We start from the raw sequence: 72,089 nt of genomic DNA, 5'->3' as shown, positions 1-72,089 counted from the left end.
TAGATTAAATTTGTCTTTACTTGTGGATAGGACATTCAGAAACTTTTGCATATTTGCGATGAGAGGTCTATTATCTTTTGGGATTTGGATTTTAAAAAAGGAGAGGCACATTTACATGAGTCATTTGAGAAGGCAGTTTAAAAAAATGGATAGAAAGTTAATTTCAAAATGTGACTAGTGGCATCAATTCCAACAAAACATTTAAAAACCACAAGAACTGCAGATGCTGTAAATTAGAAAAAAAAAGAAGTTGCTGGAAGAGCTCAGTGGATCTGGCAGCATCTGGAGAGAAATCAGAGTTCGTATTTCAGGTCAAGTAACCCTTTACATTTTCTTGCCACAGATGCTTCCACACCTGCTGAGCTTTGAGCAATTTCTGTTTTTGTTACCAATAAAGCGTATGACTGGAATCAGAACAATATTTTCTCTCCTAGTAGGAGTAGGAGTGGTTAGAAACCTGTAGATTGGAAATATTTAAGACTGAAGTTTTAAGCATTGTCGTCTTTTATGAATGCACATTTTCCTTGTGATTAAGTTGATTAATTGTTAAAAAGATCAGAAGTCTCATGTTTACATTCCAGTGAACAGCCATTTTAAAAAGAAAAAGACCCATCACATCATATTTCATTCTGGGATCTGGACTTATCCAGTAGTAACATTAGCTGTCCCCATAACATTTCTACTCAGGTCACATTCCTTCTTGGACCACAGGCTTAATTTGATTTACTAAGCCCTCGACAGCCTCCTGGGGATGGAGTCTTATCTCCTCCCTGACACGTCCAAAATACAGACATTAGCTCAAAGAGCCAAAATCCTCAAACTGCAGAAATGGATTACGTGTCTCAGTTCCCAAACAGTACAGGACAGATTTAAAGTGTCAGATACTGAAACCTAGATACCTGGGCCATCAGGCAAGCTTCTATTATACAACTAGATCATGATTATCTATCCCAGACACCATTTTTCCATCACAAATACCCAAAATTCCTTGTTGTTAGTGTCCAGAAATCCAAATAACTCAAAACATGCTCAACAGGGGAGCTTCTACAGCCCTTTGGATATAGAATTCACAAAATTTAGAATCCGATAGAGTGAAGAGATTATCTACACTCACCAGCCAGGGGAAGCATCCAATCTACATCCCACCCTGTAAGAATGCAAGTTTCAGTAATACCTCTTTCTTCAAAAAGGAAGAACACAGGCTCAGAGATAATGGGAACTGCAGATGATGGAGAATCCAAGAAAATAAAATGTGAGGCTGGATGAACACAGCAGGCCAAGCAGCATCTCAGGAGCACAAAAGCTGACGTTTCGGGCCTAGACCCTTCATCAGAGAGGGGGATGGGGTGAGGGTTCTGGAATAAATAGGGAGGCGGACCGAAGATGGACAGAAAGAAGATAGGTGGAGAGAGTATAGGTGGGGAGGTAGGGAGGTGTGATGAGGTTAGTAGGTAGGAGATGGAGGTGTGGCTTGGGGTGGGAGGAAGGGATGGGTGAGAGGAAGAACAGGTTAGGGAGGCAGAGACAGGTTGGACTGGTTTCGGGATGCAGTGGGTGGAGGGGAAGAGCTGGGTTGGTTGTGTGGTGCAGTGGGGGGAGGGGACGAACTGGGCTGGTTTAGGGATGCGGCGGGGGAAGGGGAGATTTTGAAGCTGGTGAAGTCCACATTGATACCATATGGCTGCAGGGTTTCCAAGCGGAATGTGAGTTGCTGTTCCTGCAACCTTCAGGTGGCATCATTGTGGCATTGCAGGAGGCCCATGATGGACATGTCATCTAAAGAATGGGACGGGGAGTGGAAATGGTTTGCGACTGGGAGGTGCAGTTGTTTGTTGCGAACTGAGCGGAGGTGTTCTGCAAAGCGGTCCCCAAGCCTCCGCTTGGTTTCCCCAATGTAGAGGAAGCCACACCGGGTACAGTGGATGTAGTATACAACATTGGCAGATGTGCAGGTGAACCTCTGCTTAATGTGGAATGTCATCTTGGGGCCTGGGATAGGGGTGAGGGAGGTGGTGTGGGGGCAAGCGTAGCATTTCCTGCGGTTGCAGGGGAAGGTGCCGGGTGTGGTGGGGTTGGAGGGCAGTGTGGAGCGAACAAGTGAGTCACAGAGAGAGTGGTCTCTCCGGAAAGCAGACAGGGGTGGGGACGGAAAAATGTCTTGGGTGGTGGGGTCGGATTGTAGATGGCGGAAGTGTTGGAGGATGATGCGTTGTATCCGGAGGTTGGTGGGGTGGGTGTGTGAACGAGGGGGATCCTCTTTGGGCGGTTGTGGCAGGGGCGGGGTGTGAGGGATGTGTTGCGGGAAATGCGGGAGGCGCGGTCAAGGGCGTTTGTGCAGTAGAACTTTGTTGACTAAGGACATAGGTTGATTTGTTTCCTTCTGTGTTGCAAACATCTATGATTAAAGGCTAGGCTTACATCTGCTGGATTTGATCAAGACATGACTTCGATCCACAAAACATCAAGGGATGTTGAAGCAAGCGTGGAGATGCTTTCCTTAATGAAGCAAGAATGAACAGTTTCTGCTTGAAAAACAAGTGCCAAGTAAAGCTTTATGGTTATGAGTCTTTGGAATAGTGCCTAAAACAGGAAAAAAGTCTGAGTATTTAAGGAATGATCAAATAGGTTCTTGGTAAAGAAAGGGTTGATGGGAATGTGCATGAGGTCATTTGCCATCATGATGTTAATGGTAAAGCATGCTTATTGGTCTACTCTTGCTCTTTGTTCACATGTTACAAACTTAAGGATATTCTGAAATCATGCCTGCTGAACAAGCCCTCAAGTTGAATACTTGGATGTACTTACAAGAATTACTCCAGCATTAGGGAAATTAAAAAGGCAACAGAAAAAGAAACATGAGAAGAACAGTGCTTAATATCCCATTTGTACAGCTACAAAACAGACATCCTGCTTCTGTGTCTAGATTTTCTAGAAAAAAAACCATGCAGGACAACCACAGGTCAATATTACCTTTGCTTCACACCTAAACAACTCTAATTCCTCTGATGAAGGGTCTAGGCCCGAAACGTCAGCTTTGGTGCTCCCGAGATGCTGCTTGGCCTGCTGTGTTCATCCAGCCTCACATTATCTTGCAACTCTAATGGTTGTTCATGTGATTTGCAGAGAACTGGTGCCAATCACAACGTCAGCCTGTAACTTTGTTACTAGTGGAGTTAATGCAAGTGCTGTTTTGCTTGATTCACTGACCGCCAACATTTGTTTTCAGTGCTGTTAAGATCTGGGCACTAGCTAGAATGGATATAAAGAAGTCCGATTGTAGAAAACATTTCACAACAAACCGTACTTTCCATCCTTTGAAAGGTCAAATTTTTATTGCATAAATAGCCTAGGAAACTGATTAAGACCTAACATTTCAACATACAAAATCAACAGCTTTTGACTGTCAATTCTCATTTGAGGAATGGCTTGTTTTGTGAAAAAAATATAGCTTTTTCTGCTCTGTGCCACATCAAACGGGCACAGTTACCTGGAAATCACACCAGCTGCCGACTGCTGCGTGGACTCCAGATCATGGACAGTCATCAGCAGGCTCTCAACCATTTTTCATGGTCCTGGGCTGCAACAGTCTGCCTAGGGTAACAGCCATCTGTAGACAGGTTTCTTGTGTCTTATGGGAGGTCCCACTGCTGTGAGATAAGAAGATGATTAAACATCAATATACAACGGTGAAGTGTACACAAACAGTAGGTACCTGACAAGAGGCTACTTCCTTGTTACCCTGCAGCAGATGGTAGGAGGGACACAAAGGACATTCAGAATGTTTTACTGAAACTTGGACTTTATTCTTCAAAGAAAAAAAAACAATGCTTATGCAAAACTTTAGGTTTCAGTCTGAAAAGCAAAAACAAAGCCAGTAAGGTTATACAGGAAACTACCTGCCTAAAGATCTATAACTCACCCCAACCTGTAAATCAAATCAGATGGCAATATCGACTTTGGAAGGTCATGAAGACTTTTAGCCAACTAGTCTTTAGAAAAGCTGGATTATTCACCTATTCACCCCTGAATTGTCCAGACTACTGTAATTACAAAGTGTATTATAGATATTTCAAATCCTTCAGCTAAATGAGACAGATAGACTGAAGATTTCTAGCACAATTAAAAACAAATAAATTGCCAAGAAATGGGTTAACCAATTGCAATCAAAGAGCATAGAACATTTCACATGTCAGATCAAGTAAAGTTAAAAACTACTGAAATCCAAAGGAACCATATGGAGAACCTACTTTTAAGTAGAAAAAGTACACTCAAAAACTAGGGATGAGCAGCCATTCTGGTTAAAAGGTGGAATATGACCATTGTAGCTCACTTTTTCAAGAGTTCAATATAAAGTGAATGGAAATACACTTTTAAAAGTGTAAGTTATAACTAAGCCAGCATGAATTCAACAGAAGTCACTTTAAATCAACAGAAGCCAGGAATTTTGCAATGCAAAAGACTTTGCAAGTACATCTCCAGAGCATTTTCTGGTATTCATGGGGTTCTAAAAAAATGCATATTAATTAACACTTGTTGCAAAACAATCACTTAGATTCTGGGAAAGAATAGGAGATGTCATACTTCCAGGTGAAAATTAATCCATTAAAGATTGTAAAATTTTATTTATAGATAAAGACAAACTTCTAAATCTGGCACTTTTATTTTACAAGATTAACTCAAAGCCCTACAGAGCTTGCACCTACAGAGTCTTTGACAGAAATGGAAATTCCAAACTTGAAAGGTCCAAGATGCAATTCAAATAAAACAATGTAGACTTTAACTAGATCTCAGAATTCACCTTCTCTTCTAACCAGTTATACATAGCTTCAAAATTTCTCTTTAGGAATGTTTCTGTTCTGTTTACATCTTTCTCTGAAGAAGAATATTGCTCAGATTTATGTTGCAACATCTGCTCATGCTCACCATTTCTCAGTGAGTCAAGACTAGCTTGCTCTAGACCCCGAGGTGAGCATTCAAAGTGGGACAAGTAGTCTACCACACTGTTGCCTTCTTCTTGCCAGTAGATGGAGATGGCTGCAGCTTGCTTTTGGAGTTCCTGGTACTTCTCATGCATCAGAAACTGGGTGGTGTTCCTTGGGGCCCTCATACCAGGTGCTCTCTTGCCATTAATATTAACAGGTCTGAGCAGAGCCCCAAGGTCAATACATTTGCAGGTTCTTCCTAGTCGGCATTTGTGCCACTGCTGCTTCTTCTTCCTCCACTTCTGAGGATCACAGCAGCACTTGGATCTGCAACATGTGGACTTCTTAGGAAATAAGTGGGGCTTCCTCCAGCCTTCCGTAATAATATTACCGCCCATAGCCTCAAAAGACAAGAGCACAGCAGGGAAACTCACCACCCAACTTTTTGGGAGGCCTAGTCCCAATTTTTAAAAACGTTAAAGCCTTTTTCTTAAAAAGGAAAGGAGAGAGAGAGAGAGAGTCTCCAGTGCCACTCATACACACAATACAAACTGAGCCCTCCAGGTGTGAAAGTGTTGCAGATAAGACACAATCATAAATCTGTGCAGTGGCTTACAAGGCCTAGTGGCTTCAAAATAAGCCAAAAGCAAGCTATCAGTAAGGTAGAGAAAAGCCAGGTGGACGAGGGTGGAGGTCAGCAAATACGGAGATCCTAACGTCTTCCACTGACACCCCGAGCAGAATGAAAAACACACTTCCACCCAACATAAAATACCGACGTCAGAAACTGTTTAAAGAAACAGAAATCCCACTGGTTTAAAGGAATCCCTTTGGGTATACCTACTCCAATCACGCGCTAACTCCTCCGCCTCTCCCAGCGGACACTAACGGACACTTTCCCGCAGTTTGCGCACGCAACCTCACGTGCACACCGAGGGGGCGGGGGTCAGGCGGTTGCCCTGGGAGACCGCCAATCAGGTCCGCCCACTGGTCGGTCGACGTCACTGACGGCACAGAAGTGCCGGATAATAAAATGTGAGGCTGGATGAACACAGCCGGCCCAGCAGCATCTCAGGAGCGCAAAAGCTGACGTTTCGGGCCTAGACCCTGCATCTTCGATTTGCCAGCATTTGGACCATATCCCTCTGAATGCTTTCTATGCATATACCTATCCAGATGGCCCTTAAATGTTGTAATTCTACCAGCCTCCCCCACTTCCACTGGCAGTTCATTCTATACGCACACCACCCTCTGTGAGAAAATGTTGCCCCTTAATTTCCTTTTAAATCTTTCTCCTCCCACCTTAAACCTATGGCCTCAAATTTTGGACACCTCTACCCTGGGAAAAGACCTTGACTATTCATCCAATCCATGCCTTGCATGATTTTATAAACTACTGTAATGCCTCACACTCCTGATACTTCAGGGAAAATAGTCCCAGCCTATTCAACCTCTCCCTACAGTTCAAACCTCCAACTCTGGTGACATTCTTGTAAATCTTTTCTGAGCCCTTTCTCAAGCTTCACAATGCCTTTCCTATAGCAGAGGGACTACGACTGAATGTGGTATTCTAAAAGTGGCCTAACCAATGCCCTGTACAGACGCAACATGACATTCCACCTCTTTACCCTCTGCATTGACAAGTACTGGCAAGCATACCAAACACCTTCATTATCCTGTCTACCTGCAAGTCCACTTTCATGTAACTATGAACCCGCTCTTCGCTGATTCTTTGCTTGGCAATACGCACCAGGACCTTACTATTAAGTGTATAAGTCCGTCCCTGATTTGCCTTTCCAGAATGCAGCACCTCACATTTATCTAAATTAAACTCCATCTGCCACTCCTTGGCCCATTGGCCCATCTGATCAAGATCCTGTTGTACTCTGAGATAACATTCTTTGCTGTCCAATACACCTCCAATTTTGGGGTCATCTGCAAATGTACCACCCATACCTCCTACATTCACAATCAAATCATTCATATTGATGACAAAAAGCAGTGAAACTAGCACCGATCAATGTGGCACATCACTGGCTACAGGCCTCCAGTCCAAAAAGCAACCCTCCACCACCACCCTCTGTCTCCTACCTTCTGACCAATTTTGTATCCAAATGGCTAGTTCTCCCTATATTCCATGTGATCTAACCTTGTTAACGAGTCTACTTTGCGGAACCTTATTAAACGCGTTACTGAAGTTCATGTAGACATCATTCACCACTCAGCCTTCATCAATCCTCTATGTCATTTCTTCACAAAACTCAAACAAGTTAGGGAGACATGTTTTCCACACACACAAAACCATCTTGACTATCCCTAATCAGTCCTTGCCTTTTCAAATACATGTAAATCCTGTCCCTCAGAATCTCCTCCAACAACACTGATGTCAGACTTGCCGGCCTATAGTTCCCTGGCTTTTCCTCACCGCCTTTCTTGAATAAAGGCACCACATTAGCTAGTCTCCAGTTTTCTAACATCTCACCTGTGGCTATTAATGATACAAATACCGCAGCATGGGACTCAGCAATCACTTCCTTAGCTTTTCACTGAATTCTAGGTTGGACATGATCCAGTTCCTGAGATTTATCCTCCTGTATGCATTTTAAGATGGTTTTAAGAACCTCTTCCTCTGTAATATAGACATTGTTGAAGATGTGGCTATTTATTTAGCCAAGTTCCCGAGCTTCCATATCCTTCTCAACAGTAAACACTGATGCAAAGTATTTGTTTAGTATCTCAGGCATCTCCTCCAGTTCCACACTTAGGTGGCTTTGCTGATCTTTAAGGGACCCTGTTCTCACCCTAGTTACTCTTTTGTCCTTAATGTATTTACAGAAATCCCATTGGATTCTCCTTAATGCTATTGCCAAAGCTACCTCATGCCCCCTTTTTGACCTCCTGATTTCCCTCTTAAGTATACTCCTATTGCCTTTACACTCCTCAAGGGATTTACTTGATCCCTGCTGTCTATACCTGACATATGCTTCCTTCTTGAACCTCGATTTCTCTAATCATCCAGCAGTCCCCACACTTACCAGCCTTGCCCTTCACCTTAACAGGGACATAATGTCCTTGGACTCTAATTATTCTCATTTTCGAAGGCATCCCACTGTCTCTACCTGCCAATTGGCTAGCCATTATACTCCCTGTCTAATTTTCCATTTCACTGTACAAATAAGCAGTAACTTAACTGTACAATTAAAGAACAACGTTTGAAAGTTCTTGCCAATAACAGCAATATTGGCCACCCTCCAATTTAGAGCTCTAACTTTTACATCAGAGTCAGAATGATTTGAGATGTTCGTTCGGACTGATAAGGGTTATAAAAATACAACTTCTGCTTTCTGTCTTTCCTTCTTTCCCCCTCTTGATGCAGTGATACTGTCCCCATGAATGGGCCAGAAAGCCTGGATTCAAGTCCCACTTATCCCAAACATGTGCCATAAAGCATCAGAACAGGTTTGTGAAACGTCGACATGAGAATTCTAGAGGAAAAAACATACCGTTGTTCCATAATCATTTTAAATTACTTGAACATTATATGCACATGTTTGCTGGAACTTTTAATCTATAGGGGGAGATATTAACTTGTTCAAAGTTCACCCCCTTACAAAGTTCAAAATAGGTCTGTAATCTCTACTGACAAATCTCTTCTTTAATTGTACAGTTAAGTTACTGCTTATTTGTACAGTGAAATGGAAAATTAGACAGGGAGTATAATGGCTAGCCAATTTCCTTACTATTGGTTGAACTGCATCTTCTATGGCAGGAAAGAAAGGTTTAGATCTTGTTAGTTGATGCAACGTAGAACATTTTATTGTTTGACAGAATTCTGACTTTTGATTTTGGCTATTTGTTTTTACTAATGGGCAGTCATCCATCGGCTTCTCTCTTTAATCTGCTGTCATCCAAAGCCCTATTACTGATGGAGCAAAATGGCCCTGACCCACCTGTAAGCTGCAGCCCATCTTCAGCGTTCAGATCCTGCCCAGGACACACATGTTCATATTTATACAATACTTTGAGATAATGCTATAGCAAAGTGAGCAAGGGGAATTGGCTGTCCTCTTTTTAAAAACCGCTTGGTAGGTCGCACCAATTTTTAAAAAAAAATGTTTTTATACACAGCTGCCATACTTCATCGCAGCTCAATGGAAAATGAAGAAACTAGAGGAATTTTAATTCCGAACTTATCCCAGGAAATTTATCATAAACCATGACATTAAACACATACAAACATATGTAATAACCTTAAAAAAGGAGCGAATAGTACAGCTAAGAATAAAGCAATGCAGCTTAAAAGCCTGACAGCCTTTGCGTCTTGAGAGCGAAAACTATGCCCTTGCTTATTTACTGTCATCTTGTTTTCTCAGCAGGAGCGATATTTGTGCAATTCTTACAATCTTGATGACTATTTTTTATCAAAGGTATATTTTCACTGGGTACTGACTTTGGAGGTTGAGAAAGAGAAAAAGTGCTGAAATCTTCCACTTTCTGTTTTTATGGATCCGTACCATCTGCATTGTCAAGGGAAGTACTGAAATATGGCTTGGGTGTATATTCCTGAATCTACCACCAGTAATTTTTTATTTGCCTGGTTTCAATGTCTGTAGTTGAAATGATAATTTCAATGCAGCCAATTTAGTGTATTCTATATAGGTTCCATCCACTTGCCTCAATCTGTGGTCAGACAATCACAGAGGTCATTTTAGATTATTAAGTATTTTTCTTAAAAAAAGCACTTTAGTTCACCCAGGTCTCAGGTATTAGATCAGATTATGGAAGTTGAATAACAGTCCATATTTACCATTATCAAAACAGTATGCTGATCTATAATGCACAAATAATAACATACTGTATGTCATATTGCTGCTTTGTTGATATATTGTTTTTATTGATAACTTGGGTCACATTAATTTTCAATATTTGATACATTTGCTCATGGATATAGGCATTTCGGGCAAGGTCAGCCTTTGTTTCTCAGTCATAATTACTCCAGTTGTACTGCAGTTAGATTTCTAGAAAGCTTTTGATAATGGGCCACATCAAAGATTGTAGAAAATACAACCTCATGGTGTAGGAGCAATATGTTGCTATGGATAGATTGACTTGCTAACAGGAAAGAAAGCATTGGCATAAATTGATTGTTGGAACTTTCTTCTTTGAAAGGTGGTGGGAGCAGAGTCTTTGAATATTTTAAAATCAGAAGTGGATAGATTCTTAGTAAGCAAGGAAGTGAAAAGTGATCAGGGTAGGCGGGAATTTGAAGTTAAGGTTACAGTCAGATCAGCAACAACTTTATTAAATGACCAAGCAGATTTGAGGGCTAAATAGTCTACTCCTGCTTCTAATTAATTTTTTTGTATGTTGAGAAGGTGGTGATGTGTTAAAATTGTGTGACATTGGCAAATAGTTTCTGAAGCACTGCCATTGACCTTTTACTTTTCTTCACATGCTCATAATCCAGAGGGTCATGTTCTGCCATTATGGTGGACTTTGTGCTCTATTGTCTGCTCTACCTAGACTGAGTGCTGACAATCTAGGGTCATTTCGATGATTTGATACGAGCATATTAGGTCACAATTTTAATGGTAATCGCACAGTAATAGAAGATAAAGATAGAAAACTGATGTTTTTGTCTCACTTGAAGAAAGGTAACTTTGAGGTGATTGTCTGTGCATATGCAAAGTGACGTGTTAACTTCCTCAGGTCACAAAGAATTTATTGGGAGGGTTTTTGAAACACTGGTTCAGCGTGATTTTGAGAAGCAGTGCAACAAAGAAAAACTGGCTTTGATTCTTCTTTGTCATGAAGGAAGGACATGTATGAGTCCCAAGCTTTGATCGCTTTGAAATCAAGTATAAAATAGTAACTTTCAATAACTGTAAGGAAGATGTGCCAATATTGGGCAATAACAGCATCTTGTCTATTTTAGATAAACATTCATTATGTTCTTTTAATGGGTACAATTCAGTAGTTTTGTTCATGTGTCATTGGAAACGCGACATACTTTTCTGATACATAAAATAGCATGATTACTGGATGTTGTTGACAGATATTCATATACCAGATCTGGTAGTGGAAGACATTTAGAGATTGACACTGTTTTATTGTTAAACTATAGTGCAATAAAAGTATATAGTTTCACTCTCCACTTCTGTACCCTTTACTTATCCAGAAGGGAGGTTCCTACCTGGAAAAAGCCTAGTTCTTTAATACAGACTTCAATCACATGCTTTCAATTAACTCTAAAATTGTCCTGGTTTACCCTTAAAGAGGCACATTTCTAATATTATTGAACATTGTTTTCAGGTTGGTAATAGACAAATGCAATGTCCAACAGATAGTGGACTATGTACTGAGAAACAATCAATGACATGTAACAATGAGAGATTTGGGGGTACAGTACTTTCTGGATAGCTGAATGAAGTTTTGTCAAGCTCTGTAATTATGTCTGTATTTTGCCAGGCAGTACCCTAAGTGAAGCTGAATAAAATTCCATCCAGATCAAGGCCCGTTAAAGTTGTTGGGTCAAACTGTGATAGCACAGATATAGTCTGACCCTCACAATGCATATTACAGTGTAGTCGAACATCACAGTAGTTTTGCAAACTGGGAATGTTTGAAGTGTCAGCTACGTGATCTCACCAAATTTACTTTGTGAAGGCAGTGGGAGTGATGGTAATAATGTCAACTGGGAGATTCATTGGAAGGTAACTGTTATGTGTCAACAGTATCATGCCTCAACTTATATTGTAATTTGTGAAAGACATTAGGAACTCAATTATCACTGCTGCATGTTAGGATGGAATAGTTGTATTTGATGTCATGAGTAAGTCTGCTGCATCTTGGCTTGTAGGTAGTCAGGTGCCTTAACCCTGATCTCTGATTGATCGCCTGTGCCACTCTCAGGTCATTTCAGACTCTCAGGTTGACCAATTTGTTTTCAGTGTGTGAATTTTGTGCTCATTTCCTGATCTCCAGCAATATTCAGATAGTCTTTAGCATTGTTTGAGATATTCTAGAGGTTGTGCTAAATTAATTTGTTATGGACTGTTGGATGTAGCTAAAGGGATCAAAGGATTTGGGGGAAAAGTAGGAACTGCATATTGACTTGGATGATCAGCCATGGCCATTAAAAATGGCAGAGCATGCTCAACAGACCGAATGTCCTACTCCTGCACCCAGTTTTCTTTGTCTTGATGTAAATGTTTCTTAAATGCACTCTCAGTTCCCCAATTAGGCATTTAGCCCAGCTACTGCAACTTTAGAATAGTGACAAATAAAACCAGTTCATCTCCCTGGCTTTCTCTCAGCAAGGAATTGTTGATTTAGCTCCAACTAAAATTGCCACAGGTGAATGTCTCCCTTTACCTGGCATAAGCTATCATTAATAGATCTCAATCAATGGTCTATTAGTAGCACTTGTTAATTTGTAGTGTCTAGCTCTGCAGCTCACAAATCCAAAAAATACAAGCATTCTTTGATGATTGGCCCCCCTCCCTCTGACATAGCCATTGTGGATCCTAGTCAATGGGATCTAGTACCACTGATGATCTAGAGTGTTCAGCTTGATAGCACTCCAAACCCAAGAATGCAATCATTGTTTCAAAGCACATTGGAACATTGGAATCATCCCTCATCAGGTCAAGGAGATATGGAGATGGCAAACGATCCCATCACCATTGCCCACTGGAACCAGTTTTTAACAATCTAGCTCACTGTTTTGTTGTGACCTAAATGTTTGTGCAGTACATCAAGTTAAGTCTTGTTGCATCAAATAGTGATGTCACTGGATAAGCATCACCTGTGTACCAGCATCACATTGAGATCAGACATCACAATAGGTTTGTAAATTTGATGCATTTGAGGTAGGAGGCTGCACACCCAGCGTAAGGAAAAGAAATTAAATTAAAATGACTTATTATTTACTGCCTCATTTAGGACTGAATTTGTTCCACTTGAACATCTGAACAAGTTTACTTTGAGAAGAGAATATGAACAATGGTTACACCATCTTTCAATCATTCATTCATTCATTCATTCATTCATTCATTTGCGGTCCCTTGTAGATGAGAATAACACTCTTCCTCTCGCAGGGTGAATCCGTAAGTGGCTGTACATACCAGTGTGGGTTTCACATGCTCTGTTACACCTGGGGCTGAAGGTGGATGGGTGTTGGTTTGGCAGCATGCTCCTTTCGCTGTTTTCACTTGGCTTCTACTTTCTCCTGACAGCAATTCTAGGGGTGCTTGACCCCTTCCCAGATGCTCCTCCTCTGCTTTTGACAGTCTTGAGCCAATGATTCCCAGGTGTCTGTGGGACCGCCACACTTCACCGCTGAAGCCTGGAAAGTATCAGAGCTCACCTGCTGTTTTGGACCTGGGAGTGGGGCACCTGCTTGAGGAGTCTTATGTTGCCCATGCAAACAACATGCCTAGCCCATTGTGTCCAATTAAGGGTGGTCAGTGCCTTGATGCTAGGGATGTTGGCCTGGTTGAAGATGCTGACGTTGGTGTGCCTTTCTTCCCAGCAGATTCATAGGATCTTCCGTAGGCAGCTTTGGTGGTACTGCTCCAGCGCCTTGGCATGTCTGACATAGACAGTTCATGTCTCAGAGCCAAAATTGAAGGGGGAAACCACCACAGCTCTGTGTACCATGAGCTTGATGTTTCTTTTTATTCATTTGTGGGATCTGGGCGTTGCTGGCTGGCAAGCATTTCTTGCCCATTCCTAGTGGCCCTTGAGAAGGTGGTAGAGAGTTGTCTTCTTGAACTACTGCATCCTTCTGCTGTGCGTTGACCCACAATGCTATTAGGGAGGCAATTTCAGGATTTTGACCCAGCTACAGTGAAGGAACAGCGATATATTTCCAAGTCAGGATGGTGAGTGGTGTTCCCATATGTCTGCTGCCCTTGTCCTTCTAGATGAAAGTGGGCATAGGTTTGGAAGATGCTGTCTGAGGATCTTTGGTGAATTTCTGCAGTACAACTTGTAGATAGTACGCGCTGTTGTTATTGAGCATCGGTGGTGGAGGGAGTGAATGCTTGTAGATGTAGTTCCAGTCAAGCGGCTGCAATGCTTTGGATGATGTCAAGCTTCTTGAGTGTTGGTGAGGCTTCATTCATCCATGCAAATGGGGAGTATTCCATCACACTCCTGACTTATGCCTTGTTGATGGCAGTCAGGGTTTAGGGAGTCTGGAGATGAGGTACTCGCTGCAGTATTCCCAGCTTTTGACCTGCTGTTGTAGCCACTCTGTTAATGTGGTGAATCCAATTGAGTTTCTGGTCAATGGTAACTGCTAGGATGTTGGAAGTGGGGGATTCAGTGATAGTAACATCATTGAATGTCAAGGGACAGTTGTTAGATTGTCTCTTATTGGTGATGGTCGTAGTCTGGCATTTATGTGGTGTAAATGTCACTTGACACTTGTCAGCTCAAGCCTGGATATTGTCCAGATCTTGTTGCATATGAACATGGACTGCTTCAGTATCTGAGGAGTCATGAATGGTGCTGAACATTGTGCGATCATCAGCAAACATCCCCACTTCTGACCTTATCATGAAGGGAAGGTCATTGATGAAGCAGCTGAAGATGGTTGGGCCAAGGTCACTACCCTGAGAAACTCCTCTAGAAATATTCTGAAGCTGAAATGATTGACCTCCCACAACCACGACCATCTCCCTATGTATCAGGTATGACTCTAACCATTGGAGCGTTCACCCCTGGATACCCATTGATTCCAGTTTTGCCAGGGCTCCTTGATGCCGCACTTGGTCAAATGCAGCCTGGGTATCAAGTTCTGTCACTCTCACCTCACTTCTAGAATTCAGCTCTTTTGTCCATGTTTGAACCAAAGATCTAATGAGATCAGGAGTTGAGTGGCCCTAGCGGAAGCCAAACTGGGCGTCACTGAGCAGATTAATTCTGGGCAGGTGCTGCTTGATAGCACTGTTGAAGACACCTTCCATCACTTTACAGATGATAGAGAGGAGAGTGATGGGGCGGTAATTGATCAGTTTGGATTTGTCCTACTTTTTGTGTACAGTGCATACTTGGGCAATTTTCTACATTGTCGGGTGGATACCAGTGTTGTAACTGTGCTGGAACAGCTTGGCTAGGAGAGTGGCAAGTTCTGGAGCACAAGTCTTCAGTATTGTTGCCAGAATGTTGTCAGGCCCTGTAGCCTTTGCAGTATCTGATGTTGCGGTTCTCGAACACCCTTTTGCTCAGGCAGCCTAAGGCTGTGCTAAGCACAGTCGAGGTAGTGCTGGCTCTCTTTGTTAATAGTTACTTTGGCTGAAAGCACACTCCTGAGATACTAGAAGTGGTAAACATTTTCTAAGGCATCCCCATGGACCTCAATGATCAGGGGTTTGCTACCACAATGCCAGGCCAGGTTGGTGGAGGAACTTGGTCTTGCAGGTGTTCAGGGTGAGACCATGTGTCTCCATAACAGTGTTGGTGATGGTCTGGAGTACATCCTCTGAGATTGCACATGCACAAGCAGCATCCACTTCTTGCAGCTTGGTGACGTTGGTTGGTGATATTGATTTTAGCTTGAAAGCAGTGGAGATAGAATAATTTCCTGGTGATTCTGTAAGTTAACTCCACTAAGGTTGTAGACATGCTCGCTGAGCTGGTGGGTTTGGTTGCAAACATTTCATCACCCTGCAAAATAACATTGTCATTGCGCCTCTGGTGAATCGTTGATGTTCTGTCCCATTTGTTATTTATATGCCTCGGTTTGCTGGTATGGTTGTGATTACTTCCAGTCTTGTGTCTCAGTGGTTAGTACAGAGGTCTAATTCAGTGTGTTTTTTGATGGAGTTCCAGTTGGAATACCAGACCTCCAGAAATTCCCTGGTGTGTCTCTGTTTGGCTTGTGCAATTATCAATTGCCCCAGTCTAAATCTAAATCCTGTCCCTCATTGACTGTGAGTAATGAGACAAGGGAGAATTGGTCGTCTCTCTTGGCGGCTGGTTGGTATTTGTATATTCGTATAGTCAATTTTCTTCCAGTTTGGCCTATGTAGTGTTTCTCAAAGACCTTGCATGGTATTTTGTAGACTACCCCAGTTTTACTGGTTTTGGGTATGTGATCCTTAAGATCATCAGTAGCTGTTGTAGGGTGGTTGTTGGTTTATGGTCTAGTCTGATACCTTAGGGATCTGAGTAGTCTTGTGATCATCTTGTGACATCCATTGTTTACACAACTCAGGAGACGTCAGCAAGACAGACTACCAAAAAATGAAGCCAGAGGGATCCAACATACCCCAATTCTACGGACTCTCCAAGGTACAAAAACCGGGGATCCCTCTCAGCTGAATTGTCTCACTGCCAGGTACACCAATATATAGACTTGCCAAAGAACTACAACAGAAATTGAAATACTTAGTGGACAACACTACCCACTCCACCTATTCATCCCAAGAATTCCTCAACATCAACAAGGACTTCAGGATAGAATAGGACTAGATCATGATATCCTTTGACATAACAACACTATTTAGATGCATAGACTTCAGGATAGAATAGGACTAGATCATGATATCCTTTGACATAACAGCACTATTTACATGCATAAACATCGACTGAGCCAAAGAAACAATTGCCACACTGCTCGAAGAATCAAGTAAGCATGCAACCCAGGACACAAACAACATCGATAAGGACAGCAACATGAAACTACTGGGTCAACCCTCTTCATCTTCAACAACAGCATATGCAAACAAAACAATGGAATACTAATGGGATTCCCAATATTAGGACCAATTTGCAGAAGCAGTAGTGCAAAGGTTAGAACGGACAGCGCTCCCCTTTGTACAAATCAAACTTTGGGTCCGATACGTAGATGACACTTTGTGATTATTAAATGCACAAAACTAGAAGAAACCCACTGACACATAAACAACATTCTTACTGGGATAAAATTCGCAAAAGACGAAGAGAAGAACAACTGACTACCCTTCCTGGACAGAATTGTAGAACGCAAAAACAACCGGGAACTCCAGACGAGTGTGGAAAGACTGCACATTTGGACCAGATACTCAATTGCAGTAGCAACTGTCCCAACGCCCACAAATGGAGCCGTATCAGGATAAATAAGCCATGGCACATTGCTGCAACCCAAAACTACGCAAAGCAGAACAGGAGCACATGTAGGAAGTCTTCAAAAGAAATGGATATCCGAAAAGCACAATCTGCCATTAGCTCCGACAAAGACCACAACAGGGAGTCACAACACAGTCAGACTCACTAATCACACTACCATACATCAAGGACATTTTACCTCTTCGCCGAAAAACTTCCGCTGGAGTAGACAATAGACAATAGACAGTAGGTGCTGGAGTAGGCCACTTGGCCCTTCGAGCCAGTACCACCATTCATTATGACCATGGCTGATCATCCACAATCAGTATCCTGTTCCTGCCTTATCCCCATAACCCTTGATTCCACTATCTTTAAGAACTCTACCCATCTCTTTCTTGAAAGAATCCAGAGAGTTGGCCTCCACTGCTTCACAGAGAGTAGGGTAAACACCATCAACCAGCAGATTTAATAACAAGTTGTGGACATTGAGTTTTGTGTCAAATTAGTTATCGTATATTGTAATTTATGAAGGACAAATTCAGTTCGTTCTGCTACACAGCAGGATAAGATGAATACTTGTATTTGTTGACATGAGTAAATCTCCATTGCCATTGTTCATGGGTAGCCAGGTACCTGGAGTCTGATGGTTAACCAAACTTTAATTGACAAGTGCTGCCAGCTGGGAATTTGCTGAGCAGTAATTGTTCAGTATCTTTATTTAGGGTACAGCGCACAACATCAGTGCTCAGCATTTGCTAGATCATTCAAAAGTCCTAAGTGGGCTTTTATCCCTTATGCCTACATGCACAGAATTAACATGAATAAACTAGCTCATCTCTATTGACCTTTTCCTCTGTAAGGATTTGTTGAAAAGTCTTGGCAACAATAAAATGTAAAGACTAGCCAGAATGTGATCACTTCCAAGTAAGGACTCGAATAGCACCATTTAGCTAACTCTTTCCTGGAAACAAGCCAGTATCAGTGGATTCTTATAAAAGAACTATTTTCCACCACTGATCATCTAGTGTGTACTGTTCTCCAGTGTTTCAAACTTAAGAAGCCCCAGCACTGTTTCAAAGGACAAAGCGTTGGAATCATTTTTCATCAGGTGAAAGTGGCATGGAAGAGGTAAACAACATGTGAGGATAAAATCCAAGCCATTTAGCTTAATCAGGAGACTCAGGCATTTATGCCAGGTCATTTTTGACTTCTACAGGATCCTGGATCGTGACCTCCTTACCACTGGGCTCAGTAGGCACACAATTCCAGAGGTCCTTGTGATGCATGTGACTGGAGGGCCAGCCACTTTCGGTCACTCCCTGGAGTTGTTAGTATTTCAGTTGTGAACTCTTCTACTTCAAGAAGAAAAAAAAGTTACAAGCGTGAGAAATTTGCTGTTAGAAAGAGAGAGAAAGCCAATATTTCTATCAAGAATGTGGCATTTGTACCCTGATGAGTTATGTCATCAATATTTCTTGCCTTCTTGAAGTACTTGAACCCCTTGTGACATTGTCTCCAGGTTTAAGGGAGTACAGCCATGCTGAATACTTCTTTGGCCATTTTCATCTTTACCTGTTTGCTGTGGTAATCTGGATGTTTCCTGTACGCTTGGAAAAAAAAATCAGCAGGAAAATCTCCAGTGCTTCACTATCCTCTCTATTCCTATGTTTGTTGAAGCTTCATGAATTAACATTCAGTTCAGATATTCTAACCCCTGTTTGTTGTACAGATACTGTAGATGTCAGCAATGACCTGCCATGAATGCTTGAACTGAAAAATCCACCATTTGATGAATTCGGCATGAGTACATCCATACTCTTTGCTTGGCTGGCAAATGAGAGAGCGAGATACCAATACCTTGGCTGAGTTAAAGATCCATAGCAAAATTCAGCTGGGAAGCAAACCAGTTCCCAGCCAACAATGACATTTCTGCTGGGAGCATGTCACTGAGGATATGGTTCTACATGTTGCTTTGTGTTTCTCAGACATTTTTTTTCTGGTTCAGGACCTGTGACCTGTGGGGTTCCACAGGGATCAGTGCTATGACAGCAACTGGTTCCAATATATATTAACAACTTGTAGGAAGGAAGCAAATTTACTGTAGCCAAATTTGCAAACGACACAAAAATAGGTGAAAAGGCAGTTTGCAAGAGGGATGCAAACAGTTTCCAGAGGGAAAAACAGAAGTCGCTGGCAAAGCTCAGCAGATCTGGCAGTGTCTGTGAAGCGAAATCAGAGTTAACGTTTCGAATCTGGTGACCCTTCCTCAGAACTCTGTCCACCTCCAGCTTTGACAAGATTTCTCAATGAAATTACAGGTGATCTTTCCAGAATAGAAATGGTGCACAACTCCACGAGAGTACTTATAAGCCTTCTGTTACGTAGCATCTAGTGACCGATGTTGCAACTTGCCTTGCAGAACAGGTGGAAGCTGCTCAGCATCTAAATCCTGCAGTGGAGCTCAAACTGGATCATAAACTGTGTACTTGTTTCCAATCCATCAGAGCTTGGTGTCATGCCTCAACTCAACAACTCAAATTGTTGCCAGTATATCTGCGGTATAATGTTGAAAGATCATATCAAATGTTTATACTGGTGGTAGGCCATCTCAGATGAGGTGAATGATGTCAGTCAAGTAGATCATGATGTGTTGGGGTAATGATACAACTTTGACTGACCATGGTCAAGGTATGAAAGGTGTCGTTTTTAGCTTCTCCACTCAGTACAGCTACAGTCATTTTGTTATGCAAGAGTCTCAGGTCAGTTGTAAATGAAAGACATTCTGAAACCAAATATTCTCTTGTTGACTTTTTTGAAAATTTGTTCATGGGATGTGGGCATCACTGTCTGGGCCAGCATTCATTGTCCATTCCTTGTAACCCTTCAGAAGATGGTGACGGACCACTATAATCCATTTGATGTGGGTACAATCCACAATGCTATTAGGGAGAGAGCTCCAAGATTTTGATCCAACTGCACAAAAGGAACAGTGATATATTTCTAAGTCATGATGGTGAGTGACTAAGAAGAGAACTTCAAGTAGTGTTATTCTTAGGTATCTGCTGCCCTTATTTTTAGAAGATGGTGATTGTGGGTTTGGAGACTGCTATGTAAGAAGCCTTAGTGTATTTCTGCATTGCATCTTTTAGATGCTACATACTGTTTCTACTTAACGTTGATGGTGAAAGGAGTGAATATCTATGGTGCCAGTCAATTGGACTGCATTGTCCTGGACGGTGTTGAGTTCCTTGACTGCTGTTGGAGCTACATTCATTCAGGTAAGTAGAGAGCATTCCATCACACTCCTGACTTATGCATTACAGATAGTGGATGAACTTGATGAGACAGGAGGTGAATTGCAAAAACAGAAATTGCTAGAGAAACTCAGTACATCTGGCAGCACAAGTGGAAAGAAAACAGGGTTAGTGTTTTGAGTCCAGTGGCCTTTCTTCAGAGCTGGAGGTAAATTATTTGCTGCAGCATTCCTAGCCTCTGACCTTCTCTTGCAGCCAATTTATTTATATGGCTAGCCCTGCCCAGTTTTTAGTCCGTGGTAACTTCCAGTCTGTTGATAATGAGAAATTCAGTGGTAATATAATTGGGGGTTGGTTTAGCTCATTTGGCTGGACAATTGGTTTGCAAAACAGTGTGAGTTCAATTCCCACACTGGCTGAGACTTCCATGAAGGACTCTCTTTCTCAACCTTTACCCTTGCCTAAGGCATGGTGGCCCTCAAATTAAGTCACTCTCTGAGTACCTCTATAATGATAGAACAGCCATACAGTCTGGTAAGACTATGGTGACCTGGCTTGAGTCATGTCATAAAATGTCAGGCTTGGATGGTTAGATTCTGTATTGTTGAAAATGGCCATTACCTCACTCTTGTGTGGTGTGTATGTTACTTGCCACTTGTCAGCTCAAACCTGGATATTCTGAAGGTCTGGCTGCAATATTATTGCCCTTTCTGCTGTTATCTCTTCAGTAGCTGTATTGTGCCTTTCAGCCAACACTTAAAGCCTCTGTAAAAGGGAGATCAACATGATTGCCTGAGCAGGTAGCCCCACCTTTGAAAATGTGTCTGCTTTCCCAATACTCAAGCCTTGACTCCCATGACTACTGGTGCTTGCCCAGTTAGACTGAGCATTGTTCACTCTCTGGACTGTAGTCAGGTATGTCACCTGTCTGAGCAATCCAAGCTCACGACTATTATTGCTAGACTCTTAAACTGAGTACAGACTATACCCATGTCTTATACCACTAGGACTTGCTGACAGACAATAAGCCCCCTTTATTGGACTGAGAAGTAGGCCGATACGACATGGTCATTTGGTTGAATGAATGTGCAGTTTGTTGCTGCTCAGGCAGCTGGCACATGCTGTATGTCTTAGATTGACATCTCAAGTGTGCCATACAGCAGTCATCCTCCTTGACAGATTCCTAATTACGTGCATGGCAGTAGCCTGGCTGTGTGTCTGTGCTAAAGACCTCGTTAATACGGTAATACTGATAGCCTTTAGTTCTGACTGCAGTGCCAATATGCATAGCGTGGCATGATAAGGCAAGGCAAGGCAAAGCATTGGATGCTGTGAGCGTGCATGCTGGTGCTAAGTGAGTGTGTGCTAAGAGAGACAAGCAAACAGCCCTGAGATGCAGCCTAGTCTAATCTGTGAGCTGGGTGCCTGCCCCTCCATGCAAAGTTTCCTTTTGACCTAGACCCCCATCAGATTCCACCATTATTTTGTAACCCCGTTTCTAACCAACAAATTTACGATTTCAGTTCATTTTACACCTTGAACACATTACCAACACTGATACTTCAGTGTAATAAAAGTGTTGCATTCTAGGCAATTCGGTCTTTTGAGTAGGGCATTTGCACCAAGGTGATGTCCAACAACACAGCTAGCTATTTACCCATTTGCTGTCGGTGAGGCATTGCTCTGCAGGAAATGGCTGCTGCATTACTTGCTAATCAATGTTGTCTACATAGGAAGGCATGTCAGATCATTTACATGGAGACTACTATCACATGTGGGAGCACGACTCACCACGTGTACAGCAGCTACTCATGTGACTCAGCCAATGTTGTCTATCTCATGCGCTCAGGCAAGGATGCCCCGAGGCATAGTATATTGGTGAAACCATGCAGACCCTGTGCTAACGGATGAATAGAGACTGCACCACAATCGCCAGACAGGGATGTCTCCTCCCAGTGGGGGAACAGGTCAGCAGCCAAGGACATTCAACCTCGGATCTTCGGGTAAATGTCCTCCAAAGTGGACTTCAGGATACGCAACAATGCAGAGTCACCGAGCAGAGGTTGATAGCCAAGTTCGATACTTATGAGGATGGCCTCAACCTGGATCTTTGGTTCATGTTGCACTACAGATGACCCATCATACTATACACTCTCATACTCATATTCAGTCACACTCACACATACACACACTCTCTATCTCACACACACACTCACTCACACGAACTCAAGCACTCTCTCACACGTATGTACACACACACACATTCTCCCTTTCTCTCTCCCCCACATACACAAACACACTCTCTCCCTCTCCCTCATATGTGCAGACACACACATGCACACAAACACACACTCATGCACACACATACTGTCTCTCCCCCCCCGCATACACACACACGCACACACGCTCATACTAATGCACACACGAACTCAAGAACACTCTCATATGTGCACACACACACATTCTCCCTCTCTCTCCCACACACATCCCGACACACACATAGTAAATTTGCATTTGGAGATTTGTAATCATAGATTTATGCAATTTTGTATAAAAAGCACACAATTTATAGACAGTCATTGTGCCATTTCATAAATTCCTACTTTCAAAATAAAGCCAATTTGACTCAAAATTAATACACAGCCAGATTCTAAACAAGTCCTTACACCGAAAGGGCATTATCTCATCTGAGATGTCACCACTGGCGTACTGATAAAACCTTTACTTATTTTGGGGTAGTGATTTGAAAGAAATTTTGGAATTTGCATATTAATCTTTTCTAATTGACTAAAGATTTAACAGCCATCTTAGGTTTTTTTCAGGACATTCGCACAGTTCTTTGAACTTCAATCTTTTGCTTATAAATTCTGTGTCTGATGCTACCTCACTCACTGACACCCAAAGAAGGAGCAAGACTCCAAAAGCTTATGCCTTCAAGTGAATGTTTTGGACTATAACCCGGTGTTGTGTGATTTTTGTCCTTGTTCACCCCAGTCCAATACTGGCACTTCCACGTCATACATAGGAAGAGGAAGAGGACATTCATTCACTCATCCCATTTTTGCCATTCCATTAGATCATGACCTATCTATCTCACTGACAATGGCACTTAAAATTCAATTATTTTATGCAAACTATTTTGGTATATTTTGAAATACTTGACTACCTGTATAAATGCCAGAAATGTCTTCCCTTTTCGTTTGTGAACTAAGAAGGAAAAGTTCTTTTGGTACATTGTTACTCTAAGTCCTGGGTGTGAGCACCAGAATGGCTATAAATCAGTCTGAAACAGGAATATTCTTTGTCTGACTCAATGACAGGAATTCCCTGGGGATCTAAAAGGGAGAGGAACTCTGTCCAACCAGCCATGGACAGCATGCGGCAGTAGGTGGGGATAGAGAATTATGAGTGGGGACCCACAATGCCAGTTCTTCATTATCTGCACTTTATACCATGAAGCAGGTACATTAGGCACTTGAAAAATAAAACTAGAATATGTACCCATGTACCCACCTGCCTCAAATACTATTTGCCCATTGCATTTTTGCTGCTCAAACTCAAGTTACAGTCTATTCCAGAGATCAAGAAAGCAGCTAAATGAGACCTAATGGTTAAACAAAACTTTTTAAATTTTAATTTACATAAATAAGTGAATGAACTCAACATCATAAGCTAGATTCCACATGAGTGGTTGGTTTTAAAAATGCAAATCGAAGAAACAGTTACCACAAATAAGTTTTACTGTTGCTTCAGCTTTCTTGTCCCACCTTAATCAACACCAAAAAGTTTATCCTGATGATTACCAAGTTACGATTATCTAGTTACAACTAAGCTTTGTAGTTTTTCCTGAAGAAAAACAAGATTCAATATTTTTCATATTAAGAGGCTTTAAAAATAACATTAATAAGACATTTATTCATGCTACAAGTACAATTAGGAATAATGTTTACAATGCAGATGGGGTTCATTATAATCTAACGATAATGTAAAATGCTTCAAAGAAATGGAAAGGCAAAATATCTTTTTCTTTTTATAGCATCACGCTTATAACATGAAATAAGTTGACCATGTACTGATGGAGCACATATATTGCTTAATGAATATCAAGGTGTTTTTTAGCCAGATCATATTTATTTTGTTTGGCAGTGTCAATACAGATTGGATTTCAAAGTAGTTTTCCTTATTAAACATTTACAACTTTTACTTTCTCTTGCTTTATTGCCTAGCATTTCAAATAGTTATTCTGAATATGTTCCTCCTTTACAGAACTGATTCAATCATTCAGTAGAGCATAAGAAATACTTGGATGTGGCATTTAAACAGATTTCTTGAAGAGGAAGTATTTGCTATTGAAAATCCTAAGCAAAATAGTAAAAGGCTTTGGCCTGCTGTGATTTCTTTTGTGTGAACTGGAAATAAAAATAGAGATCTTTAATAATTGCCATAGGGCACGTGAGGGAGACAGATGTAGGCACCAGGTGTTTTGCTAAGATTAATGGGATTTCCATCCAGTCGAATGAGTTCCAGGGCCTTGCGAACATAGTGTATGTCCTTTGAGTTGCAGAAAGTGTCGTCGTCAATCTGCTGAACATTGTTGTTCTGAAAAGATTAGAAAAAATGGCACATTAGTTTATCAGAATAAGGTTATATTGACACATGTACTCAGGTACAAAGATACAGGAGTACAGTGAAAAATGTACAAAGTTGCAATAAAACACCCAAAAGTAACAGAAAAATCCATCTTAGATACCAAACCAAAACAGCAATTTTAGATACAAAAACAGAATTTAAAATAAAACAGAAATCCAAGAAACAGAGCTTAGAAGACCAGGTAACATTTGTATCTTGAAGCCTATAAGGGAAATGAGTCTCCATCCCTGAAGGTCATAAGATAAGAACACAAACACAAGAAATAGGAACAGGAGAAGGCCATTTGGGCCACCAATCCTGCCCTGCATTCAACATGATCATGGCTGATCTTGGACTTCAATTTCACTATCCACCTGCTCCCTGTAGTGACTGTCATGAGGTGAGCCAGGTCGACCATATAGATCATTAGTTGTCTGATTGGGCCTATTAATCTGGTCTGATCAAAGAGCCCTGGCCGACAAATATAAACAGGAGTGTCAGAGGTTTTGCTCAGACTGAGAGCTGACTCTGAGGGAGCTGGATCGATGTCAAGTACTATGCTTGTGTAAATAAATGCTGATTTGCTGACAGGATACCAGCCACTGGAGTTATTTCACTCCCAATATCCCTTGATCACCCATGAGGCCAAAAGCTTGACGCTGCCAGCTTTAAATTTATTCAAAGTTGGAGATTCCAGAGCCCCCTTGTGTAGAAATTTCACAATCCTTTGAGTGAAATAATTTCTCCTTCCCTCAGTCCTAAATTATGGTGCTATTATCCGACAGCATTTTTCCTATGTTTTAGAGTGCCTGACCATTGGAAACAATCTCTCCGTTTCTACACTATCGGGCCCTTTCAAAATCTTATGATTTAGCTGTATGTTGACCTTTTGTGTCATGCTCTGCACTAAATCAGCATGTTGGTAATTGCCATAATTTTAACCTGTCCCCAGCCATATTCCCTATTCCTTTAACTCTGATCACCTGTTGGAATGCCCCCTGACTCCCCAATCTCTTTTCACTGTAATTGGCAGCTGCATTTAGGGCTACCATTCTTGAATTCCCTGCCTTAACATGGAACCAAACATCTTGGGAGGCAATGCCTTATTGGAAGTATCACTGGATATGTAAACCAGAATGCCAGTCAAGTGTTCTCATTGCAGACGGTTGAAATTTGAATTCAATAAAAATCTGGCCAAATATTGGCGATTCAGAGATAGTAAGAACTACTGATGCTGGCGTCAGAGATAACACAGTGTGGAGTTGGAGGAGTATAGCAGGCCTGGCAGCATCAGATGAGCAGGAAAGTTGACATTTTGGGTCAGGATTCTTCTTCCGAAATGAGGGAAGGGAGAGGGGAGCTCAGAAATAAATTGATGGGGGGTTCGAGCTTGGGAGGGTAGATGTGATGGTGATAGGTGAGTGTGGATAGGCAGTGGTGGGGATTGGTCAGTGAGTTGGGAAGATTGGATAGGTGGGAGAGAAAATAGACAGGTTGTGTCAGGTCAAGGAGGCGGGGATGAGAAGGTGGGTTGCTCGGGGGATGAGGCCGGGGGTGGGGAGATTTTGAAACTGGTAAAGTCCACATTGAGATCTTTGTGTTGTAGCCTCCCAAGGCAGAATATGAGGTGCTGCTCCTCTAGTTTTGTGGGTGGTGTCATTGTGACACTGGAGGAGGAGGCCCAGGATGGACATGTTGCCCAGGGAGTGGGAGGGAGTTGAAATGATTCGCGACTGTAAGGTGTTGTCGTTTGTTGCGAACAGAGGTCAGGTCCCCAGGGACTGCTTTATAGAGCACCTGCGCTCTGTTTGTGACAAACAACAACACCTTCCAATCGCAAACCATTTGAACTCCCCCTCCCATTCTCCTGGGCAACATGTCTGTCCTGGGCCTCCTCCAGTGTCACAATGGCATGACCCATAAACTGGAGGAGCACCTCAAATTCCACCTTAGGACCCTACATCCCAACAGTCTCAATGTGGACTTTACCAATTTCAAAATTTCCCCACCCCCGGCATCATCCCATGACCAACCCTCCCTCTCATGTCTGCCTCTTTGACCTGTCGCAGCCCGTCCATCTTCTCTCCCATCTATCCGCTCCTCCCACCTCACTGACCAATCCCCACCACTGCCTACCTGCACTTAACTATCACCATTCCACCTACCTTCACCTGCCCCACTCTTCCTCTCTATGTATCTCCCAGCTCCCCTCCCCAATTTTTGAAGAAGGGGGTCTACCTGAAATGTCAACTTTCCTGCTCCTCTGCTGCTGCCTGGCCTGCTGTGCTCTTTCAGCTCTAAACAATGTCGATTGTCATTTTGAATAAACCATCAATTCCATTAATGCCCTATAGGAAGGGAAATCTGCCACTCTTGCCTCATGTGACCTACACGTGACTCCTGATTCGCAGCAATGTTGTTGATTGTAGACTGCCCTTTGGGCAATTAGGAATGTACAATAAATATTCACTTAGTCAGCAAGCCTTCATCCTTTGAGCAAAACTTTTGAAAAAATACAGGAGGAAGACAGCTAGTTCCTGAGGTAAATTCTGTGTTGTCATTGTTCAACTAGTCCACAATATGAGGTCTATCCATGCACCCTACTTCCCATGCCTGTCCTCACTGTCTCCTTCCACAACCATTATCAATTACCTGCACAATTTTGCAAGATATGCATAAAAGAACCTTAGGTAAACTTGGGAAAGAATCTTGTAAAATTCCTGTCTGACCATCTCCCTCATCCCCACCCCAAACCAGAGTAATTGAAGTGTTGAATGTAAGATGAATGGAAACTCCTGAAGAAGGAGTAGTAAACAGACCTGAAGTTATTGCCATTATAAAGAGTGACCTGTGTCTATTTAATTAGACCAAAGTTAGAAATGGCCCCTTTCTACACTTCTTGATGGAGGCCAGATGTCTTCGTTCGTCATCTGAACTGTTTCATGTAATTTCCCAGGTCAAAGAAAGGTTGAAAACCAATTAGTAAACGAGTAACCATCTTAAAGTATCCATATAATTGTCAGAAAAACAATGAGTTGATAATTGAAGTGAATTGATGATATCTTTATTTGGAATATTATAGATGTGGGACATTGTTATGGGGTAAGATAGCTGGGAGATTACATATCGTCTTGTATTTATCTGTATGTTTTCTCACTGAAACCATTACTCAGCTTTGTAACAGGTTTGAAACAGACAGTTTATGTTTAGAATTAGAACACTTGAGGAATGGACAGAGAGAGAAAGCATCTTGTGCTTAAGCTGAGGTCTCCATGATCATGTGGTGCTTAAGTATTAAAGGGTCATCATGGAAAGACGCTAAGAAATTTCATATCATGGAGAAAAGTAGGAACATTGAGGAGAATTAAAATGACAGGTATGGTACACATTGGTTTGGATTCAGAAAAGTAGAGAAATTCTCAAGATTCTATACAGTATAGAACTCTTTGGGTGAAAATAAAAGTAGAATAGATTACGTAAAACAGTCCCTCTTCCGCACCTACACTGGTCCCAAACCCCACCTCTTCCTCCGTTACATTGATGACTGTATCGGCGACGCCTCTTGCTCCCAAGAGGAGCTTGAACAAATCATCCACTTCACCAACACCTTCCGTCCCAACCTCAAGTTCACCTGGGCCATCTCCAACACATCCCTCACCTTCCTGGACTCTCGGTCTCATTCTCAGGAAACCAGCTAGAAACTGATGTCCATTTCAAGCCCACCGACTCCCATAGCTACCTAGAATACACCTCCTCCCACCCACCTTCCTGCAAAAATTCCATCCACTATTCCCAATTCCTTCGCCTCTGCTGCATCTGCTCCCAGGATGGGGCATTCTACTCCCGCACATCCCAGATGTCCGCTTTCTTCAAGGACCACAACTTCCACCCCGCAGTGGTCGGGAATGCCCTCATCCGTGCCTCCCGCATTTCCTGCAACACATTCCTCACACCCCACCCCCACAATAACCGCCCAAAGAGAATCCTCCTAGTCCTCACATACCACCCCACCAACCTCCGGATACAACACATCATCCTCCGACACTTCCGCCATCTACAATCTGACTCCACCACCCAAGACATTTTTCCATCCCCAACCTTGTCTGCCTTCCGGAGAGACCACTCTCTGTGACTCCCTTGTTCACTCCACACTCCCCTCCAACCCCACCACACCCGGCACCTTCCCCTGCAACTGCAGGAAGTGCTACACTTGCCCCCACACCTCCTCCCTCCCACCCATCCCAGGCCCCAGGATGACTTTCCATATTAAGCAGATGTTCACCTGCATATCTGCCAATGTGGTATACTGTATCCACTGTATCCGTTGTGGCTTTCTCTACATGGGGGAAACCAAGCGGAGGCTTGGGGACCGCTTTGCAGAACACCTCAGCTCGGTTCGCAATAAACAACTGCACCTTCCAGTTGTGAACCATTTTAACTCCTCCTCCCATTCCTTAGATGACATGTCCATCCTGGGCCTCCTGCAGTGCCACAATGATACCACCTGAAGGTTGCAGGAACAGCAATTCATATTCTGCTTGGGAACCCTGCAGCCCAATAGTCAATGTGGACTTCACAAGCTTCAAAATCTCCCCTTCCCCCAATGCATCCCAAAACCAGCCCAGCTCGTCCCCTCCCCCCACTGCATCCCAGAACCAGCCCAGCTCGTCCCCGCCTCCCTAACCTGTTCTTCCTCCTCCCACCTCAAGCCGCACCTTCATTTCCCACCTACTAACCTCATCCCGCCTCCTTGATCTGTCCATCCTCCCCGGACTGACCTATCCCCTTCTTACTTCCCCACCTATACTCTCCTCTCCACCTATCTTCTTTTCTCTCCATCTTCGGTCCGCCTCCCCCTCTCTCCCTATTTGTTTCAGAACCCTCTCCCCATGCCCCTCTCTGATGAAGAGTCTAGGCCTGAAACGTCAGCTTTTGTGCTCCTAAGATGCTACTTGGCCTGCTGTGTTCATCCAGCTTCACACTTTGTTGTCATGGAGGCTAATCTGTTAAGATTCCAGGGCATGTAGAATTAATGTTTGTGAAATATAGTATCAAATTAGTAGTACTTACTTTGCTATACCATAAAAAGTTTTTTGTTTGAAATATAAAACCAAATGGTGTAAGTCTTTCAGTTAATAACTGAGAATTTGCTTTTCTTTTTAAAAGTTAATAATCTCCCTTGAGATTACAACATAGGGTAGATACTAACAAGTTGTTTCCCATAACTGGTAAATCCAGAACTCATGGACAGAATCTCAGGATAAGAGGCAGATCATATGAACATAAAATTTACGAAGGCTTTCAGCCATCAATCCTACTCTGACATTCATTAAGATTGTAGTTGATCTGACTGTGGTCATAATTCCATTTTTCTGTTTCCCCCTCAAGAACTTATGACTCCTTGTTTATCAAAATCTTATCTAACTTTGCTTCAAAGATCCAGCCTCCATTTCTTTCTGGGGAAGAGAATTTCACAGATTAACAATCTTCTGAGAGAAAAAAAATTGACCTAATGTCTATCTTAAAAATGTCACCTGATTCTCTCCAACAAAGGAAAATATTCTCTCGAATCTATTCTGTCAAGTCTCCTTAGGGTCTTTTGTGGTTTAGTCATTTAGGGCTGAGACAAATGTTTCTTTACTCAACAACAAAAACAGATGTTGCTGGAAAAGTTCAGCAGGTCTGGTAGCATCTGTGAAGAGAAATCAGAGTTAACATTTCAGGTCCATTGACCTTTCCTCAGAACTGGTGTAGTTAGGAAAATGATCTGAAGTTTGGAATTCTCTAGCTTCGTAGATTTTGAATGCTTCGTTATTGAATACATATTAGGCTAAGACAGACATCTTTAGTCTTTAAGAGAATCAAGGGATGCAGGTGAGAAAATAGAGGTAAGGCCAAATATTAGCCAGAGTCATATTGAATGGTGAAGCAGGCTTGATTGGGCTGGATATAATCTAGTCCTTTTCCTATTTCTTATGTTCTTGTACAATGCATGGAACATGTCTGATTAAAAGATGTAAGAGTTATCATCATATATGATAAACAGAGTGAGAATATTGTTGAGGCTACATTTTGTATTTTTATTTGTATGTACGACAGCTAAACTATTGAAGGTAGTTATAAGTAGGGACGTTTGTAGGGGTAGTAAGGCAGGCATCTATCCTGCCATTGGTGTCATTGGGAGAATTATTGATCACTGAGATCTGAAATTTGGGATGGAATCGGAACAGTACTGAACTGAGCAGTATTTTCTCTCTTTCTTTCTCTGTTTATGCTCCACTATCTGAATTCACTTTATTCTTTCATGGAATGAGGGCTTCACTGGTAAAACCAGTATTTGATGCCCTTCTCTAATTATCCTTGAACTAAACACCTTCATCAGCCATTTTAGAGGACAGTTAAGAGTCAAACATATTGTTAGAGTCTGGTGCCACGCGTAGGTCAGACCAGGAACAGATGGCAGATTTCTTACCTGACAGGAATTAATGAATCATTTTTTTGCTAATGATAATTGATAGTTTCATGGTTGCTGTTACTGATACTAGCTTTCTGCTCCAGATCTCTCTTGATTGAATTTAAATTTCACAGCCGTCATGATTGGATTTGAACTTTGAACCCATGTCCACTGTCTCTTGATTACAAGTCTACTGGCATCTCCCTGTGTTTTGCTAAATTTGGTAAACTGATACCTGAATTTGATACCTGATCCATAGTTATGTTATTTTTGGAGGATGTGGTGACATTAGCTTATCAGGTTTAGCACATTATATATGCAACTTGAATGGTTTGTGTTATACCTGTAGGTTAATGGAACGGAGGCTCTCAGGCAGAGGAATTGGAACATAATTCAATGAATTGCCAGCTAGATATAGATATTCGAGGCTATTCATGTCCTGTGAATTCAAAGGAAAAGAAGTAACAATGAGAAAACAAAGAATCGTCAATTATTGAGCATTACCATTTAACACAATGTGATAGGAAAATTGCAGTCGCTGTCATTAAGTTTGACATTGATACTGGGAGTGAAGAGCACATAATTTATTCTTAAAAGAAAGATTATGAAACCTTACAGCTTTTATCTGGGTGGAGTTTTCACCTACCAGCAATTTTGCTTTAAAATTCATGACGTTGAAGGACAACATAATTTGAGGATTTTATTTAAATTGCCCTGAAGTGGACTGCAGCCACAAAATACAAGTTAGAGCGGTACAACCAAGAGTCCACTAACACTTTGGTAATTAACATTAAATTGTATGAAGAGGATAACAGAAGCAAAAGCAAGATAATCTTTTAACCAATACTGTGCAAAAAGCTGTAGTCTGAAGTCTCATCTGATGTGGATGTGTGATTGATTAAAAATATGTGCAAACCTAGGGGTATGGACTTCATTGTAGCGCTCCTTCCTCTGATCCTGAATGTTTGGGTGCAATCCCACTTGCCCTCGAGGTGTGTTAAAATTTTGATTAAAATAACTACACTCCCAAATTTTATTTCTGTTGAATTTGATCATGATAAATGTAGGTATTTTCTAACCAATCTATCCAGAGATCTTATTCCTGCAGCAAGTGGGACTTGAACTGAGATTCTTGGCATAGCACTAGGGACACCACTACTCCACCACAAGACCCTCTTCAGGGGAGCTATATAAAAGGCAGTTAAATTTATATCACCTACTTTAAACTATTTCCCAGATTCAACATTACCCTCACTAACACAGGGTCAGCACCATATCTGTACAAAGAGGATTTGAGAGCAAATATTTACCATGAAGGAAAAACTTAAGTGATAGAAAAAAATGCCTTAGTTCTGCTTTATATATAGGAGAAAAGAAACGAGGAATACACTAACCTGTCACAGACTACTCTGAAAACTACTCCAAAGAGTATTTGTGATTGGGTAATAACATAGTTTAATAGGTAAATTACTTCATAAATGGAACGATTAACACAAACAGTATGAAAAACTGATGGAAGAATAACCATATAGTGTAAAGAAGAAATGTGTACAGAACAAAAAATATTAATGAAACATGGATACAATATTAAAAGACTGAAGGTCTGCTGTATTAAAGAAGTTCAATCAACTTTCAAACTAATCAGACCTTGCATTCAAATTTGAAAGTTGACCATGCAAGACATTTGTCAAAAAGGACATACTAAAGTGTCTAATAATGGGTCTTACTTTGAATGCTTCATTCTTTATCCCACTGCTGTTCAGTTTATTGTAACTTGCATCAATGCTGATCATAGTTTGGGGTAGCTCTGGAAGCTGCACAAGTTCATTTGAAGCAACCATCAGATCGACCAGTTCAGGCAACTGCCTGAAAGCATCTTCATCAATTGAAGAAATTCTATTACCTGTCACGTCAATCCTCTTTAGGTGACCTAGGGTGATAATTATTCACAATTAATATATTTGGAACCAATAATACCATTATAATTCTATTACTTGTTGCATCAATTGACTTTAGGTGTTCTAAGATGGTAATTATTCACATTAGATACACTTGGAAACAAATAATAAATGTAATAGTCCCTTCTTAATATCAATATGGTCCTAACAGTTACCCAATCAAGGTAAGCGATTTGTTGTGTGTTTTTTAAACTCAACACAGTCTTAGACAATGTGCTTCCATATAAGCAATAGATTACACAATTGCAATATTATCTGCAATTAGAGTTACCATATAAGGATGGACATTTATGCAACTCCTTCTCCCTGTTGTAGAACTCCTGCCCTTTCTCTTTACTTCCTGAATTTTCGCCTTCCAAGCCACATTCAACCCTGCATCCTTGTCCCACATTGCAATCCTGCACACATCCTTGATTTTGGTGACTCTGTGGGTCTCAGGAAAGTGGCAAGAAAATTCTGTAACACTGCCTCCATCAGCAGTATGCAAAAATGTTTCAATCTGACTTCTGAAATTTTCAGTTGATAACCCCTGCCACGGTCCCTCCCCACCCCTAAGTTTGACAGCTTTTCCACTTCCCTCTGCATGCTTTCTGACATTACCAATCTGATAAGCCCCCTTTATGCCCATCCAGGAGTCACTAATCAATCTCACAGTGGTGCTAGCTGAGTATGGGTTCCCTTGGTAACAGGCAGTGGTCTGCCCAGCTGGGACTCATCACCTGCGTGCTTTATAATATGTCTGCAGAACCGTCTGTTTCAGACTAGGACTAGCCTTTGTACGCCACATGTAGTGGTTCTATTTTGGTGTTCAACAATAAAAAATTTTTCCTTTACAGTCAGACTCCCTGAGTTATTCCAACCAATGAATGGACTGACTCAAATTTTAAAGCTATGCTGCCTGCATAAAGCTCCTTCAGGATCGTAATAACAGGAGCCTGCCATTTAATCCCTGAAACACTTGCAGTCAGGATAGATAGCTCTTCAAACCTTCAAGTCTATGATTTAATGGAATTACACCTGACCTGGATATTAACTCTATATCCACTGGTCTTGGTTTTATACCCTTGGTGAGCAGAATCTATTAGTAACAGATTTAACATGACTAAGTGACCTGGAATCTGTTGGGTTTTTTTGTGGGAGGAGTTGCACATTTCTAACACCTGTTGTGCACAGAAGTGTTTCATAGTTTCTGTCTTGAATTGCCTGGTTGTAATTTTAAGATTTTATCCATTGTGTAGCTTCTCCAACAATAGAATAATTTTCTCTATATCTGCCCTAACCATACCTTTCAAAATCCTGAAAACCAACTGTCACAGTTCAGTTGGATCATGGCTGATCTGTGGCAGTCAACTGGCCAAGTGGCCAAACTGTAATGCTGCATAACATTCATGGTGTAACTTCAATCTTCATGGTATTCATGTGGCTGCCTCCTTCCCTGCTCCATGCTCAATATGAAGTGGTGTTCCCCAGGCTATATAGCCAATTTGTCTCTCTTTAACAGAGGGAGATACCTTTGATTCCTTGTGGACTGTAGATATTATAACTAGATCTGTATCTTAACTCTATTTACATCAGTCATAGCAAATGCTGTGGGCTCCTTCACTCAAAACTTTACTTTGTTTACATTCAAATTTCTATTGCAAATATATCACAACCAAGCCAACAAATTGATAGTGATGCAAGAATTACAAAACAGAACAAGAACACGCATTCCATATAAAGAAATTAACATTGTCCTTCTTTTCATAATGATAAGCCCAAAGGTTCACATTGTCATACTTAGCCCAGCAAAATCTCCTTTCTTTATGTCGGTGAGCTTGTTGAACCGTGCATAAAAGTGAGTGGTCTCCTTGGGGAGAGGAGGTATGTTTTTAATATCTGTATCATCACAGTAAACAGATCCACTCAGGCAGGTACAGAGAACGCAGGTTGGAAGGCCTGAGAGATAGAAAATAAATATTATCTTTTTAAGTTATATTCTGATGATTGAACAGTAATATTTAAATATGTTTCACCATGCTTACTTTGCAATTCCCCCATAGGAACTGTATTAAGACCAGGGAACTTCTCAACTCTATTTGGTCATTCAATGGGATTATACTGATCTGTGTCTTAACTCAATTCCCACTTGCCTTGACTCCCGAAACTTTATACCCTTAGAGATCAAATATCTATTTATAAACTATTTAACATCATCAATTGACCTAGAATTTATCACATTTATGTGGAAGATGTTCCGCAATTCTATCACTCACTGTGCATAGCGTGATTCTCTTGAATTAAAACAAAAATTGTTGGAGGAACACAGCAAGTCTGGCAGCGTTTGTGGAGAGAAAGCGGATTTAACGTTCCAGTCCAGTGTCTCTTCTTTAAGACAGAGTCTTTCTCTAGAATTGCCTGGCTCTGGTTTTAAGATTATATCCCTTATGTAGCTTTGCTGCCAATAGAATTTCTCCGTATCTGCCCTGTACATATCTTTCAAAATCCTAAAAACCAAAACTGCTTTTATTTGAGGGTATACAAATCCAGTCTATGTAATCTCTGTTCTTAATCTAAGGTAATTGAGTCTACTGAATTATTTTAATCACAACCTTGGTGGTTATCCAACCACACTGGATTCACAACAGATTTTCAGTACGCAAAGTGTGCAAGTGCTAATAGTGGTAATGCTGATGTTTGTGAGTTCAGCAGGATGATATCTTTGATAGGTTGGCGAAGAGCAGGGCAAGTAGGGAATCTCACTATATTTCAGGTATCATGAATTTTTAAAACTGAAAGAACTGCGTGTGCTGTAAATCAAAAATAAAAACAGAAGTTGCTGGAAAAGCTCAGCAGGTCTGGCAGCATCTGTGAAGAAACAAAATCAGAGTTAATGTTTCAGGTCCAGTGACCCTTCCTCTGAACTTTTGATCCTGAATTGTTAGCAGGCTAAACTTTATGTACGAGTTATGAATTAAAAGCATGAATATACTATTCAGTCCCATGACCTTGCTCAGTCATTCAGTGAGAACAGGGCTGGCCTGATTGAGCTTCAGGCTATGTGGAATTTAAATTCAATAACAGAAATATGAAATTAAGAATCTACTGACGACCATGAAACCATTGTCAGTTGTCAGAAAGATGCATCTGACTCCCTACTGCCCTTCAGGGAAGGAAATCTGACATCCTCACCTGCATTGGCTTGCGTATGACTCCAGAGACACAGCAATGTGGTTGACCCCCACTGTCAACTGTGATGGCCTAGTGAGCCATTCAACTGGATCAATCACTATGAAGTTTCAGAAAGAAATGAAATTGGACGGATCACTTGGCATTGACCTAGACACCGGAAAAGACAACAGCAGAAATAGCCATATTGACCCTGCAAAGTCCTCCTTAATAATATCTGTGGCCTAGTGCAAAGCTGGGAGAACTACCTGACAGAGCAGAGATAGTAGGAACTGCAGATGCTGGAGAAACTAAGATAACAAGGTGTGGAGCTAGATGATCACAGCAGGCCAAGCAGCATCAGAGGAACAGGAAGGCTGACGTTTCGGGCCTAGACCCTTCCTCAGAAAATTTTCCGGTTTCCTCCCACAGTCCAAAGATGGGCAGGTTAGGTGGATTGTCATAGAGATGTAGAATCATACAGACGCACAGCATGGAAACAGACCCTTCAGACCAACTCGTCTGTGCCGACAGGTATCCTAAATTAATCTGGTCCCATTTTCCAGCATTTAGCCCATATCCCTCCAGATCTTTCCTATTCATAGACTCATTCAGATACCTTTTAACTGTTGTAATTGTACCAGCCTCCACCACTTCCTCTGGCAGCTCATTCCATACATGCACCACCCTCTGTGTATAAAAGTTGCCCCTCTAGGCCCTTTTAAATCTTTCCCCTCTCAGCTTAATCCGATGACCCATTGGTCATGCTAAATTGTCCATCGTGTTCAGGGATATGCAGGCTAGATAGGTTAGCCACAGGAATTGCAGGGGCACAAGAAGAGAATAGGGGCTTGGTCTGGGTGGGAAGCTCTTCGGAGGGTTGGTGTGGAATCAATGGGCCAAATGGTTCTGTCTCCTCCAGTGGTCCCCAGCATCATATATGCCAGTTTTCAGCCAACTTGGTTCACTCCACTTGATATCAGGAAACAATTGGAGACCTTGGATAATACAAAGACTGTGGCCCTGACAACATTCTGGCAAAAGTACTGAAGACTTGTGCTTCAGAAATTGTTGCTCCTCTAGGCAATCTCTTCCAATATAGTTATTGGTATCCACCTACCAATATGGAAAATTGCCTAGGTACACAAAAGACAGGACAAATCCATCTCAGCCAATTACTGTCCCATTAGTCTGTGATGGAAGATGTCATCAATAGTGCTATTGAGCAGCACCTGCTCAGCAATAACCTGCTCAATGACACCCAGTTTGTCTTCTGCCAGGGCCACTCAGCTCCTGACCTTCATTCAAAATGTGGATAAAAGAACCAGATTCCATGGATGAGGTGAGAGTGACAGCCTTTGATATCCAGGCTGTATTTGACTCAATGTGGCATCAAAAGAGGCCTAGCAAAACTGGAATCAATGGGAATCTGTGAGCAAACTCTCCACTGGTTGGAGCCATATCTAACCCATAGGAAGATGGTTGTGGTTGTTGGAGCCATCTCAGCTCTAGGGCATCTCTACAGGAGTTCCTCAGGATAGTGTCTTATGCCTAACCGTCTTCAGCTGCTTCATTAATGAGCTTCCTTCCATCAAAAGGTCGGAAATGGGGAAGTTCACTGACGATTGCACAATGTTCATCACTATTCATGATTCCTCAGATACTGAAGCAGTCCATGTTCAAATGTTACAAGTTCTGGACAATATCCAGGCTTGGGCTGACAAGTGGCAAGCAATATGTGTGCCACAAAAATGCCGGTCAATAATTATCTCCAAATAGGAGACAATCACCCCTTGTCATTCAATGCTGTTACCATTGCTGAATTCCCCATTGTCAACATCCTGGGAATCACTGTTGACCAGAAACTCAGCTGAAATCTCCATATAAATACAGTAGCTACAAAAGCAGGTCAGAGGCTAGGAATACTGAGTTGATAAAACCTTACAATGGCCATTGAATATTTTAAGGCAGAAGTCGAAAATTCTTGACTAACAAGGGAGACCAATTTTATTGAATGAAGGAGAAAATTTTGTTTTAAATATACATAGACGTGGACATCGCTGGCTATGCCAGCATTTATTGGCCATCCTTAGTTAACCTTGAGAAAATGGTGGCAAGCTGTCTTGTTGAACCACTGCAGATTCCATGCTGTAGGTTGATTCACAGTGCCCTTAGGGAGGGAATTCCAGGATTTTGACCCAGCGACAATGAAGGAACAGTGATACATTTCCAAGTCAGGATATTGAGCGGTTTGGAGGGAATTTGCAGTTGGCAGTGTTCCCATACATCTGCTTCTCCTGTCCTTCTAGATAGAAATGGTAGTGGTTTTTCAATGTGTCTAAGGATCTTTGGTGAATTTCTGCAGTCATTTTGTAGATGCAGCAAACTTTTTATTAATTGCACTTACGGGACCATGAGCATACTGATCGATCAAATATTTCAGTTGATCCAGAAGTCCACATAACCAATGTGAAAACATACACTAAGTAGTGGAACCATAGTATGGGAGTAAACACATCACTGTTATACTTCATTTACAATATAAATAACTTAAATCCAAAAGGTGTGAGGTTCTTGCAGCCTACATGGACAAAAGTGGTTTCTGCAGGCAGGATGAGCAATCTGAATTGTGATATAGGAAGCCATTCAAGTCAGGGGAAAGATCACCACATAGTTTATGACAAACTTGCATTCCTATGAGGCAGAAAACCCCAGCAGTAAAGGCGATCCAACTATTGCTAACACGAGAAGTTAATTGTTATACTGGATCAAATGAAGAGGTTTATAAAGTGTCAAAAATGTAGCAAATCTACTGTACTCACTGGAGTTTAGAAGCATGAGGTGATCTTAGTGAAACGTATAGGATTCTTAAAGAGATAACATAATGGAAATGGAGAAGCATAGCAGGCCAGGCAGCATCAGAGGAGCAGGAAAGTTGATGTTTTGGGTCGGGACCCTTCTCGGTCCCAACCTGAAACATCAATTTTCCTGCTCCTCTGATGCTGCCTGACCTGCTGTGCTTCTCTAGCTCCATACTGTGTTTGCTCTGACTCCAGCATCTGCAGTTCTTGCTATCTCTGGGACTCTTAAAGGGCTTTTTTTTCACACAGAGTGTGGTTCGTATGTGGAATGTACTACCTGAGGAAGTGGTATATGCAGGTACAGTTAAAACATTTAAAAGGCATAAGGACAGGTATATGAATAGGAAAGATTTAGACAGATATGGATCAAAAACACGCAAATGGGACTAGTTCAGTTTGGGAAACTTGGTTGGCATGGATGAGCTGGACTGTAGCATCTGTTTCCGTGCTATATAGTTCAGTAGTTCTAGACTGTGGCTTGACAGGGTAAATGCTGACAGGATGTGTCCTGTTGTGGGAGAGTGTAGGACTGGAGGGCATAGTCTCAGAATAAAGGGTTGTCATTGTAAGACTGAGATGAGGAGGAATTTCTTCTCTCATAGGGTTCTAAGTCTTTGGAATGCCTTGCCACAGGGAGCTGTGGGGTAGAGTTCTTCTGTTTATTTAAGGCTGAGATAGATAGATTCTTGATCACTAGGGGAATCAAGGATATGGGGAAAATTCAGCAAAGTGAATGTAAGGAACACCAAATTAGCCATGATTTTATTGAATGATAGAGAGTCATAGAGCTTACAGCATGGAAACAGATCCTTCGTTGAACTCGTCCATGCTGATCAGATATTCTAAATTAATCTAGTCCCATTTTCCAGCATTTGTCCCATATCCCTGTAAACCATTTCTATTCACATATCCGTTCAAATGCCTTTTAAATGTATTGGCTTCCACCATTTCCCCTGGCAGTTCATTCCATACACGCAAAAAGATGCCCTTTACGTCCTTTCTAAATTTTTCCCCTCTCACCTTAAGGCTATGCCATCTAGTTTTGGAGTCCCCCACTCCAGGGAAAAGACTTTTGCTGTTCACCCTGTCCACATCGCTCATGATTTTATAAACCTCTATTGGGTCACCCCTCACGGATGCTCCGATGCTCCAGGAAAAATAGCCCCAGCCTATTCAGCCTCTTCCTATAGCTCAAATCCTTCAACCCTGGCAACATCCTTGGAAAGAGATAGTAAAAACTGCACATGCTGGAGTCAGAGACAACACAGTGTGGTGCTGAAGAAATACAGCAGGCCAGGTAGCATCAGAGGAGCAGAAACATCAACTTTCCTGCTCAACATCCTTGGAAATCTTTTCTGAGGATGACAAACTGAAAAAAAAATGTATTAGTTTAAATGGAGTTTGCAAAAATTCTTGGGACTAGAATTACCTAAATTCCCTGGTCCTGATGATCTACTATCCACCCAGAGTTTTGCAAAATGGGGATGTAGGGATAATAGAGGCATTGTGGCTATCTTCCAAAATTCTATTGGTACTGAAATAGTTCCTGTAGATTGGAAGTTAACAAATATAAACCCACTATTTAAGAAAGCAGGAAGAATGGAAAATCGTAGGGAGAATTAGCTATATAAAGAATGTGATAACTGGACACTTTAAAATTATGGGAGGATTGGGTAGAGTTAACATGGATTTACTAAAAGAAGATTGTGGTTGACAGGCCTGTTAAGATTTTTTGAGGATATATCTCACAGAATACCTAAGGAGAAATCAGTGGATGTGCTGTATTTGGATTTTAAAAAGGTTGTCATTAAGGTTCCATGCAGGAGGTTAGAGCACAAAATTAGAGCACAAGGAATTATAGATAATGTACTGATGTGGATTGAGAATTAGGTAATGGGAACAAAACGAAATATGAATAAATTGGCCTTTCTCATGGTACCGGTGGGAGTGGGATGCCATAAGGATCAGTGTTGGAGCTCCAGCTATTCATAATCTATATAGCTGATCTGGATGTGGAGACAAAATTTAATATTTCCAAATTTCCCGACACAAAAATAAGTGGGAATGGCAGTTGTGAAGAGATGCACGGAGCTTCAAGGGGACTTAAACAGGCTTAGTGAGTAGGATGGACCAAGGAAGATAGAGTATTATGTTGAAAAATGTGAAGTTATCCACTTTGGTAAGAAGACAGAAATTCATAAATAGTAAAAGAGTGTTAATAACCGAAGAGACCTGGATGTTCTTGTTCATGAGCCACTGAAAACTAACATACAGGTGCAACACGATAAATGGTATTTTAGTCTATTTTGCAAGAGCGCTTGAGACTAGAAGTAAAGGAGTCTTGCTGAAACTGCATAGAACCTTGGTGGGACTAGATCTGAAGAATTGTGTACAGTTTTAGTGTCCTTACCTGAGGATGATTGTGCTTTCCATATAGGGAGTGCAGTAGAGGTTCATCAGACTGATTCCTGAAATGGAGGAATTGCCCTATGAGGAGAGATTAAGGAGACTGGGCCTGTATTCTGTAGAATTTAGAAGAATGAGAGGTGATGATCTCAGTGAAACATGCAGAATTCCTACACGGGGTAGACAGAGTGGATTTCAGGGAGGATGTTTACACTGATTGGAGGATGTTCCAGATCTCAGGTACACAGTCTTCAAATAAGAGGTATACCATTTAGGACTGAGATGATGAGGAATTTCTTTACTCCGATGGTGGTGGTAAATCTTTGTGAATTTCTGTTTTTTAGAGGGCTGTGTTCAGTGATTGAGTATTTTCTGGACAGTCTTTATTCCATATTCTAGATATTAAAGGCATGAAGGAATATAGAATACTGCGGAAAAATTATGTTAAGGTAGAAAATCAGTCATGCTCTAGCTGAATGCAGAACAGGACCAAGGGACCAGTTGTTTTACTCCTGATCCTCTTTCCTATGTGCCTATTTTAGATTGGCCAAGCTGTCAAAGCTATCAGAGCTACCAGATTATTAGTCTAGTAACATAAACACAATGTAGTTTACAGTTTCTGACATTAATACAAATTTCATTTGTTTAAACAAAATAGAGAAAATCTGGAAGTACTGAAGATTATCAATGAATATATTTCATAATTGGGATAGTTTCTTTTCTTATGCTGGTTTCTAGTTTAAAATATTTGTATTGCAGCCTCATGTACTTTAAATGATCCAAGAATTAATTTTGAATGCAATGTGGATGTTAGGTTTGGATTTCACTTGCAATGATAAGCAATGGCAGAAATGTGCACAGGATCTAAAATTTTTGATGTAATTTAAATACTATTTTATGATACTTTTTGTCTGCTGTGGTCAAACCATAGACAGCAGGAAGTTACACACTGTGGTGGAGCATACAGATAAAATATTTATGCCACTAAAATTACAATGAAAGACAAATTACAAAAGGGCCCTTGTCAATTTTTACAAATAAAACCATCATTCAGGCATCACAACGTGAGAAGCAAAAGAATTAATATAAACCATGCTGGTTTGAAGTGATTTTATATATTTACACATTTGTAAAATACTGAGAATGTAAATTGTGGCCATCATCCAAAATTCCATTCAGTGCAAACAGACCCAGATTCTGAATAGAATCTCACACTGTTGCTGCTACAAACCTTCTTTCGACTCAGGGCCAAGGAGACCTGGTACACTGGGAGAACCAGGATCCAAAGGTTCATGGGTAACAAATTCTTCTTCCTCGTAATCACTGTCATAGGTAACAAGCTGACTGCTGCTAGGAGGCGTCAGACTGCCACTCTCAACCTAGGACCAGAAAGGTATCATACGTAAGCTTTCTTTTTATCAGAAGACATTTTATGTTAAGCAAGATATTTATTTTTACGTATATATCTGTGTAGGTGCAACCGAGGCAATAATGAGTTAGTTTGCGTGCTATCTCCTACCACATGAGAGCACAGAAAGCTGATGTCCTTCTTAGCAAGTTTGAAAATATGAAAGACATGCATTTGTGTAGCATTTCTGACAGCTGTAGCCCATTTCAAAGTGCTTTACAACCAATGAAATAAGGGAATTTCCATTACACTTACCAAAGTATCAAAATTCTTTTTAAGATATTAATGACTTGGACAGTATTTTCGGGAAAATCTGCAATTGCCTTTTTCTTATTTTCTATGACTTTTTATTCCTTTTCATTGAATGTCGTCATTTCCAGAAATTGTTGTAGTAACATCTTTTGATTAATTTCTATTATTAACTTTGTGAAGGTAACAAAATGCATGTGAAAAATGTCACTTCTAAGTGGACCTTTATTTGTAGGAAGGCCGGAATAAAAATTAAATCTATCGTAGTATCATTTCTAATGCTCCATGTTCAAATACTTACAACTGTCTGTTTTGGTCCTCATTTGTATCAGCACTAACCTATCCACGTTGTGGGTACACTTACATCTCCCATAAATTGCAGTGATTAAAGATGCCAGATTGCCAACACCTTCTCAAGAAGGGTAACATTATGCTAGTCTAGCCAGCGATGCTCACGTCCTCCGAACCAATTTTCAAAAACTGTGTGGATGGGATACTTTCCTGGGTGAAAAGGGTTTACTCATCTGGCTGAAGTGCACTGTCGCGTCATTTAGATATGGGTGTCAGAGATTACACTGTAATCCTTAGGTGGGTAACAACTTTTGCCCTTCAATTCCCAATATCTATTCCAACCAGGTGCATTGAACTGCTTCTTGTCTTTTTTTATGAACTGCAACAATTTTGTGCCCCTCACCTTCTTCTCTAACCTCATTTCCTAAAATTGCTGACTTAAATTGTCCATGTGTAGGTCTAAGAGAACCAACAGCTCTCTGATGATCATACCCCATGTGGTCATCACACATGAATGAGCCCAGGCAATGAATATGAGAAAACTATTTAGTTATCGAGTAGATCTGACTATTGCAGAGGTGTTTTTTTCATTATAATTAGTTTCCCAGCTAAGATCTGGAGCTACTCTGCTGTGCTGCAAAACCAACACTTACGTAATTTTTGGACCATTACAAGGTATAGATACGTTAAATCTCAGAACATGCGCTAAAATATAAGATAATAAAATGTGAGGCTGGGTGAACACAGCAGGCCCAGCAGCATCTCAGGAGCACAAAAGCTGATGTTTCGGGCCTAGACCCTTCATCAGAGAGGGGGATGGGGTGAGGGTTCTGGAATAAATAGGGAGAGAGGGGGAGGCGGACCGAAGATGGAGAGGAAAGAAGATAGGTGGAGAGGAGAGTATAGGTGGGGAGGTAGGGAGGGGATAGGTCAGTCCAGGGAAGACGGACAGGTCAAGGAGGTGGGATGAGGTTAGTAGGTAGGAGATGGAGGTGCGGCTTGGGGTGGGAGGAAGGGATGGGTGAGAGGAAGAACAGGTTAGGGAGGCAGAGATAGGTTGGACTGGTTTTGGGATGCAGTGGGTGGAGGGGAAGAGCTGGGCTGGTTGTGTGGTGCAGTGGGGGGAGGGGACGAACTGGGCTGGTTTTGGGATGCGGTGGGGGAAGGGGAGATTTTGAAGCTGGTGAAGTCCACATTGATAGCATTGGGCTGCAGGGTTCCCAAGCGGAATATGAGTTGCTGTTCCTGCAACCTTCGGGTGGCATCATTGTGGCAGTGCAGGAGGCCCATGATGGACATGTCATCTAAAGAATGGGAGGGGGAGTGGAAATGGTTCGCGACTGGGAGGTGCAGTTGTTTATTGCGAACCGAGCGGAGGTGTTCTGCAAAGCGGTCCCCAAGCCACCGCTTGGTTTCCCCAATGTAGAGGAAGCCACACTGGGTACAGTGGATGCAGTATACCACATTGGCAGATGTGCAGGTGAACCTCTGCTTAATGTGGAAAGTCATCTTGAGGCCTAGGATAGGGGTGAGGAAGGAGGTGTGGGGGCAAGTGTAGCATTTCCTGCGGTTGCAGGGGAAGCTGCCGGGCGTGGTGGGGTTGGAGGGCAGTGTGGAGCGAACAAGGGAGTCACGGAGAGAGTGGTCTCTCCGGAAAGCAGACAGGGGTGGGGATGGAAAAATGTCTTGGGTGTTGGGGTCGGATTGTAGATGGCGGAAGTGTCGGAGGATGATGCGTTGTATCCAGAGGTTGGTGGGGTGGTGTGTGAGAACAAGGGGGATCCTCTTTGGGCGGTTGTGGCGGGGGCGGGGTGTGAGGGATGTGTTGTGGGAAATGCGGGAGACGTGGTCAAGGGCGTTCTCGGCCACTGTGGGGGGAAAGTTGCGGTCCTTGAAGAACTTGGACATCTGGGATGTGCAGGAGTGGAATGCCTCGTCGTGGGAGCAGATGCGGCAGAGGCGGAGGAATTGGGAATAGGGGACCTCCCAGTCGCAAACCATTTCCACTCCCCCTCCCATTCTTTAGATGACATGTCCATCATGGGCCTCCTGCAGTGCCACAATGATGCCACCCGAAGTTTGCAGGAACAGCAACTCATAATCGCTTGGGAACCCTGCAGCCCAATGGTATCAATGTGGACTTCACCAGCTTCAAAATCTCCCCTTCCCCCACCGCATCCCAAAACCAGCCCAGTTCGTCCCCTCCCCCCACTGCACCATACAACCAGCCCAGCTCTTCCCCTCCACCCACTGCATCCCAAAACCAGTCCAACCTGTCTCTGCCTCCCTAACCTGTTCTTCCTCTCACCCATCCCTTCCTCCCACCCCAAGCCGCACCTCCATCTCCTACCTACTAACCTCATCCCACCTCCTTGACCTGTCCGTCTTCCCTGGACTGATCTATCCCCTCCCTACCTCCCCACCTATACTCTCCTCCCCACCTATCTTCTTTTCTCTCCATCTTCGGTCCGCCTCCCCCTCTCTCCCTATTTATTCCAGAGCCCTCACCCCATCCCCCTCTCTGATGAAGGGTCTAGGCCCGAAACGTCAGCTTTTGTGCTCCTGAGATGCTGCTGGGCCTGCTGTGTTCACCTAGCCTCACATTTTATTATCTTGGATTCTCCAGCATCTGCAGTTCCCATTATCACTCACACATGCGCTAAAATATTTCTTATTTTGCAAATCTTTCCTTAAAATTTAAACTTAGCCATATGTATCATAGTCTACATCATTGGTAGACTGTCACATTGAATCTGGAGACATTGCCAACTGTTGGAAATCAGTTAGTATCCTCAAACTAGCTCTCATTTAATTAGATTCAAGGCTGAGCCGCATCTGAGCTCCATTCACATCTTAACTCAATTACTATCAATATCTTTGCCAAAGAAAATTCGATCAGATTCAGTCTTGAAAGTTCAAATTGTCACCCAGCATCATTTTTTCCTATTTAATAATATTTGTGGGAAAAATAGTGAATGGCCCAGTTCTAGTTTTAAGTTTTTGTCCTCCTGTACTTGATTTGCCTATGAGAGGAAATAGTTTTACTCAATCTACCCTAAAGAATTCTTTTAAAATTTGAAATACTTCTATCATGAAGACCACAAAAGGGCATGCCAGCAGCAGCATTTGTCACATTCAAAGGAAAAATGAGGTTGCAATCTGATGAAACTATGACACTGAACTACCAGTTATAGACAACGGAATCAGCTTGTGAAAGATGGAGCTAAGCAAACGCCAAACAACGGATCAGATCCAAGCTTTGCAGCTCTGCCATGTCCAGTTGTGACTTGTGATGGATATTTAAACAACTAACTGGAGGATCGAGAAACTCCACAAATATTCCCATCCCTAATGTTATGGGGTGTGACCAACACCCAGCAGATAAATACAAAAACGAAACTGAAGCATTTCCGATAACCTTTAAACACATATGCCAAGTGGATGATCTTTCTTGACCTCTTGAGTTTCCATCATCCATGCCATTCTTCAGTCAATTTAGTTCTCCAGTCTGATATTAAGAGGCTACATTACTGGCCAACACCACACTGAAGTGAAACACTGTGTGAGAATGTACACAGTGAGAGCATAGCTTTTAAACTCACACCCACGGCAAACTATTAATAAATATAAATCAGGTGATTAGAGCCAGAGGAATGCAAATATATTTGGGAGGAATGGTTCTAGAACACTTGGAGTAAATTTAACAGCTTTCCTGCTATCGTGAACCTTACTTCCTGAAAACATTCATTTTCTCTGTTATCTCGCATGAGTAGTAGCAAACCCCGCCTTGCCTGCTACCATTTGTGTGCAGTGGCTCTTAAGTGACTTTCCAACTTTTTAAAATAAATAATGTCATCTCATTGTCTAGGTGCCCCCTCACTTTCTATGCCACTGCATGGAACTCTGATGCCCAGGCAAGGCAGCAACTTCTAGAATCAGAAGTCAATATATCTGAACTCTGAGCAGACACGGACCCTTTGAGTGACTGCACAGTCACAGGCTTAGAGAATATTTTAGTAATGGGTGTAACTGTGCGCGTGCGGGGGGATCACAGTGAGCATAACAGTGAAAGTACCCAATTTTCTGCATTGGAAATACACACTCCATGTTAAGAAACAGTTTGTAAGTGTGGAACACAGCAAATGTTTTAGGCCCTGCCAACATCAATGGACAATGTGTTGCATGGCTTCCTCCTGGGTTGTAAAACTCTTTGTGTTTTGATTAGATTTGGTGTGATTTTTGTTGAGGATTTTTATTCTAATTTTTCCAGAATTTTATATGAATTAGTGGCAATGAATGACATTCATCAATCATCTTGATACGCAAGGGATCGAAAGGTTATCACAGGGTTGCCAGAATGTAGAGTAATCAGATCAGCTATTACCTTGTTAACTTGGAACAGGCCCCAGAGTTCAAGTAGATTACCATTGCTCCTAATTAATATTTAAAGAAATAATGTTCTTCTGCAATTTATTTGTCAATTAATCTAGTGGAATGGGTAGATAAGATGATATTTAATGTAGAGCATTGTGAAGTGATTCATTTTGGTAGGTTGCTAGAGCAACGGGGTCTGCGGTATAAGGCATAAATCATCAAATGTGGCACATCAGGTTAAGAAAGCCATTAATGAAGCATATGAAAATCTGGTTGAGCTTTATCTTACCCAGTTCTGGACATGACACTTCGGGAAGAAACATGACACATTGGTGCAAGAAGATTCCTGAGAATTGTTGCAGGGATGAGGAATGTCACTTACATGAAATTAACGTAACTACAGCTATTCTGCTTGGAAAAACAAGGAGTTTTGATTGAGGTGTTCAGAATCATGAGAGGATTAGAGAGTAAATAGGAGAAACTCTGTCCTGCTGGAAGGATTAGAAACTGGACCTCACAGATTTGAGATGTTTGATTTAAAAAAGTGACATCAATATGCAGAGGCACATTTCTCCACCAGTGAGCAGTTAGAGAGTACACTGTTAAGAGTGTGCTGGTGGTGGGTTTCATCATAGCTTTCAAAAAAGAATGGGATTTTCTTTTGAAGAGAAAAATACTGAGTAACAGGAAAAATGGTTGGGGTAGTGGAACAGTTAAATTATTCTTGCAGAGATCTGGCATGGATAGGACAGACTGAATGGCCTCCATTTGTGCTGTAATCATTCTACAATTCTACTAAATCAGTGCAGTTTTGTCTCCCCCTTTTCCTGGTGTATTGAATCATTTAAAGATATGTACCGCAAATAAACACAGCCCTCTCAGAAAAATATATTTGCAATAAAAGGAACATTTTAAATTTTAAGATCTCACTTGTATTTTCCACATAGTTAATAACCATTAATTTTATGTAATAATTATTTTAATGTAGATGTATCTGCTTGAAAATATTGGATAGTTAATATTATTGTTGTAATTGAGGGTTAGCCTACTTAATCCACTAACTCCGAACCTGAGCTGAGTTCTAAATTCATGTGTGATCATTATTGTTGCAATTACGAGAATGTTTCAATTAAGGTTGTGCAAGGTGCTACACATTCATTTTGTACTATTGGTTTTTAATATAGATTAGCGGTACATACAAAACTTTTTAAAATTTTTAAATAACAACTTTTAAATTTTGTAACAATGTTATATATAATAATTATCCATGGGTTAGGGTTAGATGGGTTTAAAGTTACAAGACCAACAATCCAGGAGCTACTCTTTTGTGTACAAATCCCAGTGTAGCGACTGGTAAAATTTAAATTAAATTTATAAATTTGGAATTGTAAAATAGGTCTCAGTAATGGCTACGATGAAACTATCTTCAGTTGTTGTGAAAACCCATGTTGAAAGAAAAGCTGCTATCCTGCCCTATGATAATGGGAACTGCAGATGCTGGAGAATCCAAGACAACAAAATGTGAGGCTGGATGAACACAGCAGGCCAAGCAGCATCCCAGGAGCACAAAAGCTGATGTTTCGGGCCTAGACCCTTCATCAGAGAGGGGGATGGGGTGAGGGCTCTGGAATAAATAGGGAGAGAGGGGGAGGCGGACCGAAGATGGAGAGAAAAGAAGATAGGTGGGGAGGAGAGTATAGGTGGGGAGGTAGGGAGGGGATAGGTCAGTCCAGGGAAGACAGACAGGTCAAGGAGGTGGGATGAGGTTAGTAGGTAGGAGATGGAGGTGCGGCTTGGGGTGGGAGGAAGGGATGGGTGAGAGGAAGAACAGGTTAGGGAGGCAGAGACAGGTTGGACTGGTTTTGGGATGCAGTGGGTGGAGGGGAAGAGCTGGGCTGGTTGTGTGGTGCAGTGAGGGGAGGGGCGATTTTGAAGCTGGTGAAGTCCACATTGATACCATTGGGCTGCAGGGTTCCCAAGCAGAATATGAGTTGCTGTTCCTGCAACCTTCGGGTGGCATCATTGTGGCAGTGCAGGAGGCCCATGATGGACATGTCATCTAAAGAATGGGAGGGGAGTTGAAATGGTTTGCGACTGGGAGGTGCAGTTGTTTATTGCGAACTGAGCGGAGGTGTTCTGCAAAGCGGTCCCCAAGCCTCCGCTTGGTTTCCCCAATGTAGAGGAAGCCACACCGGGTACAATGGATGCAGTATACCACATTGGCAGATGTGCAGGTGAACCTCTGCTTAATATGGAAAGTCATCTTGGAGCCGGGGATAGGGGTGAGGGAGGAGGTGTGGGGGCAAGTGTAGCATTTCCTGCGGTTGCAGGAGAAGGTGCCGGGTGTGGTGGGGTTGGAGGGCAGTGTGGAGCGAACAAGGGAGTCACGGAGAGAGTGGTCTCTCCGGAAAGCAGACAGGGGTGGGGATGGAAAAATGTCTTGGGTGTTGGGGTCGGATTGTAGACGGCGGAAGTGTCGGAGGATGATACGTTGTATCCGGAGGTTGGTGGGGTGGTGTGTGAGAACGAGGGGGATCCTCTTTGGGCGGTTGTGGCGGGGGCGGGGTGTGAGGGATGTGTTGTGGGAAATGCGGGAGACGCGGTCAAGGGCGTTCTCGACCACTGCGGTGGGAAAGTTGCGGTCCTTGAAGAACTTGGACATCTGGGATGTGCGGGAGTGGAATGCCTCATCGTGGGAGCAGAAGCGGCGGAGGCGGAGGAATTGGGAATAGGGGATAGAATTTTTGCAGGAGGGTGGGTGGGAGGAGATGTATTCTAGGTAGCTGTGGGAGTCGATGGGCTTGAAATGGAAATCAGTTACAAGCTGGTTGCCTGAGATGGAGACTGAGAGGCCCAGGAAGGTGAGGGGTGTGCTGGAGATGGCCCAGGTGAACTGAAGGTTGGGGTGGAAGGTGTTGGTGAAGTGGATGAACTGTTCGAGCTCCTCTGGGGAGCAAGAGGCGGCGCCGATACAGTCATCAACGTAACGGAGGAAGAGGTGGGGTTTGGGGCCTGTGTAGGTGCGGAAGAGGGACTGTACCACGTAACCTACAAAGAGGCGGGCATAGTCGGGGCCCATGCGGGTGCCCATGGCCGCCACCCCCTTAGTCTGTAGGAAGTGGGAGGAATCGAAAGAGAAGTTGTTGAGGGTGAGGACGAGTTCGGCTAGGCGGATGAGGGTGTCGGTGGAGGGGGAACTGGTCGGTCCTGCAGGACAGGAAGAAGCGGAGGGCCTTGAGGCCATCTGCATGCGGAATACAGGTGTATAGGGACTGAACGTCCATGGTGAAAATGAGGTGTTGGGGGCCAGGGAATTGGAAGTCCTGGAGGAGGTGGAGGGCGTGGGTGGTGTCACAGGCGTAGGTAGGGAGTTCCTGGACCAAAGGGGAGAAAATAGAGTCCAGATAGGTGGAGATGAGTTTGGTTTGGCAGGAACAGGCTGAGACAATGGGTTGACCAGACAGGCAGGTTTGAGGGTTTTGGGAAAGAGATAGAAACGGGCCGTGCAGGGTTGGGGAACAATGAGGTTGGAGGCTGTGGGTGGGAGGTCCCCTGAGGTGATGAGGTCATGAATGGTGTTGGAGATGATGGTTTGGTGCTCGGGTGTGGGGTCATGATCGAGGGGGCGGTAGGAGGTGGAGTCGGAGAGTTGGGGTGTATCCTGCCCTGGTCAGGTTTACTGTGACTCCAGATCCCTAGCAATGTGGCTGACTTTTAACTGCCCTTCTGAAATGGCACTAGCAAGTCATTCAGTTCAAAGGCAATGAAGGATGGGCAATTGATTTTGGCCCTGCCAGCAATGCTCACACCTTATGAAATACTGAACGTTTTCCCACAAGTCTTGTCCCATTCTTTATTGTACTAAAACAGAAAAAAAATTTCTTCTTAATTCTTTAGGCACCTACCCGTGTTTTTTTTAAAACTTAGTTCATCAGATGTTGATGTCAATGACTTGACCAGCATTTATGCCCATCCATAATTACCCTCAAGAAGGTGGTGGTGATCTGTCTTCTAGACAGCTGCAGTCTGTCGGGTGTAGGAAGACCCATAATGCTGTTAGCGGGGAAGTTCTAGGATCTTGAACCAGCAACACTGAAAGTACAGCAATGTAGTTCCAAGGCAGGAAATTTTATGACTTGAATGAGAGCTTGCAGATAAGGTGTTCCCATGTACCTGTTGCCATTGTACTTCTAGAGGATAAAGGCCATAGGTTTAGAAGATACTGTTAAAGAAATCTTGGTGAGTTGCTGCGGCCCATCTTGCAGATAGTCTACATTGCTGCCATTGTTCTCTGGAAGTGTTATGATTCTGAGCCAAGCCAGCAATTTTATATTGTGATTGGCAGATTATTTAATGACCCCAGACCACACCACCACATGATGTTATCATTTGGTTAGGGACAAGAAAACATTTATTTTTAAAGCAAAGTGAAAGGTCCAGGGTCCTTACTAAGAGAATAAAAGCCACCAATTTCTACAATTTTGAGTAAAGTTTACTAAGCAACCACAGAAGAACATTAGATACAATATACAATACATGTACAACTTATTTCTAACACCCAAAGTTGAAGTGATAAACATGGATAATGTACTCTGAACAAATACTCCTTTGCATACAAATAACAAATGCTGACAAGACAGTTTTCATGGATATTTCAGTAACTCCCCCCAGACATTAAGACACAGTGCATCATCAAATGTCATGAAACTTCACAATGGATTGCAATTCTTTATTTTTGCTGCTCAAGACTTGGAACTCACTTCAAGAGCCATTCATCATGGACTGGTACTGTTTTGTGACGAAACGTCTGAAAACTAACCTTCCAGCTCAGCGAGCAAACTCACATCCAGAAACTCAACCTGAGCTACAAATCTTCTCAAAACTCGCTGGCACTGTTTTGGTTGATCACCCTCCTATCTGAGGTTCACGTCTCCTCAACTTTGAAAAACGCAATCCAGTACTTTCTCAGAGGCATACTTCAGGTTTTAACTGACAGCTAATTTCTCCAAGCTAAAAGCTGCTTTTGAGTTTTATGCTCAGTTCTTATCTTGCTAAGTTGAAGGAAGCAAACATTGCTTATAGCTTTTGTGGGTGGCACGGTGGCTCAATGGTTAGCACTGCTGCCTCACAGCGCCAGGAGTCACTGTCTGTGTGGACTTTACACATTCTTCCTGTGTCTGAAAGGGGTTCCTGTGGATGCTCCATTTTCCACCCACAGTCCAAAGATATACAGGTTAGGTGGATTAACCATGCTAAATTGCCTGTAGTGTCCAGGGATGTGCACGGTAGGAATATTAGCCATTAGCTAGAATATTAGCACGGTTACAGGAATAGGGTAGGGGAATGTGCTGGTCTTTGGAGGATCGGTCAGGACTTGATAGCTGAATGGCCTACTTCCACGTTGCAGGGCTTCTATGATTTTAAATTCACCCCTCTCACAGCTGCACTGAGGTTTTAATACCAGTAGACTTCTCTTCAACCATCCACTGCTGCCTCCAACACAGTGCCAGTGACCTTCTCATGTGTGAGGTTTCTTCTGAGTCCGAACTCCAACTCATTGCTCTTAGAACTTCTTCTTGAGTTTGTCCTAAGAATAGGAAGCCATCCTACTGCTTTTCACTCATTCTTTGCAAGACACCATAAATCAGCACTCCTAACACACATCCTGCCACTGCCTCTGTCCCTTTTTCCAATTATTTGCACCTTGGAAGTGCATTTCAGTGTGCTTCAACTTCCACTACTCCCACTGCCCCTCACCTGTTCTTTAGAAACCCTTGAAATTAGTTCCAGTCTTGTTATAGGGCAGATGTGTATGTTGCCACCCAACAACTCTTGACCAGAGTGTACCATAACTGTCAGTTCACGGAGAACATTGTCTTTCCTGGTACCACTGGAGGAGCAAATGGACATTGAGGAGTATGGGCTGTGAAGAGGTTTGAAAACATGGAAGAACATTTTAAAAACAAGGCATTGCTTAATCAGCAACCAATATGGCAGCAAGCATAGAAATGATAGGTGAACAGTTCTTGGTGAGAATTTAGACGTGGATGATGACGTTTTGGATAATTTCAAATTTATGGAGCGTGGAAGATGGGAGGTTTGATAGGAATGCATGGGAATAGGCAAGTTCACAAAGGTGTAGTTCAGGATGAGTAGTTGCGTGGAATCGAGGCAATGTCAGTTGATATTTAGGTAATGATCTTGGAAGTTTCAGAGAAATCACTAGATAAGCATACTGGAATAAGCTTCCTTGTCCTGAACGTGAGGACATATCAATGGGATCGTTTAGATGTGATAAGTACAGAGAAACTGAAAGACTACATAAACATACAGTGAATGCCACATTTCACTGATTTAAATGAATGGAAAGAAAGGGCGTGCTCTCCTGTTCCTGCAATTCCCTCATAATACCTATGCCTAGGTGAGCCAATAGACTTGCCCTCACCACCAGGAAAATCTACTCTGCTGTGTTCTGCAGTTTGATACATTCTGGAAAATAGTCCCAGAAGGCAATGATACATTTTAAATGGGCCTTTTCCTATGAGTTTTGAGTGGCTACGTTATGTCCGAAGACAACACAAACTTCAACAATACATTTGATGCTAAAGTTGAACATAGCTTTAGTTTTAGTTAGAATGAGCCATCTTAAAACACATCAGGTTCTGGTCTAGGTAGCCTCTACCTTGAGGTGCACAAAGAAATTTGTGTTGTCCTGGTTAAGGCCCTTGCTAATATATTTAGCAGCTCACTCAGATCCTAGGATCCTTCCCAATGGACGAGCAAAGAATTCCATATTTATGATAGAAATAAGAGGGAATCTCTTCTCTCAGAGGGTCATTGGTCTTTGGAAAACTCTCCCCTGGAAAGCAGTGAAGGTTGAGTCACTGAATTTATTCAAGTCTGAGTTAGACAGATTTTTGATCAGCAATGGAGCCAAGGGTATTGATGGTCATGAGGAAAGTGGGGTTAAGGCCACAATCGATTCAGCCATGATCTTACTGAATGGCAAAACAGAGTTGAGGGACTGAATGGCAAATTCTTGTCCTTGTTTCATTTGATCTTACATGGCGTCAACAGAAGTAAAAGGACAATGGGTCACACAAGGAAATTACAGATTTCCAATCTGATAACTGAAAGGAATTAGGTCTACGGTTTCCAATCACTTAGACAGAAATGAAGTCTTAAGGGATGTGCAGCATTGTTCCCAGAAAAGAATGTCATGCCTCGTCAATCTAGTAGAACTTTTTGAAAATGTTTTGTGTTGTTAGATATGGATAGGCTGGTTGAAACACTTTGAACAATAAGCCACGCAAAAGGCTACATAATAAGATAGGGCTTTTTGGGATTAGTGAGCAGATTTTAAGGTTGGGTAAGGAAATGGTTTCAATCTCATGCTCAGAAGGTTTTTGGGAGTATTTTTATGAGGACTGATTACTACTGGAGTTTCTCAAGGACGTAAGCATGTTTTTCACAAACCATCCCATGATCTGGATAAAAACATAGATGTTAAGAGGATGAAAAGATTTGTGCAAATGTGAATTGAGACAAAACTTCAAGCAAATCTAACTATTGTGGAGAAATGGACCTGGATCTGGTGATTGCCATTATACATTAATTATTATATAATGTTAATCAGATTATATTTTATGGGTGAAGGTTGGTATAGATCCCAAGAATGTGTACACTATGTAATATAATAATAATAATATAATAATTGACATAATAATATTGTGATATGATATACCTAAGATTGCTAATGAAAGAAAGGTCCAGATTTCATGGTGCATGAAGCAAAGCAAATTCTTGACCAGTACTATGAAGCAGTAGCACAAAAAGTTTTAAGACATATTATCAAGACAGCTAAATGAAAAGCAAAAATAACGTGCTCTCTCTTTCGAAGAATTTGGATAGACCTTGTCTAGAATATCACGCTCAGTTTTGGTCTCCTCATGTTATGGGTGATATCAAGGTAGAAAATGTTCAGATGAAGGTTACTAGCCAGATATCTACTTTTAAAAGTGCGATGTTACCATGACAGGCTAAGAGTCAGAGGAATTAGATTTAATCGATTGGATAGCAAAGTAATGTGTTCACCCCAAATACTGTCTTGTATAACATAATGGTTCTGAAAGGCTCACTGTTAGGGACTGGTTAGGATCCTCTCAATCTGTCTGTCAGTCTTTATAGAGGATCACTGAGTCCAGTTTAGATTCTGTTGGGTCATACACTTCACCCCTGGCTTGTTGTTTAAATAGCCACTGCATTCTACATCTTGTTGTTAAGACAAGTATCTTTACTTGGCAAGATTTACTCGTGGTTTATCTTCATGTTAATTTGATAGACCCTTTTAAGTAAGACAGTGGTAATGTCAGGATGCCTGTGTTCAAATTCCATCCGCTCCAAAGGAGTGTAAAAACATCTCTGAACAGGTTTGTTAGAAAATATCTAGAAAGAAGGTGTGGTGGCAGCCACCTACCCCAGGTATTAACCAGCAGTGATTGTTTCCAAAAACATCTAACACTGTTTCATCAGTGGCATCATTAAGATTCCTTCTGTCATAGGATCAGATGTGCGGATGTTCATTGATGATTCCAGTATTCAGAACTATTCATAACTCTTCAGATTGTGAAATAATTCTTTTCTAAATACAGGAAGACCTTGACAACATTCATATTTGCCCTGTTAAGTTACAAGTAACATTTAGGCTACACAATTGCCTGGCAAAAAAATTATCTCCAACGACAGAGATCTACCTTGATAATAAAAGGCAGTGTCATCTCTAAATTCTCCACCATCACTACGCTGGGGACGACCATTGACCAGAAATTGAACTGGACCAGCCCTTTAAAATACTGTGGTTAAAAAAGCACAGGAAAGGACTGGGAATTCTCAGGCGAGTAGATAATCTCCTGACTCCCCGAGGTTTACCATCCATGAGGTACATAGAACATAGAACATTACAGCATAGTACGGGCTCTTCGGCCCTCGATGTTGTGCCGACCTGTCATACCGATCTGAAGCCTATCTAACCTACACTATTCCATGTACGTCCATATGCTTATCCAATGATGACTTAAATGTACCTAAAGTTGGCGAATCTACTACCGTTGCAGGCAAAGCGTTCCATTCCCTTACTACTCTCTGAGTAAAGAAACCACCTCTGACATCTGTCCTATATCTTTCATCCCTTAATTTAAAGCTATGCCCCCTCGTGCTCGCCGTCACCATCCTAGGGAAAAGGCTCTCCCTATCCACCCTATCTAACCCTCTGATTATTTTATATGTTTCAATTAAGTCACCTCTCAACCTTCTTCTCTCTAATGAAAACAGCCACAAGTCCCTCAGCCTTTCCTCGTAAGACCTTCCCTCCATACCAGGCAACATCCTAGTAAATCTCCTCTGCACCCTTTCCAAAGCTTCCACATCCTTCTTATAATGCGGTGACCAGAACTGTTCGTAATACTCCAAGTGCGGCCACACCAGAGTTTTGTACAGCTTCACCATAACCTCTTGGTTCCAGAACTTGATCCCTCGATTAATAGAAGCTAAAACACTGTATGCCTTCTTAACAGCCCTGTCAACCTGGGTGGCAACTTTCAAGGATCTGTGTACATGGACACAGAGATCTCTCTGCTCATCTACACTACCAAGAATCTTACCATTAGCCCAGTAATTTGCCTTCCGGTTACTCCTCCAAAGTGCATCACCTCACACTTGTCCGCATTATCTCCATTTGCCACCTCTCAGCCCAGCTCTGCAGCTTATCTATGTCTCTCTGCAACCTACAGCATCCTTCATCACTATCCACAACTCCACCGACCTTATTGTCGTCTGCAAATTTACTAACCCATCCTTCTACGCCCTCATCCAGGTCATTTATAAAAATGACAAACAGCAGTGGACCCAACACCGACCCTTGCGGTACACCACTAGTAACTGGTCTCCAGGATGAACATTTCCCATCAACTACCGCCCTCTGTCTTCTTTCAGCAAGCCAATTTCCGATCCAAACTGTTATATCTCCCACAATTCCATTCCTCCGCATTTTGTACAATAGCCTATTGTGGGGAACCTTATCGAACACCTTGCTGAAATCCATATATACCACATCAACTAGTTTACTCTCATCTACCTGTTTGATCACCTTCTCAAAGAACTTCTACATGTTAGGAGTATGAAAGAATATTTTTCATTTATCTTGATGAGAGAAACTGCAACAATGCTCAAGAAACTTAGCAACATCGATGACAGCCAGCCCATTTGAATGAAACATCATCCACCACTTAAGCATTAATTTCCTCCAACATTGGTGTGCAGTGGCAGCTGAATGTACCATGAACGCGATAGCATATTGTACTGCCTGCAATAACTCACCAAACTTTTTTTGACACCACTGTATGAACCTCTGACCTCTACCACCTTGAAATGAATAGGCAGCAGTTCATGGGAACACCACTTTCTGTGAGTTTCTGTCCAAACCACACACCATTCTGACTTAGAATATGTGAAAATCCTTGAAATTCCTCTTGCAAAATACTGTGGATGTGCACTGACACCGGATGGACTGCAGAACTTCAAAATGGCCACCCTCTATCATCTTCTCAAGGGCAATAACTCATCAGTGATACTCATATCTAGAGAATGAATTTAAAAATTGCATTAAATAGGGAATGCTGTATCAGCATTGTTATCTCAGAGGTTTTGGTCTATGGATGTACATTCCTTGCTCATAGAGTCAGCATAGATTTAATCCAAGTGTTGAAATGGGAGTTGGACAACTTCTGAACTGTGACTTATATTTTTATAAGCGATTCCTACAACAGACAATTGGTAGTGATTGATCTTCTTTGGGTAGATTTGCTGTCACCATATCCTCTTTAATGCTAATCTACAAGCCTTTTCATTATTAACTGGTGAAGGGTTAACCACTGTAAAGTTTTCAGCAGAAAGGGTACAGACTTGAATAACAAGAAGTAGTTTATTACATATCAGATTACATTAGTTTAAAACCAGTTATCTACATTATCATGGGGAAGAGGTATTGTTATTGCAAAAGAAATAGTAGTTTAATCATGTCCATAGACCTAACAACTAAGGGTCCCAGAGGACTCCCCTCTCATTAGAGAGAGAAAACTGGCGGTAGATTATCCTGAAAGCCAATACACCTCAGCTAACGGGCAAGGTTGGAAATGGGAGTCTTTCATGGTAACCTCAGTTGATGTGAGAATTGAACCAAAATTCATTGTATCACTCACCAGCCATCCAGCCAACTAACCTAATCAAACCTTGGTTGAACTGACGACTGTGAAATGCTTTGGGGTGAGGCCCCAAGGTTGTGAAAAACCCTAAATGAATGCAGAGATAACACGGTGTGAAGCTGGATGAACACTGCAGGCCAAGCAGCATCAGAGGAGCAGGAAAGCTTGACATTTCAGGTTGTGACCCTTCTTTAGAAAATGATTTTCTGAAGAAGGGTCCCGACCCGAAACGTTAAGCTTTCCTGCTCCTCTGATGCTGCTTTGCCTGCTGTGTTCATCCAGTTTCACACCGTGTTATCTCAGATGCTCCAGCATCGGCAGTTCCTACTATCTCTGTAACTAAATGAATGCAATTTTATGCCATCTTATTTTCCCACTTTCTGAGATGGGAGATTGAGCTCCATGAAGCTTTGCAACTCATGGCAGAACTAGTGGAGTGGAAATATAATGGTTCTGTCAGTGGCTTAGTTATCACAAGGCCTGAACCTATCCAGAACCAGGAAATAAAATTCCATCTGCCAGTGGGGGTGTCAAAATTTAGTAAATTAAATAAAACTGGAGTAAAAGCCGTTATTACTAATGAAGACTATGAAAGGGTAGGATTGTCTGGCTCACTAAATTCTTTGTAGGTAAGATATCTGTCATTCTTCCCCATTCTAACCTACAGGTGACTACGGGCCCACTTATTGTTGATTCTTAGCTGCCTTCTGAATTTTTAAAAAATTCATTTGTGGGATGTAGGCGTCGCTGGCTGGGCCAGCATTTCTTGCCCGTCCCTAGATGCCCTTGAGCTGCATTCTTGAATCACTGCAATCGTCCTGCTGTGGGTTCACCCACAACACCATTAGGGAAGGAATTCCAGGATGTTGACTTAGCAACAGTGAAGGAACAGTGATATATTTCCAAGTTAAGAAGACAAGTGGCTAAGAGGGGAACTTGAAGGTGGTGGTGTTCCCTCATATCTGCTGCCCTTGTCCTTCTAGATGGAAGTGGTTGTGGGTTTGGAAGATGCTTTCTGAGCATCTTTGGTGAATTTCTGCAGTGCACCTTGTAGATAGTGCACACTGCTGCTAGAGTGTCAATGCTGAAGGATTGGATGCTTGTGGATGTAATGACAATCAAGAGGGGTGTTTTGTGCTGGATGCTGTCAAGCTTCAAGAGTGTTGTTGGGCTGCACTCATCCAGGCAAGTGGGGAGTATTCCATCACACTCCTGACTTGTGCCTTGTAGATGGTGGACAGGCTTTGGGGAGTAAGGAGATGAGCTACTCGTCATAGTATTCCTAGCCTCTGACCTGCTCTTGTACCCACTGTGTTTATGTGGTTAGTACAGATGAGTTTCTGGTCAATGATAATCCCCAGGATGCTAATAGTGGGAGATTCAGGGATGGTAGCCCCATTGAATGTCAAGAAGCATTGGTTAGATTGGCCTAGAAACTAGGGTTACTTTCAAAGATTCAAAGATTTTGTCACCACTTCCACAAGAGCCAATTAAACATGCAGTTAATTGTAGCCTTATCTCCAACACTCACAATCCCATGGAAGAATAAAAATGAAATGCTTGCTGGCATTCCTGATCTCATTGGATGCAGATGCTCACTTGCAGCAGAGGTCTGCACAGCTGAACAGGACCATGGAAATATCACTGATTTCCATACTCCATGGTCTTTACAGAACCTAGGCACTGCAGTACTGAAGCCAGTGCCTGATAATCTCTCTGACTGAGACTGGCCACTGCAAGACAGATTGGGACCGAGCAAAAGCATGATACTGTGGATGCTGGAAATCTGAAATAAAAACACAAAGTGTTGGAGAAACTCAGTGGGTCTGGTAGCGCCTAAAGAGAGAGAAACTAGATTTAATTTTTAAGAGTCTATTTCGAAAGAAGTCAGAGTGGACTTGATTTAGTTTTCCCAGCCACCATTAGTTCTGAGGAAGGGTCACCGGACCCAAAACGTCAACTCTTATTTTTTCTTCACAGATGCTGCCAGATCTGCTGAGCTTTTCCAGCTACTTCTGTTTTTGTTTTTAATTTATTTCTATATGGAAATTAGCCTGCCTTCCCCTAACAAATGTGATTCTGAATATTTAAAAAAATATTGCAGTGCCTAGTTTCTGTAAAGACATTTGCTGCACATCATGGATTAATGTGAACTTCAACAGTCAAAAAAAATTGTCTTTACTAATCATGGTTATGATCTGATACAATGATTTTCTGACCTCATCTTTTTGCTAGGAGAGAGTGCTGCTTCAGTCATTCTGGAATTATTCTCCACCCAGAAACTTCTTAAGTCCCTAACAAGCTAAAATATAAGTAATGTTGTCACTAGGGTTCAACTTCCCATAGTCAGAGTTTCAGATTAATACTTGAGATTGATAAAATGCCTCAAACAGAGAAGGCATTGCATTGTCCTTCCTAAGGCTGCATGCCTTTAACAGCAAAATAAAATTGCTTTTGGGTTGAGTAGCACTAGGCTATTTTAGATAATCAAATTGTAATATTCAAGATTTGATGCCAGTTTCTAAAATTGCAATTCATCTCTTACATTCAAGTGGTTTAGGCACATAGTTCATGACACTTCCATATCAAGGCCAGACCTTTCACAAATTGCAATTAAATTAATGACAAAACAATGTAGGTCAAAGATGAAGGGGTGGGAGGAGGGTGTGTTGGTGCAAGAAGTATTGACCAAGACTTCACAAAATGGAATTTGTTAACTATCTCGGAACGTAGCGGGCCTTACCATCTAAATGACTCACGCACTACACTGAAGGGTCAACGTAAAAAGCTCTGAAGTGGGGTTTCACAGAGCCAAGGTTGAATTTTTGTTAATTAGGATTGAAATAGAATCTCATTTCAGCAATTCCATTTACTACAAGGATAAAACTTAAAATTTTCTGGATGCATAAGGTAGTCGTGCTTATATGTGTTTCCGTGACTGGAACAGGTCACTACAGCCAATAGGCTGAAGGTCGACAATCAGTAACAAGCGTGGATGAACAGGGCCTCCTACTCTTATGCCTGCCATTGGTGTACAGGAAGGATTTACACTCACAAAACCAACCTGTTCACTCACATTTTGAATACATATTCCATGACATCAAGTACTCAGCTGGGAATTAACTTTTGAGCTTCTAGCTCAGAGGCAGAGGCACAACTCAAGATTGATGTCACTCCAACAGCTCACCAGCATTGCAGGACCACGTTCTTTAAATTGGCAGCAGCAGTGAGCTCTGTCCTTACTTTAAAAAGCATACTGACTCCTAACTTTGCACAATACGGTCAATCTGAATTTATTTTTAATCAATTTGAATTATTTTCTATTGGCTTGCCACCAGCTTTGAGAAACACCCAGCAGTTAGTGGAATGGTACATTTGATGGACTCCAGTGGCTTAGTTCTGCTCATTGTTGCAGGGTCAACTTGAAACTGGAGCTGGGAGGATGAAGTTGCAAAGTATTTGAAGGGGGGCAGAAATGACACTGTTGTGGGTGTGGAAATTTATGAAAGAACATTTTAAAAATCTCAGCATTCTTTTGTTGAAAGGTGAGTTATTAAATAAGGAATAAAACATTTTCAAAATGTTTTTTCTTTAATTTCGACATATTCTAAAATCAATAAGATATTTGTGTGGATTTTTTAAAAATCTTACATTGGTTTCAATTCAGTTTTGTGACATGATTTCAACATTGATGTTAAGTTTCCATCTGTTTCAGTGAGTTTGTTAATCTGGTAAAAAGTTAAACAACTGTTGTAACAATAATAAAGACAGAAGGTCGCATTGATCTCTGAACTAGTCTGACGAAAGTAAAACGGAAAAATTTGGAATGTATTTGTGGCTGCTTTATTTGTTAGTTGTTTTTGTTGAATATTTCAGTGATAATTGCCAGATTTGAAAAAGATAATGTTTTCATTAGGATTGGTGACTGCCATGTTCAAGATATTTTGTGTCATTTTTCTGTGCATTTTATAAGATTCTGTCAGCTGTGGCAGAGGAGCAGTAATCTTACTTGTGCACCAAGAAAGTTGTGCTTTCTGGCTTCACTTTGGGGACTGGCATACATAAATCCAAATTAACACTTTAGCATCAAACTGAGGTCATGCTGTCCTGTTAGTGGTGTCAATCTTTGTACAAAACATTAACTTATGCTCTGTCTGCCCTCTCAAGTAAATGTAAAACATCCCATAATTACTGTTTCAAAGAGCAGAAGTACTATCTCTGAAGTCCAGAACAATAATTGATCCTCAATCAACATCCAAAACAGATTATCTGGTCATTGTCACATTCTATTGTTTTAATTGGCTTCCACATTTGCTACACCCCAAAAGTATCTACATTTGAAAAGTACGTTATAATTATCCTCCTGCAGAATGACAGTAGGGACATAATGGGTCAAATGGCCTCCTCTTGTGCTGCGATTATTATACAATTCCACTTAATTGCCTGTAAAGTGCTTTGTCACATCCTGAGATCACGAAAGACAGTGTATTGATGTAAATATTTTCTATTGATCTTGCACTGAGTCAGGTAATCACACACTGTTATATTTTTGCACTGGAAATTTATTGTCTTTGATGACATACAAGATTAGCAAAAGGCAGATTATTACTGTAATTAAATTTTTGAAGGTACATCATTTTATTGGGTTTATACCCTAAAGTTTATAAGTTCCCGTTACCCTGGTGACTTTGCTATGTCTCTTAGCCCAGTATGTGATGTCGTGGTTTATTGATTTTTAGAAGTATACATACATGTGCTTGAGTAACTGAGCTGTTCCTAGAAATTACACTTTGCATTTGTGGGCAGTTTTTCTAAACCTTGATGGCCAGATAAATTTCCTGATATTTATTTAAAGCTAATCTCTATTGGTTCAGGATTTCCATCAAATGCCTATTTTTTTTTTCATTTTAGTAGTAGAACACAGCATTTTAATGTCTTCAAGTTACAAGTATTATGTGAAGGGTCTTGAGATACATAAACATTTAAATTTATTTATATAGTTTGTTCTAAGTGCATTCAACCTCCTTGCATTTGGGCTATAATGGGCTTAAGTACCTTTTTTATATTACATTTTCAACCTGGTATCCCCACTTAATTTTGAATCGTGAAGACAGAAGTTGCAGTGTAATCTTGGTCAGGTTTGGTACATAGTTTACAGTACTTTTTAACTACATTTCAAACTCAATCAATAAATGCTTCTTTTGATATCATATTCTTTTGCTTGGAACAACTTACAACTTGGGAGCAGCAAGTACTCAATTGTAAAGATATTTTTCAACTATAATCTATAAAGTTTATCAAATATCTGAAGCAGCCACCTACTAGGAGCGGAAGGTTCATTCTAATTATTTTTCTCAGATACTTGGGCAATGGGAAACTGTTGCTATGTTCCACCCCCAACTGAAACTGCAGAAATTCAGACTGGTGAGCTTAATCGACAGCCTGTGAAGCAGAAACATTTGACTGGCTATAATTTCTGAGTTGTATGTAGGCAGTGACTTGAGCCTTGCCATCTTTGGTTCATTAGCGTTGAACCCACCTTGCTGGTCAAAAAGGTCACATTCCAGAATCAATTTGTTGAATTCGGGTTGTAATTCAACTGAAACAACTGTTCCAGAAACAAGCTCAGGAATCAGCACTGCTCGGTTTGTTAGAAAAGGTTTCTAAACTAGAAAACTGTCTAAACTAGACTGCAGCAGAATTATTTTTGAAGAGGAATACATTATATCATATAATAATCCAAAAGTACCTTTATTCCTTCCATGGAATAAAATGATTGCTGGGGAGTAAAACTGTCACATGCTGTAGTATTTACTCTTCTATCGTATTATGATTATTGGTTTATCATGAATGAAAAAAATCATAATTCTCTGACAATTAAGATCAGCAGAAATTATTATTACTCTGTTTTGTGAATTTATCAAAAGAAATATGATATATTCAGTCCAAGCTAGCTCTAACCCTGAATGACTCATTTAATTTAACCAGTTATCCCACTGGAATCAAGGCCAATTTAATAAACACCGACACAGGGCAATCTATATAATATTCCCTACAAGCTATTGCCAGTATCAAAATGAGGTAGCTATATTTGGCACAGTGACAAAGCCCACAATTGAATAGTTAAAGTGATAGGAACTTAATTTTGCAGAGTTAGAAACAAAAGTATGTAACAGATCATTTGTCCTCGGAAAAGATAAAACTGTTCATTACCAGTGGTTCGTCAATAATCAGCTCATCCTTATACTCAAAGAAATTTCTTGGATCCTGATTCACATAACCATGTTCTTCTAAAAGATCAACGGGTAATGATTGTGTCTGTTTCAATTTCCTTGCTTTCTCCTCATTTTTTGTGGGGGCAGCAAGAACAACTTCCAGGAATAGAAGTCCCGACAGTACTACAGTGGCAATTGTCTTCATTCTTGGACTCTTGAAGAGATAAATAAATTGTTCCATTAATATTCCAGAGAATGGCAATGCTCTATTACAATAAGTTGCAAGAGATCTATTTATAATTTGCAAAGCTAAAATTTCATCGCAGTTTCTTTTGCTATAGCTTGATTACGGTCCTGACATAATGAAAGTACCTATTTTTTGCAAATTTATAAAGCAAGGATATAATTTTACTGAAGGAAATAAACTATTACAGACAAACCTAATATAACTCAAATGCTTGTTTCTTCAGAAAATTATTTCGAGTTCAAACAAGACCTACTTGTATACATGTATAACAAATTATATTCAGTCAGCGCAGGCCAGCTACTTTTTTTTCTTGGCATTTCTATTTACAGATAAAATTTGCCGCATGAAAGCAGGTCTGTGTACGGTGTTTCTCTAGTCATGACTATATGAAATTCCTTTGGGACCAGAGGACTGCTGCGCAACCCCTGTCTTTCACACTGGTTTCCTTTTCAGGCCTCTTCACATAAATTCTGAAGCCAAAAGGTAAAATATTGAGACAGACAAGCTACAGTGAAGCCTTGTGACTCTTAATAGCCAATATACTCAATGTGGCTCAAGGACTGTAAATTGGAGTCAAACTAGCTCCTCAAGGCAGTAGTCAAGTCAACTTTTATTTTAATGAACACCTGAGATTACCTCAGATTCAGAAATAGTTTCTTTTCTTTAAATGTAAATAAAATATGATGGGCTTATCAGTGATTCCCTCCACGGTTTTTTACAGGAGCATAAGTTTCTGTTATATAAACACTTCTGCAAATAAAGAGTTGAGATAATTAAAGTTTCAAAAGCAGGATTTTACTTTGTTTAGCACTCCGTATCTTTCTGGGTCTTATTTTACGTGGCTGAATAAAGCCCCTGGCATTCTCCCTGTTAAGTTTAAAGGTAGAAAAGTTTGTTCTTTCCTCTTCCTTTTGTCCTTGTATAGAATTTAGTTTTTTTATGGTCAAGCACGATTAAAGCTATTAATTTTATTATTAATGAGCAAATTCCTTCACTATCAGTTTTGCATTTGCCATACAAAAAAAATGTCTGAACTGATTCAACTGCTGCTGTCATTCAAGCAGGATGATGAAGAATTTGACACCAAGAACAGTTAAACAAGATTGACACTTGAGTAGTTGATTGCTTGGCTTGTAATTTTACACTGATAAAAGCCGAAGAATTAATGCCTCCAGATGCTTTAAACAAATCCAAAGCCCAAATACTCACCCTCAGCTGCTACCCTCTGAAATGGTCCAAAGTAGTAAGACGTAGGTCAGTGATGATGGAATTCAGGACTCCAGGAGGGAGGCTCATTTATCTGATCCAGGCGCTTCTCTTGAATGAAGTGGAGGTGGCTCTTGACCTGGTATGTGGCTGCTGCTGCCGCTGCTGCTCCTGAGTGGTGTTTGGGACATAGTGTTTACTCTCATGTAACCTAATACTACTGTATTACGTCTGTAAGTGTCCTGGCAAAAAAAAACACACAGCACCGCAAGATTCTCAAATGGGTTGTGTTCCATGAAGTAAAACCTGTCTCAGAATCTGCACTGTAATACAGGCATGTCCTTTTGTGGTAGAGCTGGAAGACCTGTGGAGCAGGAGCTTTATTAGTGATTGAACCTTCTCTCCTGAACAAATGGGATTTAGCTGATGACCACTCATCTTCACTCCGATATGTTTAACTAAAAGACAACCACCTCAATCCGACACCACCTGTTCTATGAAGACCACTTTTATTCAGATTTTTACACAAATTTTATTGTCATTTTGTGTTATGCAAGCTGTTATATCCTAAAATTATCTGGATGTTAATCACTTTATGTCAAATTAATTCAAACACTGACAGGAAAGTTCTTGTCATACAAATGTTGCTTTGTAGCTCGCTGTTAACTTTGAGCTGAAAATGCTGTCTGATGATTTAAAAAATTCTGGATAACTGCTGGATTCTGTCTTATGAAGAGAGGATGCAGGGGAGATTACTATGGTATCCGTCACGTTCGATTCTGGCCTCACGTGCCATTCCCAACCCACCATTCAGCGGAATATTGTGGAAAAATAACTGCTTTGTCAATTACTTTCATCTCTCTTAATACCTGCGTCTGGGAGGAAAACAGCCTGTAGTGGGGCAGAAATTTACGAGACAGGTGCTGGACTGTCAATATTCTGCTCCTCAACCCTTATTAACAGAGGACTCTAAATCAGGCTTCTCCAAGCAGGCAAAAGGCTTGTCTCAGAGCCTGCCCTTGTCTAAGTGAGCTGTTATGCAATGGCCCAATGACTTGGTTGAGCCCTGCTAACAACTACAACAAAGTTCCTTTCTTTGTGCTTAAAGGCAACGGAGACAGAATTAATCTGAGTGTGGTTTTTCTGCCTGAGGGGAAAGCACAAAAGACAAGGCAAGGCAATGCAGGGCAGGGATGCTGTAAGCATCCAGGAATTTCAGAGAAGTTATTTAAGACAATAGTAAACAATTTCATCCAGAAATTATCATGAACTATCTGATCCATCTGGCCTATTGTTTATCCAAGTTGGATTTGAGGATTCGCATTCCGGAAAATTCATGGCAAAGCTACAAACAGGTAAGACTATTCAAATTAGAAAATTGTATTTCATGGCAAGACATATGGAATATGAATTTGGAACTTAATGCAGAATCTGTCTAATATCAGAGAGTTGGAGTATAGTAAAATTCTGGGCTCAGTGGAAATGTATGACTCTTCCATGATTCAATGCAATCAGATAAATACCAAGGCAACAGAGAAGATATAATATACAGTCTAATTATTAAACTGTCTATCAAATCAGTAGCATTAATAGTTTGGTTTTGGAAATCTATAATTTGTCCAATGTTATTGCTTAGCTGCTACCACCAGATTGATGATATCAACTAAGATTTTATGTGTGTGTTGTTTGGACTCCCAAATGAAGGCCTAGATAGGTCATTAGTCTTAACTCCTCGTAAAACTACACTTCTGAGTGTGGTTGTCTACCATGCAGAGGACTTTTCGTTAGGGCTCATCCCAAAGCGTACAGTGTGTGGTTGGGACTAGATTGTGTCGTTTTGTACCTGTTATTTTGTATTACAGTGTAGCATCCCTAATGTTTGCCTTGTGAGTTGGCATGAAAACACACCACAACATTGGATCACTTATGAACATGTTGAATTCATAATCGCAGCATGTGTTTTTTAAAAGAAGACATGCAGGCAAAAGATGACTGTGGATGTAAACTTAGAGCTATCTGCCAAAGTCCTGGGAGGAACTATAGGCTGTCATACCAGAAAAGGTGCAAAGGTACTTCGAATAACAGTACTTCATAGGGAGAGATGTAGTTCAAAATAAACTAGAGTCCGTGGCTGACTGCTCCAAAGGAGAAAGCCATCTCACGCAGATTATGTTCTAACCAAAGACATGTTCATGTGTTACTTTCCAGGAATATGCAAAAAATCATTAAAAGCCAGCTGCAACTTCTGATCTGTGTGTGCCATTGACTGATGTGTTGGTGTGGACTCATGTGCTGTGGACGGCAGTTAGACACCTCTGCACTGCAGGTTAAGAAAGGTTCTTTCTCTAAGTGCTGGAAGCCAGATAAGCCAGTGTACTCACCATCAAAAAGAAACTGGACAAAATTATGTTGGCTAACTTACAGAAATAAATATCTTGAATTCAACTATTTCTCTACCAGTATCAGCATTGCCATCCAACTTAACAGCCAAAATTTCCACTACCTACTCTTCATGGAACCAACCAATAGATTTGTATCTCTTTTTAAATGTTATCCATTTACTCAGTTCACATTTCTAATTTCTCTAGGTATGTTGCATTTTCTTCAAGTTTGCTAGCTAATAAATGCGACCATTCTCTAACTGAAGAAAGCATTGTTAATTTGGCTCTTTTTAAAGCATAAACACATTGGATTGGGAAAAGGTATCCGTGGAATTCTTTCTAAATTAACCTTGTTTTAACCAGTTAAGAGAAAGGTTGTACAAAAAGGAAGAGCAGTTCTTCCTTCCTCACCTGAGTGCACAACCAGCCGTTAATGATCATGATCTTTGGAATAGCCAAAAATACATTCTTCCAATTCAGGCCTCTTATCCAGCCCCAGTTTTCATTAATTCACCATTGCTAGTCATGCCTTCAGATGCCTAGGCCTTAAGCTTTGGTACTCCCTTCGCAAATTCATTCTGTCAGTCTGGCTTTCCACCTTTGGCCCATACAGGTGACCAGAGATTCTACTCCCACACCATGGAAACTAAACCCATCAGATCAAGGTGGCAACAAATCTGTTGTTGTTTTGGCAGTATGTATAGCAGTAGTCAGCTCGCACAGATGTGAAATTTCATCATCACCTTTTCCCATGCTATCAGACTCATTGCATTGTTTGGAATCACATCATATCATACGCACTAGGGACATGGGTCTTAGCAATGTAGCAGATGCTAACCTCTAGCATCAAGTGAGGCATTTAGAGCATAATTAGTTTATGTCCATCTGAATGCACATATGAACGTGCAAATTAAGAGCAGAAATAAGCGATTCAGCCAATTGGGCCTATTCTGTCATTTAACAAGAATATGATTAATCCGATTGTGGCCTCAAATCCACCTTCCTTACTACCCATGATAATCTCCGTTAGTTGAGAATATATTTCCCTTGCCTCAAGAAAATTCAATGACCTTGCCACTCTTGGGAAAAGAGTTCTAAAGATTCGCAACCTTACAAAAGAAACAAAATCTCCTCTTTTCCATCTTATATATGAGACCCTTTATTTTCAAGTGTCCCTTAGTTCTGTTCTTTCTCACGAATGGAAACATCCTTTCAGCATTCACCCAGTTAAGTCTTTTCAGGAGTTTCTATGCTTCAATAAGAGCACCTTTTACTCATTTAAACTCTAACAGACACAGACACAACGTGTTAGACCTTTCCTCATAAGCTCTATCCCACCAGTCACGTGAAACCTGTCTATTCCACTTCTAAAGCATTTAGGTTGTTATAATCCCAGCTGACAGTAATATTGAACAAGTCATCTTCTGAAGTAAAATTGATTTGATGGGTCATTAGTTTTCTCTTCTTTTTCCTTTCCCTTATTCTGTGGTTTAAATGGTCTTTTATATGGAGGTCAACCTTTGAACATACAGGGGTTCTGTGATAATGCAATAGATGTGTTGATGTGAAACAATGCGTTATAGAAAAATCGCTCTATAGAAATAATGGGGCCTATGGGAAAGGGGGTGATTGGGGCAGACCAACAAAAAAATCAGTTAAAATGACTCAAAAATCATTCAAAAGCATAACACAAAGGAAAGCACTGATTGAGCAAATGTTTCATTCACATGTAATAATGAAATAACAGTAAATTTATCACCTTATCTTGAAAAAATTGTCAAGATGACTTGATGGAGTGGGGATTGAGGTTCTAAGGTGGCTGTATTGTTAATGTAGGGGCCAATATTGTCATTATCATAACCATCAAGGTACAATTGTAGTTTCAGGGTTAGGGTGATAAATGGTTAATCCAGAATTGGATGGCTATGGTTCATTGTCTTCTGACTGTTACCCAGGAGTTGGCTTAAAAAGACTTTCACTTTTTTTCTGCTTTGGCCTAATTCTTCTTTCATGAAAAAGCAGTTCATAAGATACCAAAGAAGATCTTACTTCACAAACTGCTACCCTGCTGTGTTCTGTATTGTAATCATTGTCCTCTAATCGTTGCAACTGCTTCTCAATTTCCATCAGGACAGAGGGCAAAACAGAAGTGGAAAGCTCTCGCGGTGCTGCATACTGGACTTCATCTTCTTCATCTCCAGCTCAAACCGCCTGAGAGAAGAAACTTTTCCTCATCTTAAGTCTTAAATTGGTGCTCCTTTATTCTGAAACTATGTCCTTAGGTCTTATACTCTCCCATGAGCAGAAATATCTTCTCAGCATTTACTCTGTAAAGTCCCTCAATAATCCTATATGTTTCAAAGAGTTCCACTCTCAGCTCTTCCGAAATCTAAAATGTAGAATTCCAAACAGTTTAGCCTTTGCTAATAAAAAAAACCTCCATACCAGGGATCATCGTAATGAAACTTTTCTGAGCTGCTTCCAGTGAAATGATATATTTCCTTAAATAATGGGACCAAAACTGCACTCAGTTTTCCAGATGTGGTCTCACCAGCAGCCTGTTCATTGCAGTGAGATTTCCCGACTAATAGACTCCCATCTCCCTTCAAATAAGGACCTATATTCCATGAGCCTTCCTGATTACCTGCTGCAACTGTGAGATATCTTTTTATGTTTAATTCGCAAGTGCCCCAAAGCCATTTTGTGTAGCAACTTCCTGCAGTTTTTTCTCCA

At 41.4% G+C, this 72,089-nt stretch overlaps 1 protein-coding gene across 1 annotated transcript; it reads right to left on the bottom strand.

Annotated features, from left to right (window-relative positions):
* Positions 1-23,883: 23,883 nt before the first annotated feature.
* On the bottom strand, positions 23,884-67,156 carry LOC125460900 (epiphycan-like). The gene is made up of 7 exons (XM_048549100.1): positions 66,979-67,156; positions 65,521-65,736; positions 42,959-43,106; positions 35,093-35,251; positions 33,083-33,285; positions 31,699-31,794; positions 23,884-24,871 (listed from the first exon to the last, which is right to left on the bottom strand). The coding sequence occupies exons 2-7, from the start codon at positions 65,725-65,727 to the stop codon at positions 24,704-24,706; spliced, it is 981 nt and encodes a 326-aa protein (XP_048405057.1). The 5' UTR covers positions 65,728-65,736; positions 66,979-67,156; the 3' UTR covers positions 23,884-24,703.
* Positions 67,157-72,089: the final 4,933 nt, after the last annotated feature.

Source organism: Stegostoma tigrinum, chromosome 18 (genome assembly GCF_030684315.1).
Source record: "Stegostoma tigrinum isolate sSteTig4 chromosome 18, sSteTig4.hap1, whole genome shotgun sequence".
NCBI lineage: Eukaryota > Metazoa > Chordata > Chondrichthyes > Orectolobiformes > Stegostomatidae > Stegostoma > Stegostoma tigrinum.
This window is presented reverse-complemented; position numbering and strand designations above follow the sequence as displayed.

Excerpts from the sequence above, each read along its gene's own strand:
- LOC125460900 (XM_048549100.1), bottom strand. The coding sequence starts at position 65,727 with ATGAAGACAATTGCCACTGTAGTACTGTCGGGACTTCTATTCCTGGAA. Across the intron at positions 43,107-65,520 it reads TGATTATTGACGAACCACTG|GTTGAGAGTGGCAGTCTGAC; the intron begins GTAATGAACAGT and ends TTCTGGTCCTAG. Across the intron at positions 35,252-42,958 it reads TGGCCCTGAGTCGAAAGAAG|GCCTTCCAACCTGCGTTCTC; the intron begins GTTTGTAGCAGC and ends TCTATCTCTCAG.